Source organism: Medicago truncatula, chromosome 2 (genome assembly GCF_003473485.1).
Source record: "Medicago truncatula cultivar Jemalong A17 chromosome 2, MtrunA17r5.0-ANR, whole genome shotgun sequence".
Classification (NCBI taxonomy): Eukaryota; Viridiplantae; Streptophyta; class Magnoliopsida; order Fabales; family Fabaceae; genus Medicago; species Medicago truncatula.
In genome coordinates, this window is record NC_053043.1 from 1,809,833 (window position 1) to 1,880,763 (window position 70,931).

At 32.5% G+C, this 70,931-nt stretch overlaps 8 protein-coding genes and 1 long non-coding RNA gene across 10 annotated transcripts in view; 7 read left to right on the forward strand and 2 right to left on the reverse strand.

Annotated features, from left to right (window-relative positions):
* The first annotated feature begins 691 nt into the window (after positions 1-691).
* Positions 692-5,261, forward strand: LOC11433867 (tRNA (cytosine(38)-C(5))-methyltransferase 2). 2 transcript variants are annotated; one of them, XM_003593178.4, is made up of 10 exons: positions 692-852; positions 944-1,054; positions 1,938-2,031; positions 2,107-2,225; positions 2,326-2,448; positions 2,827-3,163; positions 3,300-3,394; positions 4,375-4,437; positions 4,630-4,694; positions 4,838-5,261. In XM_003593178.4, the coding sequence occupies exons 1-10, from the start codon at positions 799-801 to the stop codon at positions 4,911-4,913; spliced, it is 1,137 nt and encodes a 378-aa protein (XP_003593226.1). In that variant the 5' UTR covers positions 692-798; the 3' UTR covers positions 4,914-5,261. The 2 variants fall into 2 exon arrangements, with proteins under 2 accessions (XP_003593226.1, XP_024631629.1); XM_024775861.2 differs by lacking the exon at positions 692-852 and having other exon boundaries at positions 2,115-2,225.
* Positions 5,262-9,598: 4,337 nt separating this feature from the next.
* Positions 9,599-20,782, forward strand: LOC11430751 (probable DNA helicase MCM9). Its single transcript, XM_003593183.4, has 20 exons — positions 9,599-9,808; positions 9,894-9,996; positions 10,231-10,336; positions 10,444-10,582; positions 11,564-11,630; positions 12,638-12,812; positions 14,678-14,777; positions 15,035-15,132; positions 15,400-15,465; positions 16,567-16,659; positions 17,157-17,273; positions 17,823-17,895; positions 18,042-18,108; positions 18,236-18,317; positions 18,524-18,645; positions 18,729-18,796; positions 19,039-19,148; positions 19,230-19,277; positions 19,362-19,514; positions 20,484-20,782. The coding sequence occupies exons 1-20, from the start codon at positions 9,678-9,680 to the stop codon at positions 20,561-20,563; spliced, it is 1,998 nt and encodes a 665-aa protein (XP_003593231.3). The 5' UTR covers positions 9,599-9,677; the 3' UTR covers positions 20,564-20,782.
* Positions 20,783-21,741: 959 nt separating this feature from the next.
* LOC11421606 (serine carboxypeptidase-like 18) lies at positions 21,742-25,156 on the forward strand. The gene is made up of 14 exons (XM_039830216.1): positions 21,742-21,875; positions 21,974-22,110; positions 22,410-22,486; positions 22,584-22,706; positions 22,828-22,930; positions 23,249-23,286; positions 23,390-23,491; positions 23,576-23,662; positions 23,758-23,916; positions 24,000-24,071; positions 24,150-24,274; positions 24,413-24,526; positions 24,768-24,822; positions 24,916-25,156. Exons 1-11 carry the CDS (start codon positions 21,742-21,744, stop codon positions 24,168-24,170), a joined length of 1,053 nt encoding a protein of 350 aa, XP_039686150.1. The 3' UTR covers positions 24,171-24,274; positions 24,413-24,526; positions 24,768-24,822; positions 24,916-25,156.
* Positions 25,157-25,252: 96 nt separating this feature from the next.
* LOC112419272 (uncharacterized) lies at positions 25,253-26,019 on the reverse strand. Its single transcript, XR_003009434.2, has 2 exons — positions 25,630-26,019; positions 25,253-25,527 (listed from the first exon to the last, which is right to left on the reverse strand). It is a non-coding gene; the product is annotated as an uncharacterized lncRNA (long non-coding RNA).
* A 1,514-nt stretch (positions 26,020-27,533) lies between these two features.
* LOC11421607 (dicarboxylate transporter 2.1, chloroplastic) lies at positions 27,534-32,158 on the reverse strand. Its single transcript, XM_003593186.4, has 4 exons — positions 31,068-32,158; positions 29,858-30,171; positions 28,339-28,787; positions 27,534-27,952 (listed from the first exon to the last, which is right to left on the reverse strand). Exons 1-4 carry the CDS (start codon positions 31,890-31,892, stop codon positions 27,837-27,839), a joined length of 1,704 nt encoding a protein of 567 aa, XP_003593234.1. The 5' UTR covers positions 31,893-32,158; the 3' UTR covers positions 27,534-27,836.
* Positions 32,159-47,404: 15,246 nt separating this feature from the next.
* LOC11418835 (bifunctional riboflavin biosynthesis protein RIBA 1, chloroplastic) lies at positions 47,405-51,973 on the forward strand. Its single transcript, XM_003593189.4, has 7 exons — positions 47,405-47,686; positions 48,085-48,430; positions 48,530-48,751; positions 49,191-49,513; positions 50,429-50,558; positions 50,654-50,950; positions 51,334-51,973. Exons 1-7 carry the CDS (start codon positions 47,628-47,630, stop codon positions 51,580-51,582), a joined length of 1,626 nt encoding a protein of 541 aa, XP_003593237.1. The 5' UTR covers positions 47,405-47,627; the 3' UTR covers positions 51,583-51,973.
* An 8,342-nt stretch (positions 51,974-60,315) lies between these two features.
* On the forward strand, positions 60,316-60,591 carry LOC11434818 (classical arabinogalactan protein 1). Its single transcript, XM_003593192.1, has one exon. The coding sequence runs from the start codon at positions 60,316-60,318 to the stop codon at positions 60,589-60,591; it is 276 nt and encodes a 91-aa protein (XP_003593240.1).
* A 5,122-nt stretch (positions 60,592-65,713) lies between these two features.
* On the forward strand, positions 65,714-67,351 carry LOC11434338 (RING-H2 finger protein ATL54). Its single transcript, XM_003593194.4, has one exon. It carries the CDS (start codon positions 65,923-65,925, stop codon positions 67,090-67,092), a length of 1,170 nt encoding a protein of 389 aa, XP_003593242.1. The 5' UTR covers positions 65,714-65,922; the 3' UTR covers positions 67,093-67,351.
* Positions 67,352-68,468: 1,117 nt separating this feature from the next.
* LOC11433868 (ubiquinol-cytochrome-c reductase complex assembly factor 1) overlaps positions 68,469-70,931 on the forward strand; it is a 5,975-nt gene continuing 3,512 nt past the window's right edge. The window contains exons 1-4 of the mRNA XM_003593195.4: positions 68,469-68,784; positions 68,927-69,140; positions 70,550-70,716; positions 70,855-70,931. The exon at positions 70,855-70,931 is cut by the window's right edge and continues 48 nt beyond it. Of these exons, the coding sequence (XP_003593243.1) occupies positions 68,650-68,784; positions 68,927-69,140; positions 70,550-70,716; positions 70,855-70,931 (593 nt within the window). The 5' untranslated portion in view covers positions 68,469-68,649. The remainder of the gene's footprint in view (positions 68,785-68,926; positions 69,141-70,549; positions 70,717-70,854) is intronic.

The following is a 70,931-nucleotide window of genomic DNA, read 5'->3' on the forward strand; positions in this document are numbered from 1 at the left end:
GTGGATAATCTCACACGTAGTGTGGGGACTGGACGTAGCCGGTTAGGCGAACCAGGATAAATTCTCTTGTGTTCTCTCTTCTCTCATCTCTTAATTTCTGGCCGTCACATATAACCTATAACTAACTTTATTAATTATCCAGAGTGCTCTGGTCCATAAACTAAAACTAAATAATTAACCTACTACTTAATAATTATCCAGAACTTTCTGGTCCTATTTATTTTATTCTTAATATCTCCAGAGTTCTCTGGTCCTTTATCGCTTTATTTATTTCAGTTATATATATCCAGAGTTTTCTGGTCCTTTACTGCTTTATTTATTTCAGTACTATATCCAGAGTTTTCTGGTCCTTTACTGCTTTATTTATTTCAGTATTTTATTCCAGAATTTTCTGGTCCTTTTATTTACTTTATTATCCAGAGTTCTCTGATCCTAATATTACAATATTTTATTATTACTCACGTAACACTAACCAAGAATTTTTTCTTGAGCTTATATACTTATTTAAGTTTCAGGAATAAATTTAAAAAAAAAAAAAGGGTCACAATTCAAACCCCCCTTTCTTACGATACTATGTAACAACTTAAGTGACGAACATCAAACCGTCCAATTTTATCAAATCAACGATAGTAGTATAAGAGTTGTAAAACGCACCAATTTTTCATATTACTTACGAATTCTTAGTAAAAAAAAAAAAAAATATTTACGAATTTTAAAATTGGTTCTTTTGTGAACAACTAAAACTAAAATTGCTGCTACTGCTACTAGGAACACAACCCTAGTGGGTTCTGTCTGAAAATGGTGAAAGAGATGCAGAGAGTTCTCGAGTTCTACAGTGGAATCGGCGGCATGGTATTATTAATTATTCATCTTATCATTTCAATTTCTAAATTCAATAATTGATAATATTTGTGTTTTTATTTTTATTTTTATGATGATTCAGAGATACTCTTTGATGAAAGCACAAGTAAACGCGGAAGTAATTGAAGCATTTGAAATTAATAACATTGCTAATGATGTTTATCAACACAACTTTTCTCATCGTCCTTACCAGGTTTTTGCATGCTTATAACCACTTATCAATAATCTATAAGCTATCCTGCAGAACATATGAAAATAAGCTTATGAACATGTCATAAGCTGTTTTCATAAGTTCTCCCAAACAATATCACAAGTGCTTATGCCACTGCTTTCTGCTCAATTAAATGCACAATTTGTAGTTCCTTTTTTATTTTGTATGCGTTGATTGATTCATTCATTCTATGGAACTTTGAATCCCCTTTAACTTTTAAGCTATTTTGGATGTTTATTTCTAGCTTTCTACATGTTCCAAAAATATGGATTTTATCATGTTTTACTCTTAGGCTTTGTTTGGGAGTTTTAGAGAATATGATAGATAAATTAACGCTTAGGATTAATATATATTTAATTTCACCAATACTATAACAACATAGATTGAATTTAAGGAATTCATATAAACCCTCTTTTAAACTACATTAATTTTGAACAACTTTGAGCATGTTTGTTGTAAATTCTGTGGTTTCAAATGGGGTTTCATTTTAAAAGTAACATTTTTATCACTATTTTGTCATAATATTTATCTTGGTGTACAGAATTGGCATCATTAATCCTGAAAGGTTACAGTAATGTAAACCTTAATTGGCCGAGTCTAAGCAAATGTTTATTTTCTTTTATATTACGTTATATTTCCCATTGCATTAGTTAGTAGTGAATTAAAGAGGAATTTTATTTTCAGCCAGGAAGCATCACATCCTGCCCATTTTTCCTTTAACAATATTTAGCCACAATTATCAACCCTACATATATTGTCAGCCAGGAATTTTATGTCAGATTACATGTCATAAACTACGTCAATTCTATTTCTTGGAAATGTTTGATCTACCTGATTTGGATATTTTTTTTTTTGGCTGACTTAGGGAAATATTCAATGTTTAACTGCTACTGATCTAGACAAATATGGTGCCGATGCATGGCTCCTTTCCCCTCCCTGCCAACCTTACACGCGACAAGGTGAATTTTCTTCTTCTATTATAACTGATTTATTTCATTCTGTAAGAAAAATGTTGCTCAATAATTTTGTGTTAGGTCTTCAGAAGGACACTGGTGATGCACGGGCATTTTCTTTTCTTCAGATTCTTGAGCTCATCCCATTCTTATTGCAGCCTCCAAGTATGTTATTTGTGGAAAATGTTGTCGGATTTGAGGTTTGTCTTCTTCAATTCAACATGTTAACTAAGACTCTAAATAAGTTTCATTAATGGTTTCTTCCATTCATTAATTCTTTTTTGTCCGTTCTGGCTACAGACATCTGATACACATGCAAAACTGATTGAAATCCTGGAAAAAACAAATTTTATCACACAGGAGTTCATTCTGAGCCCTTTACAGTTTGGAATCCCATATTCTAGGCCTCGTTATTTTTGTCTGGTGAGTATTCTTTAGCCTTAGAATGTTATTTTACTCGGAAGTGTAAACTAGTTCTTCAAAAGACTTGGGATATAGTTTATAACATGAAAGAATCAGTTGGTGTCAGGCAATATGCTTTGGGACATGTTCATATAGTTGTAATCCTGTTTTTTTTTTTTGCTGCTGGGTCTTTAATTGCTCTTTAGTCTCGTGAGAAAAGTTATTGTTAGTAACTTGATTTGCAAGTTGTGTTAATAAAGGCTTATTTTACATTTTACTGATAGTGAGGGCAAAATCAGATTTAGTTATTCTAATATCTTTACCTAGGATTCTTTCTAGTTGAATCTGTAAACCTTTTGGCTTAGTTTGTGATATTGACCTGAACATGTTTGTTTTCAGGCTAAGAGGAAACCGTCATCTTTTCTAAATGGTTGTTTGAACCGTCAGCTAATTCAATCTCCAAGACCATTATTTGAGCATTTTAATACAGCTCCAAAGGAAGATGATTTATCACTAGAGGACAGTCAAAATTTGTTGCAGTCATGTCAACCTATTGAGAAATTTCTCGTATTGAAGAATCCTAACAGCGATACAAATGTTGAATCTGCGGCTTCAACGACCAGTCTGTCTAATGACACTTCTAGAACTTCAGGGACAGATAATGATCATGAATATGACACTTTAGACAAGTATTATGTTCACCCAAGCCTGTTAGAAAGGTGGGGGAGTGCTATGGGTATCCTTTCCCCATTAATTGGTTTTGAGCATATTTAAATCATTATGCTATAACTTACAATCCTATTTTTTCCCAAGAACAAAATAATGCTTCAATAATATTCTCTCTTGAATCCTGTTTCCTTAAACGAGCTTAGATGTTGTCTATCCTGATTCAAAGCGCTGCTGCTGTTTCACGAAAAGTTATTACAGATATGTGAAGGGAACTGGCTCCCTTTTGGCTACTGTTCAGGTTAGGAATTCTTAATAGAAGCCTTTCTTGACCATATGGTTTGATGTATTCACATATGACATATTACTCGCATGCTATTCTGTACATAATAATCCTTGACATCTTATGCTTGGTAGCTTTTCACAGTTGTGACTTTGAAAGGATAAATGACTACCTGTTTGAGTGTTAAAAGTTTCTTTATATTTAAAATATGCAGTTTTCAATATCAATTCAGATATAATGCTATTATTTAAAGGGTTAAATATGTTTTTGGTCCCTACATTTTACGCGATTTTGAGAATAGTCCCTACATTTCAATAAATGTTTTTAAAATCCCTACATTTTTCTTTCGTTGGTGCAATTGGTCCCTGCCTTCAGTGTCATATTGATGAAACACAAGCCATCATAACAAGTTCAAACCCACCCCACCAAATCTCCACCACAACACCTTCCACACCCGCAACAGCAAACACTTTCAACGATAACATCATCGCTTTCGGCCTCCAAATCTTTCCATCTAAACCAACATATTTCACTGGAAATGTCACGAACACCGGCGATCCGCATCTACGACGTTGCGGAGAAAGACCGTGGTGAAGTTCCCCGCCGTTTTCCGGCGAGATTGAACCACCAACATTGACATCACGTTAGAAATTTGACAACAGGGACTATTTACGCTAACGGAGGAAAAATGTAGGGATTTTAAAAACATTTATTGAAATGTAGGGACTATTCTCAAAATCGCGTAAAATGTAGGGACCAAAAACATATTTAACCCTTATTTAAACCACCATGTAGCTTCATTTTTTTTTTTTGGGGGGTGGGGGAGTGGGTGGGTTCTGTTTGGAAAGAAAGTTCCAATTCCAATAAAAGCTTAACAACTATTCATAGCTTTTTAAAATAAATTTTAAATAAATTGTTTCGTAGCGATTCTTATAATTTTGGAAGTATGGAACTTGTTCATTCTTTGCTATCCTCAATGACTCAATCTGAATCTGCAGCCAGTGAAGAGGGACAAAACATCACTCAAGGAGCAGTGTCTTAGATACTTTACACCGAGAGAGGTGAGTGGATTTTCTTCATTCTCAGGGATATCATGCATTCTTGCATGTCTGTGTCTAATATTGTGTTTAAATCCTTTCACATGAATGCATGTGTCAATATAATATTTTTTTTGAACAAGTGTGTCAATATAATATTGTTTTGATTTCAAGCTCTATTACTAATTTAAAAGGTATTTGTCATCCTGTAACTAGGTTGCAAACCTACATTCTTTTCCTGAAGATTTCGAGTTTCCAGAACACATTAGTCTCAAACAACGGTATGGCATTTTACTGGCTTAAACAATACTTATGCATTCTCTGCTTTTCATGATTAGTTAGTCAGTCTGCTGACTGCTGAGTTATGTTGGCATTTGTACATTTATTTTGCTTATTGTTATTAAGAGTCTTCGTTCTTATACAGGTATGCATTGCTAGGAAACAGTTTAAGCATAGCTGTTGTTGCTTCCTTACTTCAGTATCTTTTCACCGAAGCTTAGTGATTTTTCAATCGCAATATTTACTCAACAGAAGCAGAAAGTTTCTACCCGTGCGTATCATGCAACGATAGTGAGATCATGTAACACTGTGCCCGTAAGTTGTTATTTCAAACATGGCAGTCAAACCCTTGCACGAGTTTGAATGTTTTCACTGCAAAATTTTGTAACCATTCTTTTTCAAATTGATTAATAGGCGAGTGCATGAAAAATGTAATTTAAAGTTTGTAACAGGTGAGTGTGAGAAAAATGTAATTTGAAGTTTGATGTATTGATGAGTACACTAGCATTCTGATAATTTATAATGCACAATTGAAGGTAAAAGAAAAGTGATTTACTTTTTAGAACTAAGATGCCCCTCTTTATATGTTGAGTAAAATTAAGTTGGACACCAACCAGAAATAGAGAAAGATATTGGCTTAACGTTGAAACAGCGATTCTGAGTAATTCATGTAGCAGTTGGCCTCATTCCCACTACCTTTCATTATGGGTGAATAATGCTGCGCACTTCTTCATACAAGGGTAAATTTATTCACAAGTGATTCGTGAAAATGTGTTTGCTATAAATAACAACGCTGAAATGTATTTTGTATCTTTTTTGTTTTTTGTTTTTGTGGTGGCCGGAGTTTGAACCCCATACCTTATGCTTTGTCCATACCAACTGAGCTATGTTCACGAGGACAATGTATTTTGTATCTATGGTATTGGATAGTTTTCATTAGTATATATTTTTGGTTTTTTTCAAAAACTATGTATGTCGTCATGATGGTTTTACTACTATCAGTTTAAAATGTTCTCAAGTCTAACTTTGTTAAATTGTGAATTAAGTTTCTATATTTTAACAATTTACTGTCAGTTTAGTTCTTATAACTAATTACTACTATCAATTTAGTCTGCAATCCCTGAAAAAAAAAATCAATTTAGTATGCAATATTACTATCGGATTTGGACAGGAAACTGTTCGAGAACAAGTGTAAGATCAACAGCATAATCTCTTATTAATCAATAATTAAACCTCATTATTGCTGAATTTATTGTAATTATAATGCCATTACCAATCACTATTATTGTAAATATTACTAGTTCGTATTAAATATTAATGATGTTACAATTCTGATATGATTTGCAAACGGGATCAGCACTATTGTAGCCGTGATACCCACATCTGCACACTTATATATCGACTATAAAAGAATGACTCCACACGGTCAAAGACTATACCCATCCAAAAATGTATTATATGTAAAATGTAAAATTGATCATTCTAAGCTAATTTATTTATAAAAAAAAAATAAAAAATAAAGTATATTATCTAAATTACTCTATAATTCTATTCATCATTCCAAATAATGAGTTACTTTTGTTCATAGTTCATTACCTTACGGCGCAATAACTAATAGTAATAGATTTGTTCAAGTTGTAAAAGACTTGAACCCCTTAAGCAAATGGTCAAAGATTTGATCCTCCAACTCTTATATATGAGAAAATTTGGTTGAGAGAAAATAACTCACCTTATGTGTCTCACATGTTCCCGACAAAGACCAGATGTGGATTCGAGTCTAGTTCTTTAAATCTATTAGGAATTAGTCTATGGAGTTGCAGAGATACCGATTCAAAATATATATATATATATATATATATATATATATATATATATATATATATATATATATATATATATATAAATCTAAAAAACCTTATTAATATAAGATATATAACACCATATCAATGAAAAACAATGAACGGTCACGACAGAGTAGTGAAAATAAAATTGTAGTGCATAAGTTTAACTAAATAAAAAAGAAAATGCAATCAACTCCATCGAAAAATTTCATCTCTACATAATCAAAGGCAGCGGCTTCGAATATATTTTACAAATAGAAACAAGAGAAAGACCATTACCACAATTATCAACAAACATAAAATACTTAAATAGATTGCCAAGAAAATCTGAATGCCATGTATAAATGGTAACACACTTTGTTGGTCATCAGCTGGTTGTTGTGGATGATCAGATGGTGAAGGAGAAGCTGCTGATGGTTCAAGAGGAGAACTTCCGGTGGACGGTGAATCCGCCGTTGATCGATAGACGACTGATAATGTCTTCCTTGGCAATGAAGGTGGAGATTGAGTCATTGTAGTAGTGCACAATAACAATGCAGACACAATCATTAAATCAAGGTTTAAGTTGAAGAGAGCCATTAGTGTATTATAATTTCTTGAGATCTCTTCAAAATACAAATAGAGAAAAATAGTGATACAATGTTTGTTTGTAAAATGTGTGAGAAGAATCAAGCATTATACCTCTAAAAAAAAAAGAAGCAACCATTATAGGCGTGAATTGTGAAGTGATATATTTAATTTCCTAATATAAGTTCAGGGTGACAGGATGCATCATACTCACAATGAAATTTTTCTTTAATATTTAAAAATTTAAAAGAGAAATGTATTTGCTTAACAAGTCTCGATGAGCATGATGCATCAAAAAAGTCTCGATGAGTACACAAAAAAAGTCTCATGAATAGGATTTTGTGGTAATGGTCACATAATTGCTTTTCTCCATATTCTCTCCAATTGAATTTTGAATCAAATGAAATTTTTATTTAAATAGGGATGCATCTAATACGACCTCTAAAAAATGATCTTAAGGTGCATACTTATCTTTTTTCGTGAAAAATAAATTTTATAATAACAAAAGTAAGATTTTAATAAAATTTACTAAAAAAATAGTACGGTCCATCTTTGAACTGGGTCAATATTAAAGAACCCTTAAAAAAAGTAAATTAAAATATTAATATTAATATTTAGAGTAAAATTGATTTGATTTTTAGATTCTTTTGATTCCATAGGTTTTAAGGTATGAGGGAGTAGAATAGATGAGTTGGCCAATGAATTAAAAGAGGATTGGGCTAATTGGGAGGGAAATATGTGTAATAAAGATGATAGATGAAAAAAGATTGTGATGGTAGAAAAATAAAAAGGAAAGTCTATCTATTATGAGGTGTTTTACGAAGGAAGGTTTTGATGTGGGTGTTAATTCTCATTTAGAGAAAGCTTTAATTGTGGAACTAATTTTGGAACGTGTTGATGTTGTGGAACCAACCACTTCTTTTAAAATTACCTGGGATTCTTACTATTATATTTTCTGGAAAACTTGTTCCTTTGAATAGTGTTTTAGTCCGAGAAACAAACACCCTCAAATATTTTAAAAAATAAAAAATAAAATAAGTGTCAATTATTACGGTAGATGAATTTATAGTGTGTCTGATTTGTGTTCAATGTGTGTCAATGAATTTATCGCAACACTTTATCTAAATTGTAAGGCATGTATGAGTAATCTCAAGGTTGTATGGGAAGGAAAGTACATGATTCATAAGTGGATACAATTGAGTTGAATAAAATCAATTATAGACGAGATTATAAAATGATTATATATATAAGCTAAATTCATTAAAAGAAAAAACATTTTGTAAAAAATAAATAAATAAAAGAAAAAACATTTGGACTATTTTATCATGTTAATAAACTAATTAATTTTTGGTTTCTATAATTTTAACCACCCTATAATATGACAAACGTTTAACACTATCCATAACCTCTAAAATATTTTTTAGACGTGTCGTCTAACTGTTAATTTTTAGAATCACGGGAGATTGACGATCTTTTTATAAAGTTCTCAGCGACCAAAAAATATATAGTGCAACCATTGATATATTTACTTATAAAGTTATCTATGATATTACTTGTGTAAAATGCAATAATTAAGAGACCTTTCTTTGCTAGAATATTATAAAAATGGAATGTGAGATTGCATGAGATGAATCGCGAAATTATGGATGCATTCTAACAAATCTCACACGTGTGTGTGTATATAGCCTACACTGTCCAAAACTCATGGATTTGTCTCTATCTATCGTTGGTGTGTCACGACCTAGTTATTTTAAGCATAGAGGTCGTTATGTACATGTACCTGGTGTTGAGAAGTTTGGTTAGCATGTAGTCTCTAGTAGAGAGTTGGTCTTGAGGATGGCCCCGAGTTGTTGTGGTTGGTATCTCCCTCTCAATGGGTGTTGTGTCCATTAAGGAGAGGACACCCATCTTGGTGGATTATGTGGAAAAGACAATAGAATCTCTTAACTTATTTGCTCTGAGGTGGATGCATCAGTGTGGATCCCACCTTCTATGGTAGACTCAGTGTCTGCTAGCTCTAGTTCGAGTGGACTTAAAGTGAGCAATTGTGATAGAAATAGACAAAATGTGAGTCATGTATTGTAAAAACAAAAGGAGAGTTAGGTATTTTGCATTTCTAAAATTAATGAAAATAGATTTTTGACAATTTCATTTTTTTTAACTTTAAAATGAAAAGTTGATATTAGTAGTTTTTCAAAATCAATTTTTTTTATCTCTAAAAACACGAAAATTAAGTGCAGTAACAATGATTTTTATGATAATAAATAAATGAAAACTAACTTTAAATTGTTTGATAAATTTTTATTTAAAAAAACAAAATCATATTTTTTAAACCCAAAACAAAGTCATCCTAAATTGAATTTACTATTGAATGAAGACCTAATTTGGTTACTTACGATTTTCTCCCAACTCTATTGAATAGAAAACTAATTTATTTGGGTATAAATTTTTAAAAAATTAATTTAAATATATATTTTTTGTCAAAAACTGAACTGGACCACGAGATTATTATGAGTTGAGTAGAGAGAAACCGCGCCATAGATAGAAAGTGATTAATTTCTCTTCCCGCCCAAACCAATGACCCCCACCGGCGATGATGAAGGATACTGGAAGAATCTGATGGCTACTTTCCTCCTTTGCTACGACGATCAACTTCGATCCATCGCTTCTTCTCCCGATTCCAGTCTTCATTTTCCTCTCCACATCGAGTCTGTATTATTCCTCTTCATCTTCTTTATTATCAATCCTCACCCTAATTCTAACTCTTTTCTATCTATCTATCTATTGTTTCAGCTTCGCGGAGTTGATGGATTATGATCCTCGCATTGCTCGCCTCATCTTTTCTCAATCCAATACATATCTCCAATATTTTGATGATGCTGCTCTTTGGGCTCATGTATGTATAAGCGCTTCTGTATAATCTATTTTTATTAAATTTAAATTGTTTTTGTATAAGTTATAGTTGTTTTTATAAGCTATCTTGAAGAGTTTATGAAAATAAGCTGAAAAAAGTTTATTGACCTGTCATAAGCTCCATACAGATCCTAATTTTTAACATAAACAAATAAGTAGTTGAACTAGAAAAAGAGAGTGTAAGCTTGACTTGTATTTTTGTTTTGGCTGTTGGTAGAGAGTTGTGTTAAGAGATATGGCTGCTGATGATAAGAATAATATGGTTGAGAAAAAGCACATTCACGTTCGGATTAATGTCAGCGGTTCTCCTCTTGAATGCCCTGGTATGTTTTTGCTCGCCACCTGTTTGTCACAATTCCCCATTGAGGACCCTCATGTCAAGTTCTTACTGATAAAGCGTGTGTTTTTTTGCTTGATGTGATTCAATTAGAAACTTTTCCGAGCATAGGACGTGTAAGGGTGCAGCACCGAGGGATTCTTCTCACTGTCAAAGGGATAGTAATCAGGTCAGGAGCAATTAAGATGCACGAAGGAGAGAGGAAGTACATGTGCCAGAAATGCAATGGCAGGTACATGCGTTCTCCTCTTCCCCTTTTTCTCCCACTTTATAATTTGCAAGGAAAGGATCATCTATTAGTCACTCTTGGTCATTTTATCTTTTGCAAATATTAGCTGTACTATTAAATGCTTAATAATTTTGTTATTGTACTACAGTCATCAGTAACTATTATATTTAACTCTATATATCTAATGTGACAGCCGACAGGCATGCATACATATACAATCCTAATTCATTTTTGTACACTTACTAATTTTCACAATAACTTTGTTCTCCGTCTTTTTCATTAAATGTTATCACAAGCAAGATTTTAAATTGCAGTCGTGACTACGATTTAGTTGCAACCCTTCATGTTGTGGACATATGTGGTTGATACGATTGCAATTGCAGTCATACAATTTTCAAAAACACTGACATTGCGGCCTCAATTGCAGCCGCATGTCTTTATTTAAAACCATGATCATAAGGGTTGGGGTGGAAGTTCTAGCTTCTTGCCCTTTTGGTTGGTCATCACTCCAGTCCTTTCTATTTGTGACTGTGCAATTTTTATTTTACCTTGCTTGACATCCTAATGCATCAAATTCTAAAGTGGACAGTGGAAACCTTTATTTTACCTTGGCAGTAAGTTACAAATTAATGTAGTCATTTGGGAGGTTAAGCTATCTCTTGAAGACCGTAGTCAGTTATGTAAATGACAAGGTTGGGCACATTACATGCATGTGCAAGCATGAGGGAAGTGCTTGAATATTGTGAAAATTAGCTGTGATATTAATTTCAATAGTTGTAGACTTATAAACCTTTAGTCCTGTACTATTTGGCACTATAGTACAGGATGTAATTAAGTGCTTACACTCGTATTTCTATGTGTGTGTGCACATAAATTCGGTTCACTTATGTACAATCACAACTTGGTAAAGTTATCTTCTTTCTTTGGCCATGTACGCCATGATACATTTGTTGATTACCAATTAACGAAGCATAATTTGTGCAGCTTCACAGTTCATCCTGAGGTGGAAGCTCGAAACTCCATATCATTACCTTCATTTTGTCCAATTCAGGTATCTTTTGCATCTTGAGTTTGAATTCCTATATTTTTTCAATTCAGATATCCTTGAGCATTTGTTCACGGGACATTACCCCAAAAAAACATGATTGCAATTTGAAATCATCATATATTAAAATGCAATATTAGCTTGGTGCCACATAAGAATTTGATTGCATACTATTGTGAAATTTCTTGCTATAAGTTGGTAAGTTTGTAGTTCAATCTATTTAATCCACAAATTGGCTTGGGAAGCTTATAATTTGATTTTTGGACCTTAATCTTTTGTTATTTATCTTCTTGTTTTTTTGTAATCTGATTCATGGTAGTCAAATCGGGAAACGTATCGTGTATTGTTTGACCACTTTTATGAATCGTGTATCGTAAGATACATGAACAAAAAAATATGATTTAAAATTTCATGTATAAACTTCAAAATACTTCAGATATCATATGTAAACTTCAAGATACTTCAAAACTCAAGTCATAAACAAAAGTAAGTAACATAAAGCATCCTTAATTCAATCAAAATCAAACATATCGACTGTAGAGTGTAGAGAAACAGATTGTGTATGTGTTGGCCGTAAAGGAAGAGAAGGTGAGTGGTTTTTGGGAATATCTCCAAATTAATTGGTAAGTTACAAAACAAAACTCTTGAATACAAAATGGTTCACATGCAATATCTGATGGTTCCAGGACTGATCCATAAAAAATCGATTTTTTTAATAACTTTTGCCGGGTCGCGCAACCCGACCTAGTTTCTGCAACTGAAACACAAATGTCACAGTATCGTAGGATACTAGATTGAATCAGGATACATGGGATACACCTGGGATGCAATGTCATTTGGGATACAGACCCTGATACGTATCGCCCATGGCTGTCTTCGTATCGTATCGGGATACGTATCGTGGGATACATGAGATACTAACTACACTGAGCTGATTTACTATATTTGTTTACTTAAATTGGCAGAGAATCCCCTTTCATTTGGTTATGTTTGTTTGTTGTTCTTAATGGCAGAGGCCGAAGCCCTGTGGAGGTACAAAATTCGAGTATGTAAAAGATACTACAGTGTGCCATGATTATCAGGAGATAAAAGTCCAAGAGAGTACACAGGTGCTAGGTGTTGGTGCGATCCCTCGTTCAATTCTTGTCATCTTGAAGGATGACCTTGTTGATGTTGTTAAAGCTGGAGGTATTTTCCCCTCAAACTCAGTGTTGCCAAATACTAGCTAGCAGTGTTATTGCTCAGTGGAGTTTGAACAAACCGCTATTGTTCCATGATACACTACTTAGTACAGAACATTGTGAAGTAGCGGTTATAGCACTGTTGTGTAGCGGAATTTGAACAAACCATTATTTTCCGTGATCTGCAATCGACAAAGCTGATCAAATTTTCATATTACTCTTCAATTCTATCTAACTAGTTGTCAACGTCCGGGCTGAAATCTTAGTTCATTCACAGGTGTCTTTGTTTCATGTTTGAATGGATGTGTCTAATTGATAGCAAATGGAAATAGTTTTAAGGTAAACTTCAAGACAAACCTTGTTTGTAAGTCATCTAAGTTTCTTAGGCATATAGCAATAGAAGTTCTTTGGGTCGCAAAAGAGAAAAGGAAGGCCTGCTAGAATCCCTCTGAAAACTAGCACTTAGATGTCAAGCAAATTTAGACAGCTTCTCATATAAAATCTCAGAACAGCCAGCATAAAGATGTTGATAAGCATGTTGCCAACACACGGTTGAGCCAACCATTTTAGACTTTAGTCTTAGCATTCTCTACTAGCTTGAGTCCTTTTGATCGTTGAAGGCCTCAGTGGACAATTCAGCACTAGAGCCTTTCAAACTTTCTTCATTTGTGTAAGACCTCTTTGCTAGAGTGAGTCTCCTTAAATGATGTAAACAGACCCCATGACTCGCATGTTAATGAGAAAGTGAACAATACATAAACAAGATGCCTTCCATGATCCATTTGAGAATTTCAGTACATTTTTCGTCTGAAGGTCCACAAGTTAAGATTAAACTATATAAACTTGTATATTGAAATGAATTTGTGTAATGAAACTAAAGTCACTAGACTTGAAGATCCACATAATATTCTAATGATTCCATTGATATTAGTGTTGATCTCCGGTCTTAATCCAGTACCAATCTACATATAGTCAGATCACGTGTTAATAGTTAGGGTGCATTATAAATAGGGATTGAAAGTTAAGTGGCCACTCATAGTCTTCATTGATGGATACAACGTTGGCGAAACGATGTTCATTTCCATGTCTACAATCTGTTCTCCCTGTGCCATGTTTGCTTCCCTGGTTACAAATTCAAATAGCTTTCAAAATAAACAAGAAGGCTTGGCATTTATTTATTTATTGAGAAATGCTAGCAATATGTTCTCTTATACATCCTTTCCAACACACACTCTTCTATTGGTTGCATTTAATACGGGTCAAATCAAATTTATGTAGGGTCTTTTTGTTTGGAAATATACTGTTCAGTTTCCGAGATGATGTAATTTTTTTTTAGAGGAGATAACATAATTTTTCTATTAGTAGTTTACTGGAAGTTTGGTGTCTATCACAAGCTGAATTCCGAGTGCTGCAAACAGTGTTGACTAATGATTTTGGGCAGTTACCGAAAAAAATATAAGAATAAGTATTGAGAAAGTTTTTATACTTCATTCTGAAACAAGATTATAAGTAGTATTGGCATATCCATTTGTTAATAATGGAGTTCTAAGGAAACACTTATTAGTCCTATTATAGAGGATAGGTTATTTTTGTTAATTCTATAATTAAATTAAGAAATGCATGTTGATGAAATTATTGAAAGTACGCATATTGAGCAAAATATATCTAGTAAAAGATTGTTAGGTGAGTGACGGAGTACAGCCTGAATATAGAACATATTTTTGAAGTTAGCTCAATCTTGTAGGATTGAAATCTTTTGTCTCACTGTAGCATATGTGTTTCCCAGGTTGTACAGGGCATGATGAATTCATAAATGCAATATTTGTTGTTGGATTTTGGTTATCAAAGACTTTAACTCTTTTTTACATGCAGATGATGTGATTGTCACTGGTCTCTTAACTGCAAGATGGTCTCCAGAGTTGAAGGATGTGCGCTGTGACCTTGATCCAGTATTAATAGCCAACAATGTAAGGTGAAAAAAAGTGTCCCAAAATGACTGTAATTTTTTCTGTTGACTTTACTGTTATGATAGTTGTAAATACACCCATACTTGATAAGCTTAATTTGCTAAAAAATTTATTTTCTTTTTTCATTTATAGCTTCTCCTTAATTTGTGTAAAATAACCAAATGTATCACTCATAATGGGACGGAGGGAATGGTACTTTAGTATGATTGAATGGAAGGAAAGCAAAAGTAACTGATACAGTTTATTATTTTCCTTATTTCAGGAGAATCAATGAATTGAAGTCAGAAATTGATATTTCTGATGCGCTTGTTATGAAATTCAAGCAGTTTTGGGATCACTTCAAAGATGCACCTTTAAAAGGTGATATTCCCATAACACATCCTTGGCTCATTCAAATTCATATTTTTGAACCTTTTGTGACTGCCTCTCTCGATATTTATTATTTTATATTGTCCTTGAGAAGCTGGACTGTACAACACATTTTAATCCATCTAAAATGTTTGTTCCTTCTCTGCTCACACCCGTCGCTGGTCAAATTTGGTTAACAACTGTCCAAGTTTTCTGATTGGTTTTACTTATGAATTATGTTTGTGTGTGATAAGAACTTCAAAGCTTCTTTTTACACAGGAAGGAATGCTATTCTACGAGGAATCTGCCCACAAATATTTGGTCTTTTCACGGTCAAGCTGGCAGGTAAACACATTCACCTTGAAGTTTATTGCACTTTGATGTTTGATACTCTCAATTTGGATGCTTTGGTCACATTCTTACCGTTTCTCTCAAGGATTTCCTTTGACATATGTGTTTATGGACATATGGAATCTTTGTATGATGGGGATTTGAAAAAGATGAAAGAATAATAATCTGAATAACAGTCACTGGGTTTTTCTGTTCATAGGTGATATACAATCCATAGACTTATCCCAATAATGGAAAATAAATTGTCAATTTGTCCACATAAAGGAAAAAATTATACTGCAGGAATATACAACTATTTTATCATAAAATAGTGCTTTTTACATTGTTTTACATCATGGGATCACTTGATGTATAACTTTTTTGAAATATAAAGCACAAATATGAAAATACAATCGTGCATGCTAAAAAAGTTATATGATTAAGTTTAGAGTTTAATTTCTATACACTGTCAGTATGTGTAAAATTATTTTACACATGCATTGAATGATGTGGCAAGACATCATTGGATGGATGTGTAAAATATCTTTACACTGACATTCTATACAAATTAAATCTTTAAGTTTATGTAAATTTACAAAAACAAAAAAATTTATTGAACCGTAAAATGAGTTGTTCAAATAGAATCAAACTTTTACTTTAATCCAAATGTACTTGAAACGTTTAACATCACTGTTTTCTATACAAAACGCTCAACATAAAAACATCACTGTTTTCTATACAAAACGTTTAACATAAAAAACAAAAATTGAAAACGTTTCCTAAAGCCAAACAAAATAATATTTTTGGAGTACAGATGTGGTGGGGCTAGTTCACATTGAGTGTCATATTTTCTGTTTCGGCTTGTGCCTTGGGCTAGGAAATTCTTCTCTCTGTAATCACTCTTCAGTTTATAAAAGAAATCAATCTTCAACTACGGGATATGAATGGCTCCCATAAAATATGGGAGGATTTATTTTTTCACAGACTGAAAATTATTCATTTCCTTTGATAAATTAGTACAGCATTCTTTTTGTTCTTAAACTGAAATTTCCCTTTTCCATAAATAATTATCATGTATCTATGTAAACATTTCACATCTTTTGTTTTTCTGATCAGTTGCACTAACACTAATTGGAGGTGTGCAACATGTTGATGCTTCTGGAACAAGGGTAAGGGGGGAGTCCCACATGCTCTTGGTCGGTGATCCTGGTATGCAATCAATTGTTCTTACCATTTATATTTCCACTGCCATTAATACTACTATTATTACTTAAAAGTTCAAAACCTGGATTACCATTTAATGCTTGATGAATACCACACTTCCTGTGCACACCTGAAAGTGACATAAAATAAACAAAAAAAGAAGTGACTTCTACCATTCTGGTGCTGTCATGTTGCGAAAATGTTAAGGGCATGTCTGCCACCCAATTGCTTAATTTCTTGGTCATATTTCAGTTATGCTGCCACTTGTTTAGTGTTTTTAAGTTAACAAAAAAACAAATCTGCTGCTCTACATGCTCCTTAATGGGCTGATGTTTCACCTTATGACTTGAGTTTGTGTCTGCTGTATCTATCAAATGAAGTTTTTATAAGGTGCATTTGAATTGTATGTTGACTTTTCTTTCAGTTCTTAACATCAAATTAAGGGGGAAAAAGTTAAACATGTGCTGTTTTTCACTCTCTTATTGTCTGTCAATTTGTTACAGGCACCGGAAAATCTCAGTTTCTGAAATTTTCTGCAAAATTGAGCAACCGATCTGTTATTACAACTGGGTTGGGAAGCACAAGTGCAGGATTGACTGTTACTGCCGTGAAGGACGGGGGTAATATGCACACAGCTTTATTTACAGCATAACAGTTTCTTTTTCCATCATTCATAACTTTGTAGAATTATATTTTGTATTTGTAACAAAGATTCACATGTGAAAATGCTCTTTAGTTAACTGTTGGGATCCCCTCCTGTTTTTAAATCTATAAAACGAAGTCCTTCAAAAAAAAATCTATAAAACCAAGTCCTTTTTGCATTCAGTTTTCATGAACTTTCCTTTCATCATTTTCTGATTGATATCAAGAAGGTTGTTAATATCATAATCTAGCATTTCAAGTGGACTTATATTTAACCACATAAAAGGGACAACCTAGTAACATAACGCTCCTGCAATGGCGGGATCAAGGGAATAGTTGGACTCGTATTGGATCTCTTATAGGTAGTCTTACCTTTGAATGAGGTTTTGAACTTGTGAGCAATTCAAACTATTGCACAAAAGCTCCCCTCTTGCCACACATATTATTGATTACGAATTTAAACATGCATGGATCTGCATCTCGTAGTTGGTTATACTGAGTGCTACACCAATTTATGGAATCTTTAGGTGAGTGGATGTTGGAAGCTGGGGCCCTTGTCTTGGCAGATGGAGGATTGTGTTGCATAGATGAATTTGATAGGTAAGCTCGGGTATAATTGCTTTGGTTTTGATTTTTCTTTTTCTGGTGGCTTTTTTCCTTGGATACTTGTGGAAGTACGAAACTGTTTATGATTCTTTAACATGCTGGCATTGGGTATGAAACTAAGTTCATTTGGAATTTGGCAGTATGAGGGAACATGACAGAGCAACAATACACGAAGCCATGGAGCAGCAGACAATAAGTGTTGCCAAGGTATATTTTTAATAAATTATACAAAGTACGATTGAACTTCATCTTTGTTCAAAATAGAAGTCAACTTGTGTTGGCAGGTTTGTGGTAAAAAAGTTTAGTTGCTGATTAAATCTCTTGTTTTAACCAGGCTGGTCTTGTAACAACCCTCAGCACTAAAACAACAGTATTTGGCGCCACAAATCCTAAGGGAAATTATGATCCAGATCAACGTATCACTTTAATCGATATATTTTAGCTTAATATTACTTAAAATGGTGTTGAATTACAGTCCCTAATCTCTATTATTCTTGATGTACACTTTTGAGGTGCATCTAATTCTTTCCCCTGGTCTTTTGGTTGGGAATTTTCATCCTGTCCGAAATAGTTTATTGTTGCTTGCTTCAATTCATTACCTGTCTGACTTAACACAAGGTAGCTCTGTCTGTCAATACAACCCTCTCCGGTCCTTTGTTAAGTAGGTTTGATATAGTTCTGGTGCTCTTGGATACAAAGAATCCTGACTGGGATGCAGTAGTTTCATCTCATATTCTTTCTGAGGTAATCCGGATCTGTGTACAATGCATAACTTCCTATGGTTAAGAACTTAGGATTATAATACTTGTATGAAAACTAATATCCAGGCAGAACCAGATAGAACCTCCAATGATGAAGATCTGGCAAATAACTGGCCTCTTTCTACGCTCAAGAGGTAAAGTATGAGGCCAATGCTCATGGCTATTGACTAACACCGTTTGCAAATAAATCTTTTTAGTTGTTTTTTTTCTTTTCGAAAAGATATTTGAACCTTTCTTTCATTGGTATTACACTGCATGATATATTATATGCCTTTCAATTATTTTTTTATCATGGTTAAGCTATGTCAGCAAATTAGGGATCTAAAATTTAGATATTTGTGATTACTAATAGTAGTAATGAAAAACAACACTGCAGGTATATACACTACGTGAAAGAAAATTTCAGACCAGTCCTCACGAGAGAGGCCGAAACAGTTATATCCAGCTATTATCAACTTCAAAGAAAATCTGCGACTCATAATGCAGGTTTGATCTAAAAATGGTCCTTTCTTAACTGAGTCTAATACTTATTCATGTCATTTATTTAGTTGCAAATTTGCAATGTAGCTAGGACAACTGTCCGCATGCTTGAAAGTTTGATTCGACTAGCTCAAGGTATGTGACTGCCACGGAAACTTTGTCCAACTCCCTTGTCAACTTCCCTACGTCTTATGTGCTATTACTCCTTAAATGTCACAGCTCATGCAAGGCTGATGTTCAGAAATGAGGTGACTCGGCTAGATGCCATCACAGCTGTTTTGTGCATAGAGTCCTCCATGACCACCTCAGCTATTGTGGATTGCATTGGGAATGCTCTGCATTCCAATTTCACTGACAACCCTGACCAGGAATGTATCCTTGCTGTCTTTCTTTGCATAATGTAGTTATATATATATATATATATATATATATATATATATATATATATATATATATATATATATATATATTTTTATTTTTTTTTGCTTCAATAGCCAACTGATATCTTTTTAAAGGCGGCATAGTAGTACTTAGATCAATTGATGCCATTGGGCTCTGTTAAAAAACAGAAACTTTAATGAAGCCATATATAGTTGTAACTTCTAATATTCATGTCTTTTCTCCTCAAACATAATAAAGCAATATGGATTAATAGCGACCTTCGCCACTTTTTTCATGTCTTCAACTAATTTAGTTTACATAGAAAATTCTGATATCATCTTTTCACAACAACCAAGCTTTCTCCTCCCTCTAAGTAGGACAGGCTACACAAATCAATAGTCAAGTCTTGTCATGTATAAGTTTAAAGATAGAACATATATCACCAAATTTCTCTTAATATTTTGGCTCATGATTTTTCAAGGTCTCCTACCCCTATATATTAAACTATCTTTTACTTAGCCAATCTTCCTTAGTAGTGCTTTTATAGGTTTTTTCCACCTATGTTCATTAAGGACAACACTACAGTCTTTCTACTATTTCTACTCATCTAACTAAATTTTTTACGTGAGTTATACTAAGCTAAACTGCTTATTGATTTTTTGTTGTCCAACATTCTGGTCTATGCAACATTGTAGGTCTTACAAGTTTTCTTTTAAACTTGATTTGTACTACGAAAAATTCCTCCGTTTCATTTTACTTTTTGGATGGTACATTTGGTGTCATTTTTTCGCATAGCTATTTAATTCACCCTAATCATAGGGAATATATCTCCAGTTGAGAAGAAGGAGGAGTAGAGATGAGTCTTAGATATTATCAATGCTTGTGAACCACCATTCATTTTGCACTTACTACAACATTTTGATTTGCTTCGGTAAGTTTCTTTACTACACAGTACAACAGATGCAAAGCAAGAAAGGTTGATCCTTCAAAAGTTGGAATGCAAAGACAACTTTTCTGATGTGAATATGATGGAAGACTGAAGGCAAAGAAAATTGAAGATGGTGTGGATTAAATCATTAACCTGATTGTGTGTACAGATTGTTTTGTTCTATATTTCCGTTTCTTGTGTAATCTTGGTTGACTGAAGTTGAGTACTTCTGAAATGTATACTTGACAGAATGACTGTCTATTTAACCCAAAAATGATTCTGTTCACGAGCAACCACATTGTGATAAATTATCTATTTACTTCCTTCCCAATTTGTGTGACTGCTCATACTCTTTTTTCTTATCATATTCTTATTTGAATAATATAATCATTTATAATTTAAAGTATCACTCTCTCCAACTTAGTCCCTTAATGTATATCTATACCATTATATAAAGACAACTCCAAAGTTAACCACTAGTAAATATAATAAGTACTGTAGTCTCTAAAGTATATAAAATTTGTCAATTTAATCTATGTTATTGAGAAATTAATAATATAGAGATAAAATGGAGTAAATCAAGAAATATTGTACATTAATATAAATGAAGATATTAATACCTAAAAAAATCTGAGTATGAACTAGGAACTTGTAAAATAAAATTTGTAAATAGTTTATAAACATATCATAAACCATCTTCATAAGTCTTTTCAAACACTTAAGCAAATGCATGTCATATAATAAGAGTGAGCAAAACTCTTTCAAATGTTCCGCAACTCTTGCAACAATCTAGAAGTTACATGTTGATCACCAAGTATTTTTTTGAATAAGGATTCTAGAAAACCCAAAAATTCTAAATTGAAAATCCAGAATTTGGGAATTTCTTGTTTGGTATTTTCAAAAAATTAAATAAGATAAAGAATTTTGGAAGGGTTTTTGACAGTTTGATAATATCATCAACTTTCTTAACTCTTGTGATTTAACAAGGAGAACACATATTTTGGGATAGAGACTGTACTTATTTTTTTTTATGTCCCACATTTTAAATTGGACCACCAAATGTTAAGTTGATCTAAAGAGAGGAAGTTGTGTATAATAATTGACACTTGACAATCAAATATGCAATAATTTGTGGAGTATGTAATAGGCTGGTGTTATGACTATTTGCTGAAACAGTTGGAAGAATAACGGTTGAATCCTTACATGTGATGACTGGTAGAGTCCATGCAATTAATTAATGCATATTTATGTATATTCAACTTATCATGACCAAAAATACAAGAAATTAAAATGGCAGTGTATTTGATAAGGTCTTGTTCTTGGCTTCTGATTGTGTTAACTCTCTTTATACATGCAGATTGTGGTGACATTGTAAAAACTCTTCCTGGCTTTCCTGGTGAACTTCCATTCACACTTGAAACGGGGTAACTCATAATATGTTATTTAAAGCTGTCTACAAAATTTGTGGAGCAATAATTTCATAATAGTAACACATTGTCTTTAATCATGTTTCATGATGAAGTTACATAGGGGTGGAACATTCTGAACTATTCTATCTTTTTGTTGAGTCAACTGGGAATCCAAAAACTGATCCTCTTCTTCTATACTTAATTGGAGGTCCTGGCTGTTCTGCTTTAAATGCATTTTTCTTTCAAGTTGGTTAGTTTCCTCTCATCCTTTCTTTGAAAATTTAAATGGGGTGTTAATTATGTTTAAAGAAAGTGATTTTTTTAAAAGTAAACCGTAACAAACGAACCCTTATTTTCTGGCCATGCACTTCCATACACATGGAGTTGCATGTCATGTTAGTATCATTTCCGACCACACATGTATTCAGAAGTATACTTTTCAAATGACATAAAAATTATGTTTTAGTCCGAAGTATACTTCTGAAATGACTTTTGGGCGGGAAAAGAAGCTCGAATCACTAATGTCTCACATTTTTCTTCATGTTTTAGGTCCATTAGCTTTCAATGAGGCTGATTATACAGGGGGATTACCACAATTAATCCTAAGGTCTTACCCATGGACAAAAGTACACACAATCATTTCCTTACTTTCTCATTCTCCATGTTTACTATAATGTAACTCTTTTTGTAACATATTGTTTTCGGCTATATCACATTTCGTAGAGTGCTAGCATTATATTTCTAGATGCACCAGTTGGTACTGGATACTCATATTCTACATCCCCTGAAAGTTTGGTTCCATCCGACTCAATGTCAGCAAGACAAACGTACAAATTCTTGAGACAGGTAAGGTATCGTTGTTTTTTAAAAAGGTACTTGTTTTATTCTATAAGATCACAAACATCGAAAGTAAACAAGGAAAATAAAAAGTTTGTATATAATGTTTAATTTTTTAATTCAAATGCAGTGGTTGATGGAACACCCTCAATATCTTCTGAATCCAGTGTTAATTGTCGGTGATTCATATAGCGGTATGCTTGCACCAATAATTTCGAAGCATATATTAGATGGTAATCACCAAATCTTTTACTTTTCTTTGTAAATTCCAAGAGATTGGAACCTACGAATGAGAAAAATGAATGAATTTTAATTGTATGGCTTACAACCTCGAACTTTCTATGAGATTTTCAATACACATAAATTGTATGTATTCATAACAGAAAGCAAAAACAGATGTAGATTGATACTACTAGTTTAAACTTTGAATGCTTGGAGTTTATATAAACCAAGCCGAATAGTAAAATAAGAACAAATTTCTATCAGCATAATATCAATTTGTTGTGACCATTTTATACTTACACAAGCCTTGTACTTCAATGACACTGCAGGAAATGCAGCTGGACCAAAGCCATACATAACTTTAATAGTAAATGATGAATCTTCTTATTCTTCTTTTTTATAATAAAATCCACCATGTTTATTGTACTATAAACATATGTAACATACAATTTATTTTTAAATGCATTTAGGGAATGATAGGTGGATCTCCTGTTACAAGTATAGCACTGGAAAATAATACAAAAATAATCATGGCTCACCGATTGACACTTATATCAGACAGTCTCTATGAGGTAATTTGAAGAATATTTATCATTATATTAGACTCATATTTACTAATGCATACTCGCTTAACTTCTATATATACTTCTCTGTAGGAAGCCAAGGAGAGCTGTGAAGGATGGTATATTGATGTAAACCCTTCAAACACTAAATGTGTGAAAGCACTTCAAGAGATTGATGAGGTTCTGTGGCTTTACTTATCTGTGTTGGTTTACAAATTTGTATAGTTTTTATGGTTATATTTAAAAAATGAATATTAATGTGCTTGGCATTGCAGTTGCTGACTGATATTAATGTTGCAAATGTTCTGGATCCCAATTGTGAAAGACTATCACCAAAACCAAATGATACACGATCTAGAAGAGTTCTCAAAGGAAAGGAAACAAATTTCCAATGGCAGTTCCAAAAGCAACACCATCAGAAATGGTGGTGCAAGGTCTCCATAACCATCAACTCATTTATTAATTAATTAATATTTTCACCAGGTTAATATTATTATATAATAAATTCATTCGGCAGAGTTATGTTTATCTGCTTTCTTATATATGGGCGAACGATGAGAAAGTTCAAGAAGCACTTCATGTTAGAGAGGTATTAAAATCCAAACGTGTTATAATACAGTTCTTACCTTGTTAATTTTGATTAATAAAACATCGAAATTGTGTATAGGGAAGAGTAAAAGAATGGTAAAGGTGCAACACAGTCTTGCAGGACATCTACAACAAAGATATTTCTGATGCCATTGACTACCAGAAGAATCTTACTCAAACAAACTTAAAAGTCTTGCTATATAAGTAATCATGTTGTTTTATTATATTTATTATGTCTAATCAATGTTTTGTTTTTTGACAAGTCTGTCTTATCAATGTTATTGAGTTTCTTTCACTCATTTTAGTCAAAAGACCTCACTTTACTTTTGATCTATACTGTAGTGGTGATCATGATCTCGTGGTCTCGCACATATCTACAGAAACATGGATAGGTACTCTTCATCTGACTGTCGAAGATCCATGGCGTCCTTGGTTTGTTGATGGTCAAGTTGCAGGGTGAGTTGACATGTTAGAGAGACATTGTAGTTTACCTTCGGTCACAAATTCAGTTACTTAGTCAAATAATCGATAATGTTCGATGAAATTCGAACGACTTACATTTCAACAGCATAAATTTAATTCAAACAAGAGATCGAAATATAAGTTGTCCCTTTTCATCCAAAATTCCAAATTCAGTGACTGAATTTGTGATCACTAGCATTCTTAATTCGTATTGACACACCTAGCACGCTGGCAGGTATCAAGTCCAATACTCCAACATAGGATACCGTTTGACTTATGCAACGGTGAAGGTAATAAACTAAAACCGTGTAATAACACCGACGAAATCAAAAGGAAAACATGAAACTAAATGCTGGCCAAATTTATGTCTGTTGGTTAAACAGGGAGCAGGGCATTCTCCAACAGAGTACAACAACAGGGAATGCTTTGAAATGTTTGAAAGATGGATCCATTTTTATCCTCTTTAATCTGCTTGCTTACTGTTTTTTTCCCAAATTTCCTAGCTGTTGTCATTTTAATATCATTGGCCTAATTTATTTATATATTTATCAGTTCATTGCAAGCACTCTTTGTAATCACGTGTTAAAATTTACTTAACTCAATTGACTAGAGATTTTGAGTAAACCATTGTAAGATATTATTTGCAATTAATCAAGAAAAGCAAAGTCCTGTCTCTACATTGAGGAGAATATCACTCATCAAAAAAAGAACTACACTAGCTGCCTCAAAAGTAACATGCAAATTGATATATAGTTATTTATCAGCATAGTTAATTTTTCCAAAAAAAAAAAAACATCATACTAAACCAATCATCTTTCACACAAGAGTGTTATTATAGATAAGCATAATACAATCTCGTATAGACTATAGACATAAAAAAACAACAATGATAATACACAGTCTATACGAAGTGTGGATTGGCTTTGAGTTTGACATGAGCTCCATCTCGAAAAGTCTTGAAAGAGTTTCTGGTTAGTTTATTCCACCACCAAAACCTGCAGCCGATAAAATAGACAAATTGAATATCATATACTTAGGAAACAATTTAAACATATGATTTAACATGAATACGAGCAAATAATGGAAGAGAAACTTACTTTCAACAAGTCAAAACAAAGGTTTAGGTATACATCCATTGCGCCTGCATCGGGGTTTTGATGAAGTGCCACATGCATTGCCAACTGTTTTGTGTTGATGGACTGTCTTTGTTTTTCTCATGATTTCAAATAACCCATTTTGTTATATGGCAGATGACAAAATTTGAAGTCAAAGAGTCTTTCACTTATTTCCTTAAAGTAAGTTAAAAGTAGTGACGGTTGAACTATTATTTTCAAGTGAATATGTATTTGAAGATTTCGGATAACTAATTCTAAGGAACTCTATAACAAAATGTGTTACTTCAAATTATGAGAAAAACAAAGTCAGTCCATCAACACAAAAACTGGAAATACATGTGCCACTTTATCAAAACCCCGACGCAAGTGCAACCGTCTCTCTCTCTCAAATAACAGAAAAACAGAATCATAATATCTTTTTAGAGATTATTTTTTAAAAATTTTATGAAAAATCAGAATTTATTTTGTGTTTGTTTAAGGTAATAAAAATCACTTTTTTTAAAAGATAATTTAATTTGTTTGGATCCAGCTATATAAAAGCGATTTTTTATTACAAAATTAGTTCAATCTTTAAATTCATATTTTCTCTCTCCTCTAAAAAAAATAATTATTTTTTGAGAAGCTGTTGAGAGCAGCTTCTCATTTGAAACTGTTTCTAGAATTTTTTTTAATTTTGATTTTTCTAAAAATTTGTAACAAACGGATGCAATATTTTTAAAAGTGATTATTTTCTTAAAAAAAAAAAGATTTTTTTTCTTTAAAAAAAAGCTATAACAAACAGGCTCAGGCTCTTAGTTGAAGGGCTTTTTTTCGAACAAAAAAAATTGTAGGGATGTTCAAAAGTTGGTCTTGATTGATTTTGGATTTAAAAACTGTTTATATACGCTTTCATTCTATATATACTCTTTCATAGGAGGCCAAAGAGAGTTGTGAAGGATGGTATATCGATGTATACCTCTTCTCCTCTTCTCGTGACTGTCGAAACTCAAAGATCCATGACATCCTTTGGTTTGTTGATAGTCGAGTTGCAGGTTAGAGAGAGACTGCAGTTTACAATCGATCGCAAATTCACACAATCACTCTAGTCAAAGAATCAAGCATATCAGATGAACTTCCAGAAAGAAAGAAAAAAAAACTCATTTCAAATGTATAAATTGGATTCAAACAAGAGATCAAAATATAAGTTGTCCTTTTCATCCAACATTTCTGATTCATTGACTGAATTCGCGACCATTGCATGAAATGAATTTCTTTAGAAGGCGTTTTGTTTTGTTTTGTTTTGTTTCCATTGCTATTTTATATACTACTAGGAAACTTACTATCAAATGTGTGATGCAGGTATCAGATCATATATTCCAACGGTCCAACTTAGGCTATCGTTAAACTTACGTAACGGTGAAGGTAATAAACTAAAATCTCATGTTATTACCATCAATGAGATCAAAGTGGGGACATGAAACTGAAATACTGGCCACATTTATGTTCATTGTTTAAACAGGGAGCAAGGCATTCTTCCATAGTACAGTAACAGGGAATGCTTCAAAATGTTTGAAAGTTGGATCCATTTTTATCCGCTTTAATCTGCTTAATGTGCTTCTACTTTATTCATAGGCATTGCTATCACAAGTTAACACTACTTAGCTCAAGTGACTTGAGATTTTGACAAAACCATTGAAAGATATTATTTACAATTAATCAAGTGAAGCAAATTCATGTCTCTGCAACGAGAGGAAACTTTAGAATAGAAAACAAAACAAAAAAAGAAGTGTAAATGTCAAGGGAAATGTCACGTGTCAGAGACAAATGCGCTAACAGAGACAAATGATGTATGTGAAATATCTCAATTCAAAATGAGCTATCAGAGACAAATGCGCTAACACAAGAACTACACATGAATTCTGCACGAGGGAAAGAAACTCCCAGCACATGGTGAAACTAGGTATAAATTATTCTGGAACTTGCCCTCATGTTCCCGCATTCAAATCATTGCAAGTATATCAGTGAATGTTTATTAAGTAAGGCACGGGTAACTAACATTATTTAAACTAACAAATAAGTTAGCCAAAAGCAGAAAAAGCTTCATGTTAAAATGATGAACTCAACTGTCCTCAAATGAAGGACCTTATCTTTTGGCCGGGATTAAAGAAGCATAGAGAACTGCTATTTACTTACAAGGAAATGCAAAGTAATTAATACAAGCCCAAAAATTTCCACCAGATAGAGCCAACTCCTCCCCAGATGATAGCATTAATAAATGCCATAATGAAACCCGTTTTGAATATATCGGGAAGGTCTACATAGCCAGCTGTTCAAAAACAAGAATTGAAATCACATCAGCTATCATACTTCAACATATCTTTAAGTCAAATTCACAAAGTATAAAGGGTGACAGATAAAGATTAGTTTTGCCTTAACAAATATAGCCTTTTGGTCACTAATTGCAGCTAGAAATCACCTTTATAAGAATAAAAACATTTATTTTGGAAGGTTTTTGAAATCACAAATAATTTTCTTTCCGCCACTTATACCATTAAACTAACAGAAATGAAGCGTAGGGAAGGATAAATAATACATGTAACGTAAATGTAGGGAATTGAAACAAAGTTACTGAAAAACTGTGAGCTAAATAGTTAATTCGCAGGAAAGAAAAACAGAAATCATGTGGCTGGCGTGTTATAGATAGGGACAAACCTCCATAGTATACAGCAGCTTGACCACTGCTATAGTGTGTAATTGCACCGAAAAGATTGGTATTATAACCTAAAGCAAGCGCTGCGAGAGTACCAGGAACACCAGCTGCCCTATGCATGGCCAGAAACGCAGAGTATAAAGCCCCTACATGCCCAGTCTGGCTTGCAAAAAGGTAGTGGATGAAAAAATAAGCGGCCTGAAGAACAGCCAATGAAGCCGGCCAGCTCAAGGAGAATGATCGAAGGCTGTTGGCCACACAATCAGACATCCAGCTCACAATCCCGAGGTTTGTCAACTGACTTGCCATACCCACTAGAATGGCAAACCAAGCCAAGGTATCCCACGCCGATTTTTCATTCAAGCAGTCATCCCAGTCAAGGACTCCTAAGACGAGGAGTATTGATAAACCAAGCATTGCAGCTACAGCACTTGCTATGCCAAGAGTCTCTCTGCAAGACCAAAGAAATACTGATAATAGTATTGAATTCAACTAGTTGAAATTGCATTGTGAGAGAAACAACAATCTATAGATGTAGCAAGTGAACTCTTACACATAAAAGGAGGTATAATGACTTGCACAGGTATAGTTTGGGAAGACATCAAATAAAATGAACTATAACTATTTGCAAATGATATGACGATATCGCATCATAATCATAACTTATTATACACAACAACAGTCGATGCATTTTCACTCTTGGATAAACAGCTTAATTAAGCACTGATAATATAAGTGCTTATCATATACTCCCTCCATCTCTTTTTATAAGCACCTCTTACTTTTTTTCACATATATTAAGAAAAGTGGTTAGTGAATTTAATGTGTTCTTTTTGTATGTAGATCTTCTTATAATATCCTTAGTATATTAATATGTCTAACTTCTGTATTCCAAGATATATGAGTAGTATTAATAAGGGGCATGTATGAAGAAAGAAATGCACCTAATAAATTGCATAGGGGGCTAAATTTAGAGACAAAATTCTTCAAAGGGAGCTTATAGTAAGAGACCGGGGGAATAGGTGTTAATATATAAGCTGTTTCTATAACAAAAATTTAAAATAAAGTCAGATTATTTTCATACAAGTAATAGCCAATAAGTTGTTTTCATAAGCTATCCCAGTGAGTCAGCTTATGGAAATAAGCTGAAAACTCCCTATGGACATGTCATAAGATGTTTCCATAAGCTCTCCCAAACACAAGTGCTTATGTCAGTAAATAAACTCAAATAAGTCAATCCAAACAGGCCCTAAGTGGGGTTGGCTACATGGATTAAATTACACCATAATATTTTATTAGAATTCATGTTCAACAAAAGAGCAATTATTTCCTATATCCAAAATTAATATGCATATGAGAAAAGGAGCTTAAACCTGGAGGCTAAAACAATGATAAAAACTAGTAAGTATTACTTGAACAAACACTCTTCCTTCAAAGTTCAATATTTTCAGCATCACCATAAGACCATTTACTCAATCAAAAATAACAATAGACTAATAGAGTAGAAGGCATATGACATACCCAAAGATCCACAGAGAGACTGCAAGAAGCATTGTAGCAACCATAACCCATTCATTTTGAGTGACAGGGCCCATTGTTTCCAGTTTCTTTGCAGCCAGGGCAGGTGCCTCTGGCGTGTCTTTAATTTCAGGAGGATAGATCGTGTATAAAATCAACGGTGTAGCAAGAAGACAAACAAATGCAGGTACACTAGCTGCCTTAAACCACGTAACCCAAGGGTTTGAAATTACCACCCCAAGCTCCTGTGCTAATTTAACACAGAGCAGATTTTGAGCAGCAGCGGTTAGGAAAAGAGCGCTGGAGTTACCGGCAGACTGTTACATGTCACAGAGGCAACACAGAAGTTATATCATTGACATATGATAGCAATTTGCAAACAAGAAACACAGCAAAAGAAGTTTAGTGAAATTAGAGTATAGGATGATCGTTGCTGATAAGTGAAAACACATTATTATAATAAGCAATACAGAAAGCCATCATGCCTCATAAAATCAAAACACAACCAATGATGAAATACAATTTTACAAGGCAAAAGCATACACCAAACTGGAAATATCATCTGAGTTGTTTCACAAAAAGTGAAATTTGAAAAAACAGATGTCATGAAATCTATCCCAAGTGATTATTATGTTAAATATGAAACAGTAAAATGATTTTTCTCACTTTAATGTAAACACTTAATCAAACGTTTTTATATTACCTTTTAAGTTACCTCTATCTATACGTCATTTCCTTCCAAATTTTATAATTAGGGAAAATCACACTTTCCGAGTTGTACTCAAATGACACACTTTCCCTCATTTTGATTGTGAGGCTGGTGTGCATCCCTTTTCAAAATAAAGTGTATGTGTAATCTAACATAAACGTTAGCAAGGTGAACACAATTTCACCTGGTAATTATCTATATTAATCTACTAATTAAATTCACATACATCATCAGATCATTAAAAACATTTGATTTCAATCCCAACTAGTTCTAAAGTCAATCATATAACCGATTGTAATTTCTTGACGGTGTAGAACATTATAAACTCACATTATATTCACAGTCGCTAGATCATTAAAAACATCTGATTTCAATCATAACTACTTCTAAAGTCAATCGTGTAACCGATTGTAATTTGATGATCGTATAGAACATTGTAAACTAACATTATATCAAAACCAAGCTCTTAACCTAATGTAAAGTAAAAAGAGAGTAAAACCAAACCTGAAATTGGTTCTGAATAAGAAAAGCTCCCAACCTCTTAGAGGAAGGACTATTAGGCTCACTCCCAGCAGAGAGTGAAAGTGACTTAATAATAGGCAAGAAAACACCACCAGCTCTAGCAGTAGTACTAGGCATAGCAGGTGCAATAAGAACTTCACTAAATGTCAAACCATAAGAAAGTCCTAAAGTACTTTTCCCCATCCATTTCACAAAATAAGTAGCAATTCTATCCCCTAAACCCGTCTTCACAAACCCGCGAGCGAAGAAAAACGATATCACAATCAACCAAATAACTTCATTAGTAAAAGCACTAAATGCAGCTGTAAAGGTTAGAGTTTTTGTGACCACAGATGCTGTCAGGCCTAGAAAAGCCCAAGCTCCAACCGGCAACGGGCTTAGAACAAGCCCGGCTATCGTTGAAAGGAAAATTGAGAGTAATTGCCATGCTTGAGGGGTAACTTCAACTGGTTTTGGAACAAAGAACCTTACAATGAGACCTATCAAGATTGAAATGGCAAAAGGAATTGGCTTTGCACCTTGAAGAATATTGGGTTTTGGTGGGGATGATGGTGAAGGTGGTGGAGTTGAATTAGCATGAATTGGGAAATGGGGTTTTGAGAAAAGGTTAAAGGTTGAAACTTTAGAGGGAAAAGAGAAGGATTGTGATGATTTGAGTGATGGGATTGAACGTGAAGATGGGTTTTGTGGAAGAGGAGAGAATTGAGATCTGAAGATGGGTCGTGAAGAACGATGATGATGAAGATGATGGAGGAAGAAGGTAGGTGAAGAAGTTGTGGAGAGTGAGTGAAGTGCAAAACTCTCCATTGGAACAACAGAACAACAACAATTGAAGTGTGATGATGAATTAATGATGTTTGTTTGTGAGGCTTTGGTTTGTTTGAGATTTTGAGGTTGTAATGTAACTTGTGTTCGGAGTGACCAATGTGTGTGAAATGAAAAACAAGGTAAATTTGAGGGATTTATTTAATTTGTATTATTCATAACCAATCATAGTTTGTGATTTTATTTCTGGGTAGAGAGTTGTGGTTCGGTTTTCATTTCTTCATATTCTCTTGTGTGACTCGCATGTGGCCTTGTTATTATCGATGTCGTTTTCACCTATTTTGGAGAATCCTTTCAAACTACTTTCTTTCTTGCCCTTTACTATTATCTTACTACTTTTCATATAAACATAGTATCTCTGGATCAAACTATTAATGGACTCAACCAAGAGACCCATTTTTATTTTAAGAATTTGAGTTTCATTTTAATGAGTTTCTTCGAAAATTATGAGTCGTCCGTTTTAATCGGTTTTTAGCATGTCTTATCGGTTTGTATCAATTTATTTACACGACCGATTTAATATATGGCTCGAACCGGCATAGCCATCGGTTCTCGATCGGACCGGTTTGACTTGCTGGTCTGAGTCAATTTTTAAAACTATGGGTAAATGTCTAACATTTTTAAAGATCTAACGATTGTGATTTTTTACTCTATCAATGTACATGAATTAAATTTTATTATTATTGTTGTTGTTATTTTATTGATTTTTTTACCGTAAAAATTGATATTGTATTGATTAACATAGCTATTTTTAACATTTGATAGAATAAAATAAATAAAAATTGAATGAGCATGATATTTTTGTTGTATTAAAAAGTTGAAAGTATATTTGTAACACAAAAAAAAAAAATTGAAAGTATACTTGTGGTTCACCAATCCATCTCATTGGGGCTGAAGAGAGGCCAACCTCTTGTTCATGTGAACTTGTGTGCCACAGATCACTAAGGAGCAGGTTGAACTCACCATCATAATCAAATGGCTCGCTTTGGTTCTTTGGTAAATCTATTATCAAAGAACCATACAACCCAGGTGCTCTCTGCATACCTAGTGTCCATGATAGAAGTATGTATCATGCTGCTCTCTAGCGATAAAGGTTTTACAATTCGAGAGTTTATCTTACCTTAATTAGATTAACATTCCGATTTTACTCGAGTTTACCCGATTTTACCTGAGTTTATCGAGTTTGACTGAATTAACTCGAGTCAAACTCGATAAACATTCTTATTTTACCAGAAATCGAATTTACCTCCAAATTGACACGATTTTGTTACCTAAAAACGTAAACTCGACGAGTTAACACTCGGTTTGTGGAACATTGCTGCATACCCAGTGTCCATGATATAGCACACCGAGATATTGCAGCAGTTCCATCAGCCCAAGTAGGGTTGGGAATAGGCCAGGCCGACCTACAGGGGCCTACAGCCTGGCCTGGCCTGTTTAGTTGATAGCCCAAGGCTTAGGCTTTTTAGAAAGCTTGTTTGATTAAATAGGCCAGTCTTAGGCTTTCAGAAAAGCTTGTTAAGCCTAATAGGCCGACCTATTAATACTTATTTATTAAAAAATATTTTTTTTTTATATTAAAATAATTGCATACATTAAAAATATAAACATTTCTTTCTCTATCTATTAGTCCCTTAATAGACTTTGTTGCTATAGGCTTTTAATTAGGCTTTAATCTAGTTAAAATTTACTTATAGTCAAATAGGCTTTTAGGTAGACTTTAAGGCCTGTTTAGCCTATTCAGTAGGCCAAATGAACTATTTGATGGCCTTATTGTTAAGTAGGCCTGTAATTAGGCTTTCAGGCCAGTCCAGGCTTTTAAATAGGTCAGGTCAGGCTCAGCCCTGTAAATTTTTTCGTAGGCCAGGCCAGCTCAAGCCTATCGAAGCCGGACCTGGCCTGACCTATTCCCACCCCTAAGCCCAAGGAGTTTCAAACTGCAAACATTTTTACAGTAATTAACAACAACAGTTGTTTGAGGTTGTTACTTGTCCCTCACTTATGGTTGGAGTCACCAATGTTTATTTAGTTTTTCCTCAAAATAATTGATATGGAATGATATCTCTCAACATATATTTTTATATAGACACATCAGTTAGACATTGAAATTATGGTACCGTTTGACCCGATTTTTTTTTTCAGTTTTTCTACGTTTTTAAGAAGAAGTTAGGCCAAACACAATATCAATAAAGTACCTTCGAAAAAAAATACTTTTTTTAGAATGCATAAAATTGAATGAAATGAGCTTTAACCAAAAATTGTTGAATGCTACTTCAAAAAACTATTTCTCCCCAATTTATTTCACAAGCACCTCTCTTCAACTCCCGCCGGCAACCTTTTGTTTTATTTTTTTAATATGCTTTTTTCTTTCATTTTATTTTATTTTATTTTTTTAACCGGTCCATTTAATTTTTTAATGAGGTTCCATTTAAGTTTATTATCTATTTTTTTAAGGAATTTTATTATCTTTTTATCACTTATATATTAATTTCAATATCTTTTGATCATCACAACCTCGCAAATATTTGTATTCACGCTGTCAATGAATGACACCGAATATTTTTATTCCCTTTCTTCAACCACGGAAATATACACACACGTTAGCGTTTAGAGTAATATTTTATGTTCCTCTTTCTGTTTTTTTTTTTTTGTTATGCTAATGCGTATAATTATTTTTATAAAATTATGATTTTAATTAAAAGTACAAGTGTAGTTGCCTAAAAAAATTATACTTATATATAATTTACACATTTGTATTGTAACAAACTATGCATATCTTTTTCTTATTAAAAAAACTAAACATATCTTTTTCAATGACACCAGCAATGTAACAAATATAATATTATATAATATAAATTCTTATCTTTTTGACCAACACTAAAAATATGGTATTCTTATAACAAATTTGTTATAACAAAATTTATTATAGAGTATAATTGGAAAAGATATTGTACAAATTTGTATTCATGTTACACAAAATAAACGTCATTGAGTAAATATAGTATTGGTAAAAATATATCTTTTATATTTTAAACATTTTTTCCCTTTAAAAAATATTTTAGACATTTTTTATTTATTATGTTAATTCATAATGAATTCAATTTTTTTTTATTTATAGACAATGCATAAATATATGCAAGGTCCCGGGTTCGAACCCCAGACACCACCAAAAAATAATAAATTCAAAGTTTTGTACAATATTTTGCCAAACAGCTTTTAACTCAAAAATAACTTTAGAACTAAAAAAAAAAAAAAAACCAAACAACTTTAGCCTTTTTCTTAAAGAGCTTTATTTTAACTTTGTTTTAAAGTAGCTTTTAGACCGAAAAAAGCCTGGCCAAACGGTACCTATGATATGGCTAATTAAGTGACTCAACTACCGATCACTTGTGTCATTTTATGTTAATTTTTGTTTTTTATTTGTGTTTTGTTGTTCTATAAATGAAATGGTCAACCTTAAAAGTTGAATTAAGATTTACTGATTTTTTTCTTTTAGAAATGATATTTGAACATTCATTTTGTGACAACTTTCGTGATAATTTTATCTCTGATACTCACGTTATTTTTTACATTATATCCCCATTGCTTTGATTTTCGTGTAAATATCTAATTTTTCTTTGTAAATTATGGTTGTCTCATAATTTATCAACTAAATAGTTGTTTAAATGACATTCCTCTATTGTAATGACTGCATCTATTCGAACATTGAACACCTCGGATTTGCAATTTATCTATGTTCGGTAGACAACTTCTGTCTTCCATAGGAAAATTGGATACTCTTTAAAAGTTCTTGATAGATTGTTTTTCAAAAAAATAGCTCTTAATAATCATTTACAAAAATAAACCCATCTGAGCTTACTGTTTTAATAAAAATATTTGGCTTGATTATCAAATAAATTAATAAAAATCCAATTGAATTACTAAAAAAAAAAATCCAATTGAATTATTTACTATCCCTTTTGTATTCTGCAGCCGAAGAGTCAAGTTTATATAAAAATTAAAAAAATAATACTAGAAACGTCAAGTTTATACTTACAAATACAAATATAATGGGGAGTAATTCGTCCCGTGAGCCTAGCTCAGTTGGTAGGACAATGCATTATTATATGAAGGAATCGGGGTTCGAACCCCGGACACCCTACTTATTCACCATATAAGGTGAATTCTAGCCACTAGGCTATCTGACCAAAGAAAAAAATAATAGATAGTAAATCTAAATCCTTGTGAATAAATTCTATAAATAATTTTCTAACAAAAAAAACTATAAAAAAAACTTTTTTTACTAATATAAATAATAGTTTAATTAAGAGTAATAAATGTTGGGTGCTTTGCATATTTATAAAATAGCACATGCATTTGTCCTCATGAGCTTAGCTCACTTAGCAGGGACAATCGTAATATATGCAAGATCTTCAAACTCCGGTCACCACACATACATTTAGGGTTCATTTGGATTTGACTTATTTTAAGCTTATGAAAAATAGCTTAAGCAAATAAATAAGTATTTACATATTATTCATAAATTTGTAAATGTAGCTTATGCAAAAATAATTCATGAAGATATTATTTTCGTTACTAATGATAGGAGTGGATTCAGGATTGAATTATTGGCGGGGCTACATTTTTTTTAAGGAAGTAAAGACTACAAATTTTATCATTTTTTGAAAGAATTCAAAATTCGTCTTAACTAAATGTTGTCTAAATTCCTTAAAAGAAATTGTTGTCTGGTATCATTATTTGTGTAAAACATCTTAATTAACCCATTCTTTTCATCTTTTTGTGCTATTTGCTTAGTGCAAGGATTGTAGTCTTCCACGATGGTGACATTGTCAATATCTAAGAGCAAGACGTGACCAACGGGAAACGGGTTATTATGCTTTTTCATTTGTCCTTTTATATTTGTGATATAGTAAACACTTTCTATATTCTCACCAATTATAGTTGCATGAGATTGCTGGAAAAAAAAATTGTGTGAAGGAATCAAGGAAACACAGTTGCGCTATGTGTCTTTTGGATTGTTCAATCCCTAAAATAAATTGTTTGATAGATAGTTTCCGATAAAAGAAAGTCGATTGAATCGTATCTTCTAATGGATTCACTAGGACCGAAAGTTGTATTCTGATAAATCAATGAGCTTTTGAGCAAAGTTGGGGGGGGTCTATAGAGCAATTTGTATCAAGGAAAGATAAGCCCGTTAATATACTTCACTCTTGTTTTTTTTTACCAAAAAATAGCTCTCATGATTTGCAATAAAAGGTTGGAAACTATTATCCAAACCTCACAGTTATTCTAATACACGGCTATAAGTTTATTTTTATTATTTTTTCAAGTGAAAATTTTATCTTGGGAATTTTGTTTGCATCCAACACATTAAAACATTGAAAATTAATTTTTTTCTAATAAAATTTATAAATTATTTTTATTTTTGAATATTTAAGAGGTGTGCTCTTAAGACATTTGTTATCATATACTCATATATGCAAGTTACTTCTTGGACGAAGTAGATTATTCTTTAAATCATTTTACCTTCATGAAGCTAATTTTGAACTATTCTTCCATTCCTCTAAAAATTAACTTTAAAAACATGTTTCTTTTTTCACCAAGAGATGTTAATTTGGGGGCCATGATATGATAGCTTTAAAGTTATTGTTTTCCAGAGTCAATGACATCGGATTAAACTGTCTTTATGAAACAATTTAGGCCTATAAGCCTATGTGATGTTTCCTACAAAACTACCAAACTTTTATCTAAGGTTAGTCATGGAAGATCTTGCAAGTCCCTGTCAATGTAGCTTTATACCCAACCAACAAAGTAGGCAGTAATACCATTGTGATTGCTCAAGAAGTTGTTCAGTACTCCATTAAAGTTGGGATATGGAAAGGTCGGTTGAATGTTTCAGATTTATATGAAAAACCCTAGTCGTCTCTTTTTCTTCAACGAGTATGTGAAGAAAACGCCACCATTTTTACTTGTGTTCAGTATATCTATCTATTAGTTGGTGTCAAATTGTTGGTATATATAGATTTTTATCTTTCATATTTTTGACGTTTTTGTTGTTCATGTGTCATATGTTTGGATAGACATCAAGAATTGAGGGGCATGTAACAACAATGAGTGAGACATCTATCTATAATAATAAAGCGAATAGAATTATATATAGCTCTAGAATATGCTATATTTGAAATGCAAAGTTCTGAATCCAAAGCATTTTTGAAGAAATTTTGGGCTGAAAATCATCACAAAAATGGAGCTATAAAATTACAGACACCCCTCTTGGATCGATTGCCAAATTCGAAAAATGTTTCAAGACAATTTTCTAGATTCTTATTAATCTGTTTTATTTTGGTTCTCATTATAGGAGTATATATATGTAACAACTCTTTTTGGTAATGGGTACCACATAGAAATAAGCTAATGAGAAAATTAATTAAGAAGATACACAAGAGCAATAATATATTTATTTATCTGTGAAAAATAATTATGTATGTATTTTTTTTTTAGAGAATAATTATGTATGTATTTAAAAGGTTTAAAGCTGGTTGTTTCTAAAATTCATTCATTTTAACTTTTCATAGAATTCGTCATCGAAAAATAATCATATTTAAGAAGTGTAAGATATCAAATATGAATATCCCTATGTAGAATGTACGATTTAAAATTTAAATTGAAACACCGATTCGTATTACATGAATCTTACTTCTTTGACGAAGCTCAATATTAGTTGGTTCAACATCATTCTATATTACACCAACATAAGCATCACCAACAATATTATTAACCCAAAAGGCATAACCAAAAACTGAGTCAAAAAGCTTGTTAAAAAATATTTTGGGTCAAAAAACTTTAGGCCGGGAAGAGTAGAGTCTAGTCATAGTCAAATTGGAATGCCAGACTACATAACCGCCATCCTCATTCATTGGATAAAGACTAAATTAATCATCAACATTTTTATTAATATAATTCTTTCACGTTGGGACTTTTGTTTTGGTTGACAAATTCACGTTGGGGTCTTATTTGCCCATAATTTTTTCCATTGCGATTTGCGACCTATGCACACATCACAGAAATTAGTACTATATTTTTGTATACACGCACGCATACGCCATTGCTTACACCACGTTCCCTACTCATCAATAATTTGGTACCCCGCAATATAAATTGTTTTAAAAAAAATATATATGTGTACTTGAATTTAATGGAAGGTTATTTATATTTTGATTATTTACGTAAATGTTTGTTAAACAAAATATTAGAGCATTAAAATCATGGTTGAGGTAGAAAAAAAAATGCAGCCTTTTATGTTAAGAGCTCTATATTTTGTTTTTGTTTTTGAGGAAAGAGAGCTCTATATTTGATGAGATGAGATAAAATCCAAATATAAGTTTATAAGTGAGAACAATCATTTCTTTATAAGTTGATTTTGGAAGGTTAAATTAAACCTAACTCAAATATTAAGATAATATTACAAATCAAACACATATTTATCCTTGGCACAAAAAGAAATATCAATCAAATATATAAGTTTAGAACATCAATCAAATGAAATAAATGAACATTGACTCTACCTTAAAAAAAGAAGTTTGTAAAACCTAGTTCATCGGTCTATGCTGAATCGGATATCTTCATCCAAATTTAAAGGCTTAAATATGTAAATCGTCCCTGTAATTTGGCGTGTTTTTGGTTTTTGTTCTTGTATCTTTTTTTGTTCTAAAACAACCCCTATAAGTTAATAACTTTTTGATTTTCGTCCCTCCCGTCAACTTCCGTTACAAAAACACACATGTGGCAAACAGAGGATGACGTGGTAGTGCCTGACGTGGCAGATGATGCTAACGTGGCAAACTTATTGATGAGTCACACAGTGAGAGGGACCAAAATAAAAAAACGAAATTTGTAGAAGTACCAAAGCCAAAAAAACAAAATTCGTAAAGGGACCAGAACCAAAACCAAAATCAAAACCAAAAAACGAAATTTGTATATGGACTTGACTATTTCCAGGACCAAAACCAAAAATAAAATTTGTAGAGGGACCAAAACAAAAAAACGAGAAGACGAAAAATTCAAATTTAATTACATTTCTTCATCTTCTTCCCACATCTTCTTCTTCATTACTATCATTGTCTTCATAAACTTCATCATCATCAAACAAACACATAAATTCATCACTTCAAAATCCAAAAATCCATCAACTCAAAACAACAACAAACTCAATCCAACACCTTCAATTATACCTTCATGTGATAACTTCTCTTTTATTTCTTCTCACAAACAACAAAATCAAATTAAACCAATATATCCACTGTTCAACGTGCAATCCAATTTCACACACTTTAAAATCGTTTAAAATAAAACTTATCTCAATTCAACATTCCAACATATTTTTCAATTCTATTTATTATCCCTCTAGATCTTCAAATGAAAAGAATATTCATATCAAACTTGAACCTTTCTCTTATAATCCAATTTCACACAACAATCTTCCAAATCAACCGGAAAAAAAGAAAACGACCCAAATGTTCGAAACAAAAATGATGAGATTAGAGTTCAAAGAATTGACGAAGAAAGCATTTAGAGTGACCAAGAAACAGCAGAGATGCGAGATCAATGATGAGACGAGAGTTGGTAATGAAAAAAAATCATTCTTTAGGTTTTTCAATTTGAGAATTTTGTGAATTGTTTCAATATTGGGAATTCGAGCATTCACAATGAGGATTTTGTTGTTATAATTTTATTTTGATATTATCAATAAAAGTTTAGTTGGGACTATGAACATTGTGGATTTTAGTGTTGAGATGTTAATCTGACCATTGTCAATGGGGATTTTGTTTAGGTTTGTGAGAAGTTGTCTATTGAGAGTGAGATGATGATTTTGAATTTTTTTTTATTATCTCTTTTCTGAGTATTTGTTTCCTGAGTTTTTTTGATGAATTTATGAAGACAATGATGAAGATGTAAAAGAGGTGGAAGGAAGAAGATGAAGAAAACTATTTTTTTCTCGCTTCTTGGTTTTGGTCCCTTTACAAATTTTGTTTTTTTGGCTTTGGTCCCTCTACAAATTTCATTTTTTTGGTTTTGGTCCCTCTCACTGTGTGACTCATCAATAAGTTTGCCACGTCAGCATCGTTTGCCACGTCATCCTTCGTTTGCCACATGTGCGTTTTTGTAACGGAAGTTGACGGGAGGGACGAAAATAAAAAAGTTATTAACTTACAGGGGTTGTTTTAGAACAAAAAAAGATACAGGGACAAAAACCAAAAACACGCCAAATTTCAGGGACGATTTACATATTTAAGCCAAATTTAAACTTACAACATCGCAATTATGTATAAGTTTATAAAAGAATATATAAATTTACAGAAACGCTGCGGAAATTGTTGATCATATTGTCTCACGCCTGTCGTTTTGGAACCATAAGTTTCTATCTTTCGGTGGTGGTCTGGTTCTTCTGAAATTTGTCATGTCCTCTCTTCCGGTTTACTTTCTTTCCTTTTCCAAAGCCCCTGCAAGTATAATTTATTCTATTGAATATATTTTAATTTTTTTTTTTTTGGTGGTGAGGATAATGGGAAAATTGCTTGGATAAATTGAGAGTCGATTTGTTCTCAAAAGGAGGAAGGAGGGTTGGGGTTAGGAGAGTGGGAGCTTTTAATTTATCTTTGTTGGGAAAGTGGTGTTGGAGGATGTTGGTGGATAAGGAGAGGTTGTAGTACCGAGTCTTGAATGTAACACCCCGTTTTCCCAATATACAAATTTCTTAAACATTTATCAGAGTAAAAACCATAAACGGGATATCACATAAAAACGTAATCCAAAAAACAGTTAAATAATAATTTAACTTCCACATAATATCTTAACATAGCAGCGGAATATTAGTTCATAAACCATAAATCAGTTTGGCACGCAGGCCCCAATAAAGTATCTCAAAAGAGTTAATCAAAACAGAAATTATCATAGCAGTTCACGTAAAAGAATGAAGCATGTTATAGCATATAACCCCATCCCGTTACGTATCAGAGCGACCTAGACGACACAGTGAAGGCAAGGCCAACTCACGAAAGCAAACTGCACACTAAGCACGATCACCTGCAAGTTACCCATACGAAGGGCAACATTTTCAAGCAGAAGGGGTGAGATTTCATAATCAAATAACATTAATCAATGTAATTGCGAATCATAAATTAACATCATAATCATTCCTTAAATAACATTGCATAATTGCTAAACAGTTATAACATAATCATATATCCAATTATTCATGAACAACATAACATACTCGATAACCACTTATCACATAATCACGTAATCAATCATTATCAACACGGCATCTTAATCATGACAATGTGACAATGCTCTTAGACTCCTTATATGCATGTGGTACCAATCGTCATCATAAGTATTAATATACTTTAATCGTGCGGAGGACAAAGCTCCTATAAAATGTGCGGAGGACAAAGCTCCTAATATTCGTGGCGAGGACTAAGCTCAATGAGATGCTATGCATGGACACTTATGAACAAAACATCGTAATCAACATATCAACATGCATCCAATAATTTGGAGCTAACTTCATCATATATTTATGCACTTAGTTAAATAACGGAAGCAGCATAAACAGGTCACATAAACGAGATGATATCATTATATCAATAGCACATAAATTGCATCATTATCAAGTTTTCATATCTTGCATGAATATACAATACATTAGTTCATGTCCAATTAATATCAACATAACTTAAACAACTCTACAGACTGCATTAAACGTTATCATTAGGTCTTATTACTAGTTAGGGGTTCACTCTAGATCAACACGTGCGACACAGATCGCACCAACACACAAGCAACTGCATCCTGGTTGTGCTCGCGAAGCGAGAGTTCTCACTCGCCATGGCGAGTACCACTCAACTCCCAAAATAAACTTGTTCTAGGTTCCCTCTGATCTTACATTCATTCCTAATCAATACTAGGTATGTTCAGGCACTCAAAGGCACTCAAGGTCCAACTAAAAAGGTCGAATCACGAAATATGACATGCTCTCTGCCTAAGCTCACGAGGCGAGGAAGGGTTGCTCGCCATGGCGAGTTGCACCAAACAACTCGCGAGGCGAAGGGAAAGGGCTCGCGTGGCGAGCGATGAAGGTCATCACTCGCGAGGCGAGGATCATCCCTCGCCGTGGCGAGCAATGAACAGAAGCACGGGCAGACTACGGGTTTTCTCGCAAATCCATCAAAAAACATGGTTCAAAGCCTAATTTTGATCCCATAATCCATCCTAAACATGTTCTAAGGTTAAAGGACGGTTTCTACATCAATCTAAACAAGTTTTACCGTTTGATCATCAATTTTTTAGGGTTTTGACCTAATTCCAAAACTTTTCTAAATCAATCCTAACTTTGTCAATTAATCATCAGAATTACAGCAATCAACGTTATTGAATTATTAGTCTCACCCTTACCTTATATGAAGAAAATCGAAGCACTCTTCCTTGGTTTCTCTAAACTTGGCTTTTTCTCCTTTTTCTCCAAAACAGTCGTACGTACAATGTTTTTCTAAAACTAGGTCTAACCTTTATATATCTCTTCTTAATTACTTATCTTATCTCACTTTCTCCCCCAAAACTATCTAAAATATCAAAACAGCCCTCAACTAAATATTTTATATTATTTTCAAATCTTTATTTTATTTAACAATAAAATAATTCTCATATCCTTATCAAATCTTCCAAAACTCATAACTTATCACGTCATCGATCAAATCATCATAAATCATCAAAACATACCAAAATCATGCATATATTATATAATTATAATATAATCACCTAAACTCGATTAAATAAACGATTAAACGAAAGTGGGCGTTACAAAAGCTTGATACGGTGAGGAGGGAGCGGTTGAAAGAGGGTGGCAGCCATTGTTCGGCTTGGTGGTGGTCCTTGAGTAAGATTAGAGAAGGGATTGGTGAGGGTGAAAGCTTGATCCTTGAGGACCTATCCGAAACAAACTTCAAACTTAAAGGACCGATCTGAAACCTTAGAAACTTAAAGGATCTATCTGAAATAAACATGAAACTTAAAGGACCCGTGAAGATATTTGGCCTATTATATATCATTTTAGTTTGTTAAAAAAAAAGTCATCACTACTTACTAGTTACTACTAAATAAAAAAGAAAGTCCTTACAACTACTATTTATATAAAAAGTATTGTTGACTGCTGCTACTAATAATTTTTGTTTGTTTCCTTAAAAAAAAATGTTTGTTAAAGAAATGAAATTTTAGTACCATAGTAAATTCTTGCTAATCCCCGTAAGCTTAGCTCAGTTGGTAGGGATATTGCATATTATATGCAGGGGCCGGGGTTCGAACCTCGGACACCCCACTTCTCCACAATTAAATTGTGTGAGCTCTAGCCACTAGGCTACTTGACAAAAAAAAAATCTTGCTATATTTATTTAAATTAGGTAAAATGATTTTTTAGTGTATTGTGAAAGCATCATAATACAATATTTTAAGTAGAGATCAATTTTATTTTTTGAAAACTCGGTATCCGAGCCAAGAATCGACTAATTTGAGGGGACCAATTCCACCGCTAAGGATGGGAATAGGCTAGGCCGAGTTAGGCTTTGCAAGGCCTAAGCCTGACCTACCATATTTTTTTAAAGTCTAAGCCTGGCCTTCTGATAGCCTGATACAGTCTGCTACCCTGTTTAAAAGTCTATATCTTATGAACATCTTTAAATAAGCATTATGATCTAATTTTAAATGGACTAGCGAACTAATAGTTTAATTAGATTAAACTCTCTTTTGATAATCAACACGAGGTTTTGGGAAATTCGACTATATATTGTATCATATTTCTATTCTAGTTTATAATAATACATTTATATATACAACAAAATAATGTATACTAATAAAGCTTAAATTATGAAAAACTTTACATATTTATATTTTAATTCAAAGTACAAAATATAATATAATAATAAATAATATTATTCATATTACTTAAACAGGTCGGCCTAATAGGCTTAAGAGACTTTTTGAGAGGTTTGTGGTATGACCTTTTAAGTTAAATAGGCTTAAAAAAAACCTAGGCCTTCTCTATTTAAGAAAAAAGTCTGGCATGACCTGACATGTCGTAGGCTAGGCCGTAGGCCCCTGTAGGTCGGCCTGATCTATTCCCATCCCTACCCACCGCCCACTTGCAGGGGCTTCGTTTAAAGCCAAAGCAAGTTTTGTATGGACTTATTAGCCTATCGAAATTGACATCAGAATGAATCGAATCTGAAATTTTTAGAGGAGCAAACTCCAAGATCCCAAGCCAACCAATGTACCAACCCCAAGTGGGTTAGTATATATCACTTATTTTAACGATTTATTGAGATATATTAAAAAAATGACTTATTGAAATATGATAAACCGAGAGTTATTTTTTTTGACAAAATATGATAAACCGAGAGTTGATCTTATGATTCAATCGAAAAGATCATATTGTAATTTGTAAGTATTATATTATAAATCAGACCTCTTTTCTCTGGACTCATGAATCAGACATTTTCTTTTTTGGACTCATGAATCAGACCTTGTAAGAAAATGAATATATAAATATGTAAATAAAGTTAAGGCAGTTGTTGAGAATTGAGATTTTAATTTAAGGTATTATCAATATCAATACCAGTCAACAAAATAAAAAATAAATCAACATCAGCTTGATATTTGAAATTACTAAAATTTAAAAATAATCATTCATAATCAATCACGTTAATTTTTTCTAGACAAATTTTTTTTTAAGGAAGGAAACAAGTTAAACACTCGAAATATAAACAATATCATAAACTAAAATAACATCATTGTATAATTTTAAGGATAAAGGTGTTAATTTATTTAAAAGATAATTATACTATTTATTTATCATATTTTTTTTTATCATATTTTTGGTCTTAAAAAAAGTCATACCAACGAATTCAATCTAACATAAATCACTAGATTTATATAATGTGATGAATCAAAATTCAAATATCGATTGAAAGACACATCACAATTTATTGTTTGATGGTGTATAGAATATAATTATTTCAATAGAAAAAGTTACTGGAAAAAATACTATTTTTATTTAGGAAAATGATTGGTATACATCTTTTTTCCCATACCACTCTTGTACCATCTCCTATGTAGCTTTTTTTTTTTTTGGTACAATCCTATGTGGCTTTTTTATTTTTTTATTTTTTCTCATTTATCTCACATTCCCACCAACCATCCTCTCTCTCTTCTCTATTTGCATCTCCCTTTCTCTCGCAGCTCTGTCCAACTCTGAGTTTCTCTTACATAACCTTCTTCCTTTCTTCACCGACCATCTCGCCGCCGCCCTCCGCCTCAGCACCGTCGGACTTGCAATCTTCATCTAACAGTGTCTCCTCTCTCTACTCCGACAACCTCTCGCACAGTAAATCTTAAAACACATATCTGTAAAAAAATCGATCCAAAACATAAGGTGGTTGTGTTTCTTGCGCGGTCACCGATTTTTGGTGATGGTGGTGACATAAGGTGGAACTGTTGATGTAGATCTGGGTTTTTTTATTCCGGCGCGTCACCGTCGTCGTCGTCCGTTTGTGAGTCCGGTGGAGAGGGGGATATGGTGGTCGGTGGATAAACCGGCAGCTATGAGACTGAAAATGACACTGGTCTGTGGAAACGAACAAAAGGCGGTGGTGGCCAGCAAGCCATTGGATATAGTGGAAGAGAGAATACTGTTGTCGTTTTTTTTAGGGAAGAGAACATTGTTGTGTTGTTTTTATTTGATTAATAAAATAAATAAAAAATAAAATAAATACCACATAGGGATAAGCAGAATTTTCATTATAAATTGTGCCAACTAATAGTGGTAGAGGAATGGTACAGCCACGTTAGGTGGTGCATGTATCATTGCTCTTTTATTTATTATAGGGTTCAGTGTAAGTGATTGTTGCACACTATGAGTTTCTTTGGACGTGGTGTTGAAAATGATTGATGAGTTGCAACTTGCAACCCAAGCACAATACTTCTAAAAGTTCATCTATAGTAACCTTACTCTTAAAAATAATAACATTTGTATAATTATTTGGTGACAATTTTTTTTATTAATAAAAAATCATAAAGAGAGAGAAAGGAAGAGAGAATATGAACATAATGTAAGTATAAAAGATGAAATTGTCCAAAAATTATCATAAAATTATTGTATACATCTAAACACACAATTTGCAAGTAATGTAAACTTTGAGATATCATTTTCTACCTCCATTAAAAAAAAAAATATTATACTAATTATTTAAATAAGAAATTATAAGGATGATATCACGAAAATATTTATTTTTTGACGATATAAAATTATTGTTATTTTTTTTTATTGTAAACTCATACAATGGAAATTTGTTGGAAATATTCAATCTAACAATATCGAGAGTGTGACGGTTGAGTAGAGTACTATATTATAAAAAAAATATTGTTATTAATATTATTATTAAATGATGCACACGGCAAGAGGAACGCCTGGGTGGTAGGAGGAGGCACCGAGCACACCACGTTTCGGCGTTGCTTCCTGCATCTCACCACTTTCACAAAAGAGTTAGTTACGACTCGTCGCATTTCATTTCATTGAGTCTATATATATGTACCAAAATTTACAAATGTAAGGAACCAAATTTGACCAAATTCATATACTTCAAATTCAAACCAAACATAACAATTCAAATGGCTTCTACTTTGAATCTCTCTTCGTGTTCTTCCTCACCTCTCCTCTCTTGTCCAAGGTAACTTCTCTCTCTCTATCATTCATACCATCCTTCCATGATCCACTATTAATCTCATCAAACCATTTTCCTCATATATTTTTCATGACTTTTAATGTATACCTTCTCACTTTACGAATCTATTCCTATGTGATCTGACACTTCTGATCCAAGAAGTGTGTTTGTTTGGTGTGTCTGACACGACACCTACATATGATTACTTCAATCAATTAAATACTAGTGTCAACATGTCACTGTAATATATATACGTTGTTAGTGTCTGTAAATCTTTTGTGTTTTCAGGCGCTGGATTTCTTAGCTGAGAAGCTTCTCATTGAAGTCTTAATTTTCTTTGTTAGTTTCTCTTTGGTTTTATGTTTAGATGCTATTAATTCAAGTTAATCTTTTCTTCAATGTAGGCCATCCAATCACTTCAAATTGTTCAATGATTTCCCTCTTGTCAAACTGAATTATAAATCTTCCTCAACTCACAGTGCTGCGTTTAGAGTTAAATCTGCATTGGCATCTGGAGGGGGTGACCTACTTTCGTATCCCAAAAACACCAATGATATTATCATTGGCAAAGATCTCGTTGTTGGTACTCAATCTATTCTAGTCCAGGAACAATCTAATGGAACCCCGACATCAGACTCAGGGATACCAAGCACTTTTTTCTCTGCTGACTACAATGACTATGATTTGGACATCCCAGCTGAAGGTTTTTCTTCAATCCCTGAGGCCATCGAAGATATTCGCCAAGGAAAGGTTGTGAAATAGTAGTTTCTTTCTTTTTCTTCTGTTTTATCATAGTGTTATATTTTTTTTTGCCAAGATCATGATAGATTTTGTTTATTAATCATGCAGATGGTAGTGGTTGTAGACGATGAAGATAGAGAAAACGAAGGAGACTTGATAATGGCAGCAGAATTGGCAACACCCGAAGCTATGGCTTTTATAGTAAAGCATGGAACTGGCATAGTTTGTGTAAGTATGAATGAAGAGGATCTTGATAGATTGGAGCTTCCTTTGATGGTGGACAGTAAGGCTAATGCTGATAAACTTCGTACCGCATTCACTGTGACCGTGGTATGTATTACTATCCGTAATTGCATCTATACACATCTGGAGTTATTACCATATCTCTTTGACTAAAGAAATGTTGTTAAATAGCGCCTATAGCGAAATTTGAATAAGCCGCTATTGTATGCAATACGCTATTAAGTAGAAAATGTTGTCAATAAGAGGTGCTATAGTGAAGCTATAGCACTGTTGTGTAAAAAAAGATCGAATAAAATGCTATTGTCCGCGATCGCGCAATCGACAACATTGGACTAAGGTCTTTCACTGTTATATATCATGCTGCACTTGTATGATGTATTTAATTTGTTGAAATTAAATGGTTTTCAAATCAAGGATACTATTGAAATTTAATCTGTTATGCTATTGAAGGAATTCTGTTTTGATGTGGGTTAGGCATTTATTGATGGAATTTGATACATTTCAACTATTTAAAATGTATTTGTAGGATGCTAAACATGGTACCACCACAGGGGTGTCAGCTCAAGATAGGGCAACTACAGTATTGGCCCTTGCATCTAGAGATTCAACTCCGGCTGATTTCAACCGACCAGGCCATATTTTCCCACTAAAATACAGGGATGGTGGTGTCTTGAAGAGAGCTGGACATACAGAAGCTTCAGCTGATCTTACCATACTTGCTGGTTTGGAACCAGTGGCAGTTCTGTGTGAGATTGTAGATGATGACGGTTCCATGGCTAGATTACCTAAGCTCCGCGAATTTGCCAAGCGTGAGAATTTGAAAATTGTATCTATCGCTGACTTGATAAGGTATGGTGGTTACTTTTCATGTAAGATGTAATAAAATTCTTATTGTTTGCATATTTATGGTGTCTTTTATGTTTATATTTTGCTTTCAAACACAGATAGCATGATTTATATCCAACGTATGCAACATACTAAATGAGTTGATATCTCACAATATATATGGCCTTGAATCGTGACTAAATGATTGAACTAACTTGGACTTTATGGTACTTAATTTTGTCTGTTGAGGATATTGCTAGTCAAATATAATAATTTCAATTGATGTTTCTTTGATTTAAATTCGTTTATTTTTGTTAAAATCTCACAGAATGGAATTTTTATATTTTTTGGAGAATGATTTTTTTTTTTTTGAAAAACTCCTATTCAATGGTTCTCATAGAAAATGGGGAGATAGAGAGAAAGTTGTTAACTTTAGGATCCAAATAGGGTGGATAAAATGAAGGAACACTTTTGGTGTGCTTTATTATAATAATGCATCACTCAGGCTTAGAAGGAAAACTTAATCACACAACTGAAAGACCTACAGTGTTGTATGAGACTGTATGTTGGATAGCAGAGAACCAACAAAATAGTAAGTTCAGTATTCCAGAGATGAGGTGAGAATGTTACAGTGAGTGAGTTGTCACACAAGACAATACATAATCAGGAATCAAGTCATTAGAGCGAAAATTGGGGTAGCTCCCACCGTAGGAAAATGGTAGAGTCCTGGCTTGTGTGGTTTAAGTAAAAGTGAAGAACATTCATAGAAGCACTGACTAGGAAGGTAGACCAGATACAGGGTAGCCAAATTCATTGCTGTGTTCTTTATGTGATTTTGTGCTCTTTATAAGTCTCGTTTTTCAAGGTTTTTGCTGTCTGGGATACTTCTTGTTGCTTATTTGCTCATGACAAGGACATTAAAACTTATTGTTATTGCAGATATAGAAGAAAGAGAGATCAATTAGTGGAACGTTCTTCTGCTGCAAGAATACCTACAATGTGGGGGCCATTCACATCATACTGTTATAAGTCTCTGTTAGACGGGATTGAGCATATTGCAATGGTTAAGGTGAGCATTTCTTGTGTATATAATATAGTTTCCGTGGAACTACCTATATTTTGCAACACTTAGTGATGGGTTTTTGACAATTTGTCATTTGACAGGGTGACATCGGAGATGGAGAAGATGTTCTTGTGAGGGTACACTCAGAGTGTCTAACTGGAGACATATTTGGATCTGCCAGATGTGACTGTGGAAATCAACTTGCACTTGCAATGGAACAGATTGAGGCTGCCGGTAGGGGAGTACTTGTATATCTACGTGGACATGAAGGAAGGGGTATTGGATTGGGCCACAAGCTCCGTGCTTATAACTTACAGGATGATGGACGCGATACCGTAGAAGCCAATGAGGAGTTGGGATTGCCTGTTGACTCTAGAGAATATGGCATAGGCGCACAGGTAATATATTAGAATTGCTCAATGGTTCCACGAAGGATTTTTTACAATAACATTTTGAGTGGTTCTATGTTTGTTTTGACGCAGCAAGATACTATTGATGTCAATATGTAGATCTTTCATTGCTTTTGATGCATGATTATTAAAGAGATATTTTGGTCGAATGACTAAATTGACATTCTTCAATTAAATGGACTAAATTGTTATTTTACAAATTTTAGAGCCTGAGACCGACCCTTACAGTTTCAATGACTGAAATGCTCATTTACTCGTAATATTTATGCTCAAGCTAAAATTTTAACTGTTTAAATACATGGTGCTCACTGTTGTTATGGAAAGTTATCACAGGCATGGCTTACAATTTGAAATGCTACTTACTTTTGCAGATACTGAGGGATCTAGGTGTTCAATCTATGAAGTTGATGACAAACAATCCAACAAAATATGTTGGCCTCAAAGGCTATGGTTTGACTGTTTCTGGTAGGATCCCGTTGTTAACTCTTATCACCTCCGAGAACAAGAGATATTTGGAGACCAAACGTACGAAAATGGGCCATGTCTATGGTATGGAACTTAACAACGGCAATGGTAAAACCAATACTGTTGAAGAATCAAATGTTGTTGCTGGCTTTTGACCAAGCCTTCTTTTTACCTATTACCTACATATATCATACACAGGAAAGAGGAAGTAGAAATCAACACTACAGATGAATCCAAAAAGTGACAATAAATTAATTTTATTTATGAACTGATTTGTGTAATTCATTTGCCTGATTTTCTTCAAGCAGGCACCACTAAATTACACTTCATTCTGAAGCTTATAGTGCTACTCACTATAGATAAAGGCCATTACCAATACAAATGTCTAGTTTTCTTGTCTTTCTTTGGTGTCTGTTACAGAGGTTCATTGTATTACCTTGCTTATTGGAATATAATCTACAAAGTTTCTTCATTATTTTTGCTACAATAACTCATGTCACTGGTCTGTATAATACATATGATAGACAGTCAGATTATTCATGTTTCCAAAAAAAAAAAAGTTACATTATTCTATAGCTCTACTGTGTATCTGTATGATAGGTCAATAAATAAATTCCTTTTGCACCTTTCCTAATTTATTTTTTTGTTGAAAGAGCTTGCAAATCATGAAATAGCTCTTCCATTATGTTTAGCATTATTTGTAAAAAATAAAAGTTTTGATTAAAGGTCACATTTAATCTAAGATATAATTTTTTTAGGGAATGCTAACAAGTGCCTTTAGAGCGGCACTTGTTAAGAAGTTCAAAATAGAAACTTTATCTTGGAAATTATGTAATCAATATATTGAAATATTGAAAAGCAATTTTTTTTATATAAAATTTATCAATTGTTTTCTTTTTTGAATCCTTAACAAATACGCTAAGGACACTTGTTAGCCTGACCCAATTTTTTTATTAGGAGAGATGTTGGATCTGGTGGAACATGCTAAACTCCTGCGAAATAACAAATTAAGATTCAAAGTTGATAGAGAAAGATATCCATATTTCTTAGAGAAACTTCATACAACAAAGAGTTTTTCGTATAGCTTGCTCCTACTCTTGTACAAACCCTTATTTATAAGCCAAAAGACCCTACTACTATTCACCATAGTACTATTCACCCTAACACTAATCTTTTCTTACATAATCAACGACATTATGTAAGAAACGAATAGTATTATGATATCCCTATTAAAAGAAATTATTGATATCCCTCTCATTCATTCCTTGGAGACAATTTATTCAAAAAAAAACAACAATCAGAGTTAGACAAGCTAAACGTGGTGAAATTATAGGATTAATTTGTAGAAAAATGCACCATTTATTAATTAATTTAGAACTAGGAAGAAAAATATCCGCATATTGAGAATTTTTATTTTAATATATACTATTCAGATTTTGTTTCTTCTGAAGATGATTCATCTTCCATTTCCTCGGAAGATAAGTTATATTCTAAGCTAACATGTAACCAAAGTATTTTTCAATGCGACCAAAATAATGATTATGTTAGATAAAAATATGTTAGATAAGCTAACTTATAGTTGATAGTAGATTAGCGTTTGATTAAGTATATGATAAATATATTCAAGGTAGAGTGAACATGAGTTTGATTACCTAGTAATGTGAGCTGAGTTTCAAATTACTAGATCTCATTTCTCTCTTATATAATTCTGAAAATATACACTACCATATTTACCACTTTTTGCCAATGATACTTTCACCTGGTCCTGTTTCCGACCGTTGGCTCTTTTCCAATATCCAACGGAAACCTTTGATTTTTTCTTTTCATGACCACTTGACTTGGAACACGTATATGCCATTTCAACACGTGATTATAATTAATTCTTAATCTTTCATAAAATAAGTGGACCCTTTCATTCAGCATCCAACGGCTTAAAACTGCGTCTTATAAATAATACCCTTCTACCCTATTCTTCTTCTCACACACTTTACTCTTTCCACAAAACAAACACTATTGAGTCTCCTCTAGTTGTCTTCATCTATTCTATTCTTTTGTATTTATTTTAGAATGGGTAGCTTCAATATGAACATTGCTCTTATGATCGTGACTGCATTGTTGTTGAGCACTACAACAATTGCTCAATCTCCGGCTTCATCGCCAACCAAATCACAGCCACCAAGGAAAGCAATCTCACCATCACCGGCGGCGTCTTCTCCACCTGAACCATCGGCTACTTCACCAGCAGTTTCTCCTTCTTCCATCTCTGGTCCACCATCTGAAGCACCAGGACCTGCTTCCAGTGCCGTTTTGAACAGAGTCTCTGTTGCTGCTATTCTCATTTTCGTAGCGGCTTTCATCATGTAGTTGTCTTTGTCTTTCATTTTTATTTTATTTAATTCATTCATTTGATTTATTTTGTATTACGATTCTTCTCAATGATATAAACATATATGTTTTGTATTTTCATTTCTAATAATTATTGATTTAACTATCCTTCTTTGCAATTATTATCATCATTATAGTATGCTTCCCTCAATGTAAAGCTTCCTTGTATAAGTTGAGTAAACAAAAATGTGGACCAAATAAATCAACTTTTGAAATTGAGTTTTGCTAGGGACTGAATCCACAAACAGTTGCGTGTTATAACTAAATAAACTCTGCAATTTTGATTTCTAATGTATTATGAGGGACTGATACACCTAATACCAAATTCTAAAATCAAAATTCATCATTAACCTTGTCTTACATAAGAAAATCACATGTCTCACCTTATTTTTTTAGGCTTCTAGTGACATTTTTAAAACCAATTTAACAAGGTTGTGAAAATACGTCATGAGTCATTTAGAGACAATATTGTTTGTATTTTTGAAGACAACTAAACCAAATTAATGAAGTAAAATGGCTTAAGGTCAGGTTGTCTTGATATTTGAAGTGTCTCTATATCTGCATCTGTGTTTTATATGTCTCTTACAAGAGCTTTCAGACGTGCTAGTGAAAGTTCTATGCCCATCTCAAACAACTGAAAGGAAATAAGTATAACTTATACTTAACAAAAAAAAGTAGTTATGAAATAGAGCAAATGTTAAATTTGAGGGTGACAAAGTAATGCTAAAAAAGTATATGAAGAACAACAAGAGTATCAGAGTGGCATCCTGGCATCTTAGCCTTATTTTGCGAGTTTTGAAGGGAAGGAAATGAAAGGCTAAGGAGGAGAAGGGAAGGGAGAAAGGATGGAAAACCTTCTCCTTGTTTGTTTGGGAGTTAAAACACCAACAAGGAAAGGAGATGAATGACTTATGTTATAATTTTCCTATTTTATCTTTTTTTTTCTCTTAAAATTAATACATTGTGTTATACTTTGTAATTTATCTTTTAATTTATTCAAAAGAGCTTATTTCATAAAAAACAAATTATTTATAGAATAAAAAAAAACTTATTACAATCACTTTATAAAAAACAACTTATTTATACAAAACAACTTATTATGGTCTCTTTTTAAAAAACAGCTTATCTCATGAAAAACAAATTATTACGATATTTTTTTTAAAAAACAACTTATTCAAAATAGCTTATTTATGCAAAACAACTTATTACGATCTCTTTTTTCAAAAACAGCTTATTTATGCAAAACAGCTTATTACGACATCCTTTTCAAAAACTGCTTATTAAAAACAACTTATTTATACAAAACAGCTTAATACGACATCATTTTCAAAAACAACTTATTCAAAATAGCTTATTTCTGCAAAATAGCTTATTACAACCTCATTTTTAAAAACAGCTTATTCAAACACAGCTTATTTATGCAAAACAGCTTATTACAACCTCTTTTAAAAAAAAACAACTTATTCAAAAGAGCTTATTTATGCAAAACAACTTATTACGACATCATTTTCAAAAACAGCCTTTTCAAAACAGCTTATTTATGCAAAACAGCTTATTACGACATCTTTTTCAAAAACAACTTATTCAAAACAGCTTATTTATACAAAACAACTAATTACGACCTCTTTTCAAAAAAACAGCTTATTCAAAACAGTTTATTTATGCAAAACAGTTTATTACGACATCTTTTTCAAAAACAGTTTATTCAAAACAGCTTATTACGACCTCTTTTCCAAAAACAGCTTATTCAAAATAGGTTATTTATGCAAAACAGCTTATTACGACTTCTTTTCAAAAAACAGCTTATTTATGCAAAACAACTTATTACGATCTCTTTTTCGAAAACAACTTATTCAAAACAGCTTATTTATGCAAAACAGCTTAATACGATTTCTTTTTCAAAAACAACTTATTCAAAACAACTTATTTCTGCAAAATAGCTTATTACGACATCATTTTCAAAAACACCTTAATCATTTTCAAAAACACCTTATTCAAAACAGCTTATTTATGCAAAATAGCTTATTACGACCTCATTTTCAAAAACAGTTGTTTTGCATAAATAGGTCGTAATAAGCTGTTTTGCAGAAATAAGCTGTTTTGAATAAGTTGTTTTTCAAAATGAGGTCGTAATAAGCTGTTTTGCATAAATAAGTCGTTTTGAATAAGTTGTTTTTGAAAATGAGGTCGTAATAAGCTGTTTTTGAAAATGATGCCGTAAAAAGTTGTTTTTTTTTTTTTTTTTTATAAATAAGTTGTTTTTAAAAATGAGGTTGTAATAAGTTGTTTTGTATAAATAAGGTGTTTTGAATAAGCTGTTTTTTTTTTTTAAAAAAAAAAAAAAAAGAGGTCGTAAAAACCAGTTTTGCATAAATAAGTTGTTTTAAAAAAAGAGGTCGTAATAAGATGTTTTGCATAAATAAACAGTTTTGAATAAGTTGTTTATGAAAAAGAGATCTTAATGAGCTATTTTGCATAAATAAGCTGTTTTTTGAAAAAGAGGTCGTAATAAGCTGTTTGACATCAATAAGCTGTATTAAAAAGTTGTTTTTTGAAAAGAGGTTGTAATAAGCTGTTTTGCATAAATAAGCTGTTTTTGAAAATGAGGTCGTAATAAGCTGTTTTGCATCAATAAGCTGTTTTGAATAAGTTGGTTTTTGAAAAGAGGTTGTAATAAGTTGTTTTGCATCAATAAGTTGTTTTAAATAAGTTCTTTTTTGAAAAGAGGTCATAAGAAGCTGTTTTGCATAAATAAGCTGTTTTGAATAAGCTGTTTTTGAAAATGAGATCGTAATAAGCTGTTTTGCATCAATAAGTTGTTTTGAATTAGTTCTTTTTTTGAAAAGAGGTTGTAATAAGCTGTTTTGCATCAATAAGTTGTTTTGAATAAGTTGTTTTTTGAAAAGAGGTTGTAATAAGTTGTTTTGCATCAATAAGTTGTTTTGAATAAGTTGTTTTTTGAAAAGAGGTCGTAATAAGCTGTTTTGCATAAATAAGCTCTTTTGAATAAGTTGTTTTTAAAAAAGAAATCGTAATAAGCTGTTTTGTATAAATAAGTTGTTTTGAATAAGCGGTTTTTGAAAATGAGGTCGTAAGAAGCAGTTTTGGATAAATAAGTTGTTTTGAATAAGTTGTTTATGAAAAAGAGGTCGTAATAAGCTGTTTTGTATAAATAAGTTGTTTTGAATAAGCGGTTTTGAAAATGAGGTCGTAATAAGCTGTTTTGTATAAATAAGTTGTTTTGAATAAGTTGTTTTTGAAAAAGATTATAATAATTCAGTAATGTCTAAAATTGGAATTTTGAATTATTATGAGGGCAAAATTGTCAATTTGTATGTTTAACCCCCCAAAACCCCGAATTTGGGGGAACTTTAAAATTGGACAAATGAAGCTCTTCAAAACCCCCCAAAAACTTTCCTTTATTTTTTTAAAACTCGCAAATAAGAGTTTACCACTTCATAAGCCTTTCCTTCCCCTCTTTTTCCCTCCAAAACCCAAGTTGCAAACAAAGCCTCGGTGGGATTTATCTTACCAAGTAAAGGACACCCTCCCTTTAAGACCAAACTGATTGAGGACCAATCCAGCGCAGAAGAAATCAATTATCTAAAAAACAAAAACCATCATTTTTTTTTTCTTCAGTAATACATATTGTGATTTTGTCATGCATTATCTGATTTGATGCCTATGTTTGTCGTATCATTTACGTAAAAAAACGCCTTAATCCAGCACAAGCTGAATCAACGCCAAACTCACGTGGTTGGGCTTCTAAACATTTTGACGCATCTCTAAGTTTTAAACCCCGACGTAAATTATACAATGTTTCTAATAATTGAGCTAAGCTCAAACTAATATTACGTTCTTATACAATTAATAAATGATAATTTTGTAAAATAATTTATAATTTTTCTTTCACGTACATAACTAGTTATATTTTTTAGGTTGTTTTAAATGACTCATGGTTTTTACACCTTGTCCACTAAGCATTAGCTTGCTTCACACTCTCCTTTTTACAAAAAGTTTGTTTTAACTTTTAGGTTTAAATGCAATTTTTATTGAATTTGAATTTTTTCCTCCCTATTTTAAAACTCGGAATTTTACCCCCTCTATTTTGATTGAATTTGGATTTTGCCCCTATATTTTAAAACTCGGAATTTTACCTCTTTTGTTTTACGTTTTTCAGGATTTTTCCCCCTATTTTAAAATAAAGAACAAAAAATACTAGAAAAATAAAGAAACGATTAGAAAATATTAATTCGGTAAAAAAAAACGCAAAAAAAATAGAAAAACAATGAAAAAACTAGTTTGCACCTCTAAATATTTGCTATTTTCATAATAGTTTTTTATTTTATTTTTAGAGATCATACTAGTTTTATGCATTTTTTCTAGTATTTTTTATTCATTTTTTTTAGTATTTTTTTAGTTTTATTTTGATTTTTTCAATAAAAAAATAAAAAAAAACATTTAATATAAATAATTAATTATGTGGATAAAATAGGGGGAGGGGCAAAATCTTGACAAACATAAAATAGAGGGGGTAAAATTCAAAGTTTTAAAATAGGGGGGTAAAATCCAGAATCAATCAAAATAGAAGAGGTAAAATTCCGAGTTTTAAAATAGGGGACAAAATCTAAATTCAATCAAAATAGTGGGGGTAAAACTGCACTTAAGCCTAACTTTTAATACTAGTAGTATTTTTGGAATAATAAGTATCCCAATATGGCTTTGATTCGAATCCTTTTAGGGAAATGCTAACTGGTGCCCCCGGGGTAATGGTTAAGGATATAAAAAAAGAAATTGTATAGTAGTTAATGCATTGAAATTATGTAATTAATTTATAATAAAGTCAAAAACAGTTTTCTTTTATGGTAATAATTCTCTTTTATGGTATGCTTAACCAGTGCCCTAGGAACACCGGTTAGCATGACATTTTTTTTATTATTTCCCTTTAATTACTTTCCTTTTCTTTAATAATTTTCCTTTAATGCCTCACGAACGTTCATTTCCTCCTTATCACAGTCTGTTTACAAAAACTTCCCAATCAACATTTAATTCCCGAATAAATTCGTGCACTTTGCTAGGGACTCTTTAAAACAAAATAATTGTTTTGCAATAAGACTAAAAAAAATACTACATCCGTCCTTAATTATAAGACCCTTTTGAGAATTTTTTTTTGTCCCTTTTTATAAGACTCATTTGCTATTTCCAACTACATTAATTATTTCTTTACCTACATGCCTTATTTATTATTCATTTTTTTCTTCAATCAACAATAAATAAGATGTTGAAAATATAAACCAATTCTCTCTCTTGAAGGATAAATTTGTAAAAACAATAGTAATTACAAACATATTTAATACAAATATCCACTATCTTAATTCCCGTTATTTTTTCAAAAGGGCCCTATTATTTTAGAAAACCAAAAAAAACTTATTAAAAACGTAAAATATAAATTAAAAAAAAATTGAAAACAAAATTTTATTTTAAAATAAATTAGATTTTAGGCAAGGCAAATTCTATGGTACACCCAATGAATTTGGGTGTATCGGTACACCAAGTCGTAAAATTAATAATAAATCAGTTGTTTTTTTGAAGAAAAATAATTATTTTCTATCATTGACAACTAAGATAATTAAATTTTATTTACCAAAAGCTTCGACGAAATAAAATTTAATTTTTAAGAATTTTTATTACTCATAACAATGAATATTAATTATTTTTTATGACAAAATGTAATTTTTTTAATATAATCCTTATAAACAATGAAACGATGGTTTTTCTTATGAAATGATGTTTTCTAAAATATAAATATTGATAAATACCTTTTTATTTCATTAAAGTGATTGTTAATTTATAAATTTTGTGCAATAAGAGTACCGGTACACTCAAAATTGTGGGTGTATCATAGAAGTTCCCGGCAAGGCAAACGCTCCGATGATTTTGTTGGATACCTTCCTCAAATCATTTATTTCCATGGCATTTTTTGTATTTAATAATTTTAAAATTAATTTATGTTTTGAATTAACTTTTTTACAGATACGAGTCACCAATAAAACTCTAAATTTCAAATGATTTTTCTATTTTTATTTTATTTTTACCTTATAAAATTTAGAGAATTTTATTAATTATATGAAAAACAATTTGATTACCATTCAACAATACCGCTTTGCTCTTTCAAAAAAATAAAATATCGCTTTGCTCAAACTCTAATTTCACGTGTATGGTCTCGATTTAATACGCGCTTTCTCCTTCTATTTTTCTAATTTTTTATTTTAATCTTATTAAATTTAGCGATTTTTATTAATTTGGAAAACTATTTGATCAACGGTCAACAATATCTCTTTGCTCAAACCCTAATTCCACTTGTATGGTTTCGATTTAATACGCGCTTTCTCCTTCTATAAATTCTCTATCAATGACCCTTATTCTTTCACTCATACATTTCTCTTCACCTCTCTCACTCTCTCTCATTGGAACTCACTCTGTTTCTCTCTCTAGTTTTGAGAATGTCTCGCACTTGCATGATGATGCTCTTGGTAGCAATGTTCATTTTCACCGCCGTCGCAGAATCTCCAACGACATCTCCCAAAGTTTCTTCTTTGACTACCCCAGCTGCTGCTCCATCTCCATCATCGGTGTCTCCTCTCTCTCCATCGTCGGTATCTTCTCCTCCTGCTCATGCTCCTGCTCCTGCACCTCGCAAAAGTGGTGCTGTTTCCCATGGATTCTCATTTGTTGGGATCTTTGTTGTCGCCCTTGGGGCGACCGCTTTGATTCTTTGAAACTTAGGAGTTAGGATATGAATTGTAGAGTTCTCTATCTACATTATGTTATCGATCTCTTAGGTTTTGAATTTCATATATGCTGTTCTTTCTTCCGCTTGAAGAAATCATCGTGTATGGACCGAATTATTATTAAATAATAAACTCCAATATATTATGTTATATATGCATTGATTAATTTTCCTACTGGTAATGTCATCTAGCCAATTGTTTGATTTGGAATTTGATCTGGTAATCATTTGTTTGCTGAATGCTAATAGTTTTGTTTTTTCACAAGTATTGTTACGCACTTTAGGAGTGATTTATTTGTTTTTTTTTTTATTGGTTGTGTCCAGGTGCGCATACATCAATATATTTTTGATTTTGAATCCAAATATTTCACTTTTTTTTTTTTTAAGAAGATAAATTAATTCATCTAAATTGGCTTCAAATTCTTCACTTAATGGATGGATTTCTAACGACTACGTAAAAAAAAATACTTGGTCAAAAGAAAAATGTTGTTTTATGTAAGTCAAAAGATGTATTAGTACGATAAAGAATGTTTTTTTTTTTTTTTTTTTTTCTTGTTAAAAAAAAAAACGATAAATAATGTTTTTTTTTGTTGGCCGATGTTTGAACCATGGACCTTGCATATATTATGCATTGTCCATATCAGCTGAGCTAAGCTCACGAGGACGATAAATAATGTTTTTCTTAATGATATCTCCCTTGTTAAGAAATCAAAAAATAGAATTAAGAAATTTGCCAATAATTATTTGATTTGCTTATGTTTGCTAATAGCTCTTATTAGTACGATAAAGATTTTTTTTTTTTTTTAATGTTATTGCCCCTGTTAAAAAATCTAAAAATAGAATTAAAAAAATTGCCAATTAATTATTTGATATGCTTTTGTTTACTTTTTTTTTTTTTGACAAGATGCTTTTGTTTAATAATATCTCTTATTTTTGGCATGTAATGCTAAATGCATTTTTATGAGAGACTTACGATAAATGAAAGAATGAACCTTTTTTGGAATGGGTCTTGCTAAACGTGTCAAAAAAAGTGATATGACAAAATTGTTTGATATGAAATTTGGTTTTATAATATTTTGTTTGCTAATAGCTCTGTTATTTTTTTATAACTATTTTTGAAGGATAACTATTTTTGATAACACTATTGTTAATGCACTTTATGATAAAGAAAAAAACTGAATTTATTTGTACGCGGTTTTGCCAACAAACATCACATGTTAAAAATTGTTTGATTTGGTAATATTTTAACTTGTTTGCTAATTTGGTAAGTATCTTAAATTCTGATTTGGTAATGTTTTGATTGCTAGCCTTGTTTTTTGGTTAATGTTTAAATGCATTTTATTAGAGATCTATGGTAATGAAAGAATACATTTTTTATTCTTTTTTATAAGAAGGTTGATTTAGATTGAACCGCATGATTAGTGTAAAAAAATATTACTCCCTATGTCCCAAAATATGCAAAAATGAGTCAACATAAGTTGATGTATTTGACACAAATTTTGAATCAAATACACATATAATTTTAATCGAAATGTAAATTTCATACAAAAATATTGTTTATAGTTTGCACACGTTATACAATAATAAGAACGGATAGATGTGTTGAATGAACGAACGCAAGTTTTCATAATTTTAAGGGATAATCTATTTAATAAATATGTACCAGGAAATATTCTACGCTTCCCCCCACCCTCTATAGACTGACCTAGTTGGCCGAGGCTGGGCATAACCTCAGTAAACTCTGGTAATAATGTTAAAACTGAATGATTCATTGATCCGTCATGGTTATCTGGTCACTGGTTTGTTGGTTGAACCACTAAGTTACACATTGAACTGCATGTCTGAACTGAATTAAATCTTATGTCTCGGATCTCGTCTTTATAATTTTTTTATATATGTATCAAATTAGATTGAACTGGATGACTCCATCTATAAAAAAACAAAAAATAAAATAAAATTATGGCATCGATAAAATATCGAAAATCATTAAAGCTGACATAATTTCACAAGATAATTCTTCAAATTTAAACTTGTTGATCATAACATGTATGTTTTATACACAAATATATTCATACGTTATTTTAATTAATTATTAAAAATGCCTTAAAACTTTTAACTCTTTTTGGACAGGAACAAAAAATGCCTTAAAATATTTAAATTACAAATTTTTAAATACGTTAGAAAATAATTTGACACTTATAAGATGAATTATATATACTTCCTTTAAAAAAGATTAATTATATACTTTTATCTAAAGATATGACTATGATTATATATGTTTAAATTGAGAGCTCTTGTTTTCTCTAAACATTAAGTTAAGAAGTGATGGTAGGCGACATTTTAATTCCAAAATTTAATTACTGATAAAATTTTAGAAGCAAACAAACACTGAAAACAACAAAAACAAAGCATGAAGCAATGGTGTGGGTTGTGTGATATGCAATTGACATGTCTCGATTTCAATCCTCACAAATGTCGGTTCTTAATAAAATCTTTTTAATAAAAGGGATCTTTTACTCTCTCCATATATATATTATTTTGGTTTTCATGTAAAACTTACCATTCTTTGTAAATTTATGGTTGTCTCAAAAGTTGCCACAAATGGTTGTTCAAGCAACACACCTCTTTATAAAAACTGCTTAGGTTAACAGTTTTCACATGTTCGATTAGAGGTCTGATTCATGGTTCAATCGGATTGATCGGTCCAGTCTATTTTGTAAAACAATGACTGATACAAGAAGGCAACTTGATTCTCCCTGAGGATATGCTAAATAGAATCCCAAATTCAGATCCCTTTTAGTACCTTCCCATTGGATAGTATCCCAACTCTCAAGGATATGATACATGCGCATCTTTGGATCAAGTTTGCAGTGGGATTTCAATCCTATTTTGCCACAATCTCTAGATGTTCCTCTTATTCGATTGGCCTCGATGACTCTCCTTCAAGTGTGGGCAACAAGTAGGAATGTTAAATCCTTAAATATAGCCTTGCATATCCCAATGTAGTATCCTAATCATGCATGACATGGTTGCCTCGATCCTTTACTGTCAACATATGATCCACATGCTCAGTATAGGTCCACGTGATTATGAGTCGTCAAAACTTGAGTAGATGGTTGGATTTTTAGGAATAATAGGAACAAATGATAGTTGATGTTATTTTATGGATGTCTAGATCAGTGACGGGGCGTTTGTCATTATGAAGGGTGTAGGCATAGAAGAAAACATCTTGAGGCAATACCTGATCAAGTTGCTTTCGATACACATTTGCTATTAGCGATCCCTGGTTAGACAAAACACATTTGCATGTTGATCCTGATTCTCCATGTATGTAGGATCATAATCGAGGTTGCCAATACTCTGAAAGTGTTGGAGGATCCATACGTGCATCAATATAAACTAATAAGTAAACAACATTCAATATGATATTTTGAACAATTAACTAAATAATGATATGAGTATGTTACCTAAAACATTGTCGTATAACCTGCGATATACTTTTTCTTATAATGGCAAATAACATTAAGCTCCATGTATAAGTAATCTAGGGCAGTAGTCCCTCATGAGAAGTCGTAAACCATATCAAATTCCTTAAAAACTCTAAGTTTGTCCCATCAACATATGTAGCTCTCTTGTCTGAAAAGATGGTAGAGTCAACCATTATAAGCAAATACACTATGTTGGCGTAATATCTGTTTGGATGTCTCATAATGCCACCTCTCACAAAATGCAAGCACCATGTTATGATCAATTAGGGTGTAGCCCATGGTTGCGAGGTCTTCCAATCCACTGCCTCTTATAACAACTATGAACTACCTTTTCCTTTTGATTATTCATACAAATGGTCTTTTTCCCGTTTCTTACACATTTAAGCGTGTCACCAAACTAATAATAATTAGAGGTAACTCCCCCATATGCGCCTGGTCAAGTGGTTCACGTATTATGACAAGACAAATATGTCGTACGAGCCTCCATGATATGAATCTAGAGAGTGATGTGGTTGTGCCTCCTCTTGCTCTACCCCCGCCTCATGCACCCTAGTCTCATCTAGCTCCAACTTTGCAGATTCGCCTCTTTCGATGTTCCGTCTCATTTCATGCTCTTGCCTAGCAGAGGCAGTGGCCGAGACCTGCTGCTAGTGATCAACATGTCTGTCTATTTTTGAAACATTGACAACATCATGAAGAAATCAACAATTTTTCAATTTTGAACATCTTACGAAATTTAGAATATGAAACCATAAAGAACATATTCTAGATTGTAAAATCTGAACTTAACCCGTTCGCTAGAAAGAAAAAAATGCAAGATCTGAACCTCAATAGTATAAATCTTAAAAAATGTTAGGATTTGAAGTATTTTTTTTTTAAAACTAAAACTAATTCGTAAAAGTGAGGGAAAGAAGATGGGTTTGAATTGTATATTGAAATGTTTCAGTTTTAAAATCCAAAGATTGAAAAACGCTCTAGATTCTAGAATTCAAGTATGGACATTTCAAAAATAAAAGGGATATGCACTAATTTATGGACTACGTTTGTGTTCAGTCGAGATAACATGACTACACTGCAGTCAATCAATTTTAGACCATCTGAATAAGATCAAACGATGCATACTTTAAATTTGAACTTTTTATTTAAAAACAATTAAAGTCGTAACTTATTTTTTTTTTTTTTTTGAATGGCGATATATATATAAGGAAGAAACTATACAAATACACCAAAAGGTTATCCTAAGATGCTCAAAAAAAAAAAAAACAGAAAAGCACCACCGGAAAACATCGAAGCCCACAAGACGGGCTAAGAGAAAACCGGAGAAGCAACACCACCAAAAATAACTTAAAATCTAAACTGTCTGATCTTGATCGACGGTTCAGATTTGTTGATTGCAATGCAGTCAACTGCACTCAATCCAAATCCCTTATTTATGTGGTTCAGATATATAAATAGGGCAGAGATGAAAATAAAGCAGGCCTAATCCAACCGACAGAGTATATGAACCGAAAGTGAAGTCCAACCAACAAATTGCCCATAGAAAAATCAATCAATTCCAAATGTCTTAAAAGTCAATGACAGAATAACTTAGCAAACCTGCTGGAATTAATTTTCCCTTGTCATTTTGTTTTGTTGAGAGGATAATTTTCCCTATCATTATTATTTAATTATTTTTAGAGTATTATATACACTCAATTCATATAAGATTTAATTTAATTACAAAATATAAGTTGGAAACTTTGCAAAGTCAAAATTGTAGACCTCACTTCATCATCATCTTCAATTCAACTTTGATCAAAATCTGAATTGAATTGAATTGTAATGATAATAATATGGGGTTGCAATTGCATCATAGGAAATTGATGGCAAAATTATGTGAAACAATATGTCACACAAATTGTTCATCAGGCAAAAATTGCACTGCTTGCTTCAATTTCTGTATAACCAGTCCAAAAATCCCTTATTACTATCCTCCATCACCACCACCACCACAACAAGATCACCACAAAATCAACAATTACTTCATCCTCACGCTTTCTCTTCTTGCTTTTGCTTTTTTTCTTGTTTGTATTCGTGCAATTTACGTCAGTTTCAGGTCAAGAAGAAGAAGAAGCAGCTTACGGGCACAACCATCATCAACAACTCAACAAAATGATAGGAATTTTGATGATGAAGAACAACAGCATCAACATGGATCTGTGGTGGATCATCCTATTTGGTATATTCGAACCTTAGGTCTTCATCAATCTGTTATCAATGCAATTAGTGTTTGTAAGTATAAGAGAGGTGAAGGTTTGATTGAAGGAACTGAATGTTCTGTATGTTTGAGTGAGTTTGAAGAAGATGAGAATCTTAGACTTTTACCTAAGTGTCATCATGCTTTTCATTTACTTTGTATTGATACTTGGCTTAGGTCGCATACCAATTGTCCTATGTGTAGGGCTCCAATTGTTAATAACCCTACAGTTGCTAGGGTTGAGTCTTTGGAGTCTGTTATTGTTGTTGATGATTCCAGTTCAAGTTCATTGGAACATACACAAATTGATGTTTTTGATGAAAATAGTGGTGAAAGTGAAACCAATTTAGGGTTTGAAAATAGTGCTTTTGACTCTGAATCGAGGAATTGGGAAGAAAATGATGGAGGGCAGTCCGAGGTATGTGAAAATGAAAGGCAAGTTGTCGATGTGGTTAGCATCGTTCGGCCTAGGAGATCAGTTTCTATGGACAATTTTGCTTTTGCAACTGTTCTATCAATTGAGTCTAATGGTAATGGTGATTCAAGTAAAATGAGTTTCAATGATGATGCTATTTCAAAGGTTAATGGAAACGAGAATTTGGCAACTACTTCCAAAGGCAGCAGTAGCTTTTCTTTTAGGCCAACAAGATATTTGCAGGGTGTTCCTAGTCCAATGAAGAGGTCAAGTTCGTACAATGGGAAATTTCTTCTGTCTTGGTTTAGCAGCAATCAGAAGAAGCCAAATGATATTTTCAGAAACTTATGAATTAATTGTGTTGTTTCTGCTTTTTATGCTTACTTCCAAACGGAAATATACTTCATGTAACTCAGTAACTCTCAACAAGCTGAGAGGCCGAGACTTTCAAATGAAATATACATACATGTAACTCAGTAACTCTCAACAAACTAAGAGACTGAGACTTTTAAAGTTTTCTGTATGCATCAAAGAAATTATGTGATGCCTCAAGTGTATAATAGTAAAACAATAAAGTTACAAATAAATTTTGCTAAGTTTTTTGTTCATATTCATCAAATGATATTCTGGTATTCTAGAGTCTATATTGTGTGTATGTGATCAACTAATCATCTAGTCAGTATTTAACTAGTTCCTCAATCTAAGTCCATTTTTTCACTGTATTGAAAAAGAGATTATACCAATAGATAAGCAGATAAAGCTACTGCTATCTCTAGTCATTCGTACCTTCTAACGGATTTTATATGCCTTTATATTTTGATGAACTTATATGGCAATCAGAAGAGCTTCACAACCAGTTAAACTTGAAGAGGAGATTTTGATTAGATGTAAGCTAGATTTCATGTTGAATTTAGAGGCACTTTTGTTCAACCACTTAAGATTTATCAGCTGTATTTAGGGAAGGATTCAATATGCCTTTTAATTTGATGAACTTATATGAAAATTTAGCAACTGGTTTACTTTTTATTTTTAATTTTCTGAACATGACAGCCACTTTGCATGATGACAAAAAGTAACTAGTTAACAAAAAGCTGTGACAAAGAAAATATGCTGCTTAATTGGAAGGATGTGCAAATAATGTTAAAAAACAGATTTGATCCAGTTCCGGTTCAAACATAGATTTTACCAGATTTAAGAATGAGTTGTAAAAATGACAGTTCACAAACAGATTCATAGTTTTCCAGAGTAAAAAATGGAAACAAGTTAACATTTATCTATATTTAATATAAAATGCACAAATTTTAAAACAAACTTACCAATAATTTAAACTTTTTAACATGTGTAATGACTAATGTACACGTAATATACAAATCCATAAAAAAATATTGGTCTTACATAGACTAATACTAAGGCTGGAAACCAATACTAAAGCTTGATATATCTAGTATCATAGTTGCAACCCTAAATATTTTTTTTTTGAGAGAAAATAAATAAATTTTATTTGGGTAATTATATTAAGTGATGTGGTTATTTTTTTATTTTATTTTTATCAAATAGCCTAACGTTCACATTTAAATGTTAATAAATGAAGTGTATGGTTCGAAACCTAACCCAAGTACTAATTTTGATCAAGAGAGCTACAATATTTTAAAATTTTGATACTATTGTGACTACTACTAATTAATAAAATGAATTTGGGATTGTATATAAAGAAAGAGTTATTTTATCTCCCGTGTTGAGGGAGTGAGTTAAAAACAGGACCGTGTCCAGCAGACAGCCACCCATCTAAGAGTCAGTCGCAGCAGACAGATCACGTCTCCAGTCTCCTCTCCTCGCTGCCGCCTCATTTCTCATCTCATATCATATCCCATTCTCTCCATTAACGACTGTGATTGATTCATAATCAGAATGTTTCGAACATGGAGCAAAGCTATTATTCCACTCTCCAAATTTCGTACTCCAATGCACCAAACCTACGCTAGGGTTGCAGCTGCACCACCACCACCACCACCACCAATCATAGATCAAAAATTCGAACCTACGGTATGCAATTAAATGTAATCACATGTGTCAGTGTTGTGTTGGACACATGACACACCTTCAATACTTGAATTTAGCTTAGCTACACACAAAATAACAGTAAAGATGAAGTTTTTTTTTTTTTTTTTTTTTTTGTGCTTTGCAGGTTAACCTAGACAAAATGTTTTGGTCTAAACCCTGTTCTTTGGCACTTCCCCTCGATTCTCCTCTTCGAGTAAATGAGCCTGATTATCAGGGGTTTAAGCGTTTCATATTTAAACTCATGCTCTTTTATAGTAAGCAGAGTAAATCAATTCGAGGGGCTAATGTTGTTTACCGAAGAATTGTTTCACAAGTTGATAAACCCCTTATTTATGAAGGTTAGTTCTCTTCATGCCATTAGAAAACACATGTGCGTAGGCTTTGTTTGGATACACAGTTTAATTAAGTTCTTATGCTAGTATAAGATATTTCTATAACAAAAGATAATTAAAATCAAACTGTTTTCATCTAGTTATAAGCTGTTTTCACAAGCTATCCCAGAGAGTTTACAGGAATAAGCTGAAAATAATCTTAAGACCTGTAATAAGTTGTTTCAATAAGCTCTTACAAACAGTTTCAGTAGTGTTTATACCAATGGATAAGCTCAACTAAACCAATCAAAGTTTGCCCCATAATATATGTCATTATGCACGCACAAAGGCTTGCATATGGAAATGCTTGTGCACCTACAGTCCATCAATTCACTCATCTAGGTTGGTTTGGAGTTTTGTAATACAAACATCCTGGTAGTACAAACATCAGACATATGTGTGCCTGTGCATCCCGGTAGTTTAGTTCAAGAGTCGTGGCTATTTTCTTTGATATTTGTGCATAGATGTTCCCCTCACATCCCTCTATTCTTTGGCTCATATTTATTTTGTATCGTTTCTCTAGTGAATATTTGGAGATTTAAAAGTTAGCTGTCCAAGTGTTCATGTGTGTATTACTTTGTTCATCTTTCTTTCTCTGTTTTTGTTGGGGGGCTTTTGGAGAACATATTTTCTGATTAAATAAATTTTAAATAAAAACAACTAAAGCCTTTTCCTGTTGGGTCTTGCTAACCAGTGCCCTCAGGGCAATGGTTAAGGAAACTATAAATAGAAAATTTGTCTTGAAAATATAAGCTTTGACTTTTGATTAAGTAATAATTACACATTTTTTTATAAAAAGTTACTTGTTTTTGTTGCTTAACCAATGCCCCGAGGGCACTGTTTAGCATTCTCCTTTCCTATTAGGTAGGATCGACTTTGTGAATTGAATGAAAACGTACTATCATGAATCATGTTCAATGATAGGCCATTCAAATTCAAATCTATATGGTTTGACAAATAGTTTTCCTTGGTCTCTCTCATCAACAGTTGGCCTTTTCCTATAAGCTAACAATGTAGTATCTTTTCTACAACATGAAATACCTTGACTTTTTCTCTAATGATTTCATTCCTAAAGATAAATGAAATCTTCACGAAACTTTATTTTATGGTCTTTTTCTTATTGAATTATCAAGATCATATTTCCTCTTTTTGATATATTTTTCTCACTTTTAAAGTTCCGACCACTTAAGTAAAGACAACTTTTAAACTCCAGCATGTTCTGGTGGCTAGATATACCATTTTCTAAAATTATATGTTTGCAAATCAGTCAGAGTCAAGCACATTCGGTGTAGAAGGAGTTTGATGTGTGGATTAGTGCTTGTTATACTAGTGTTATTGTTTGCAACATCCTATAAACTTCTTTCTTCTGTCTGCAGTGTTTAACTTGGAGAAAACATTCAAAACAACATTTTCTTTGCTTGTACTTCACATGTGGTTTTACTTGCGCCGCGTTAAGCAAGAGGGAAATGATGGCGTTGAATTTGGGCAGTACCTTTATGAGATTTACAATCATGATGTGGAGCTTAGAGTCTCCAAAGCTGGGGTGAGTTCTATTCTACAAATACATATAAGATTTTTACCATAAATTAATTTTCTTACACTTTTTCCCAAAATAGTTTGAGAGTACATGTAGGAATTGGCCTCTCTTGATGAATTGTGGTCATTTAATTTGAAATGACAGGTTAACCTACTATTGATTAAGTGGATGAAGGAGCTGGAGAAGATCTTTTATGGGAATATCGTTGCTTATGATGCTGC

Excerpts from the sequence above, each read along its gene's own strand:
- LOC11433867 (XM_003593178.4), top strand. The coding sequence starts at position 799 with ATGGTGAAAGAGATGCAGAGAGTTCTCGAGTTCTACAGTGGAATCGGC. Across the intron at positions 853-943 it reads ACAGTGGAATCGGCGGCATG|AGATACTCTTTGATGAAAGC; the intron begins GTATTATTAATT and ends ATGATGATTCAG. Across the intron at positions 1,055-1,937 it reads TTTCTCATCGTCCTTACCAG|GGAAATATTCAATGTTTAAC; the intron begins GTTTTTGCATGC and ends TGGCTGACTTAG.
- LOC11430751 (XM_003593183.4), top strand. The coding sequence starts at position 9,678 with ATGACCCCCACCGGCGATGATGAAGGATACTGGAAGAATCTGATGGCT. Across the intron at positions 17,274-17,822 it reads TACTGCCGTGAAGGACGGGG|GTGAGTGGATGTTGGAAGCT; the intron begins GTAATATGCACA and ends TGGAATCTTTAG. Across the intron at positions 19,515-20,483 it reads TGACAACCCTGACCAGGAAT|ATGCAAAGCAAGAAAGGTTG; the intron begins GTATCCTTGCTG and ends ACAGTACAACAG.
- LOC11421606 (XM_039830216.1), top strand. The coding sequence starts at position 21,742 with ATGGCAGTGTATTTGATAAGGTCTTGTTCTTGGCTTCTGATTGTGTTA. Across the intron at positions 22,707-22,827 it reads CGTACAAATTCTTGAGACAG|TGGTTGATGGAACACCCTCA; the intron begins GTAAGGTATCGT and ends ATTCAAATGCAG. Across the intron at positions 23,663-23,757 it reads CACTTCAAGAGATTGATGAG|TTGCTGACTGATATTAATGT; the intron begins GTTCTGTGGCTT and ends TTGGCATTGCAG.
- LOC11421607 (XM_003593186.4), bottom strand. The coding sequence starts at position 31,892 with ATGGAGAGTTTTGCACTTCACTCACTCTCCACAACTTCTTCACCTACC. Across the intron at positions 30,172-31,067 it reads TTATTCAGAACCAATTTCAG|TCTGCCGGTAACTCCAGCGC; the intron begins GTTTGGTTTTAC and ends GACATGTAACAG. Across the intron at positions 27,953-28,338 it reads AGCTGCTGTATACTATGGAG|CTGGCTATGTAGACCTTCCC; the intron begins GTTTGTCCCTAT and ends GTTTTTGAACAG.
- LOC11418835 (XM_003593189.4), top strand. The coding sequence starts at position 47,628 with ATGGCTTCTACTTTGAATCTCTCTTCGTGTTCTTCCTCACCTCTCCTC. Across the intron at positions 47,687-48,084 it reads CCTCTCCTCTCTTGTCCAAG|GCCATCCAATCACTTCAAAT; the intron begins GTAACTTCTCTC and ends TCTTCAATGTAG. Across the intron at positions 50,559-50,653 it reads AGCATATTGCAATGGTTAAG|GGTGACATCGGAGATGGAGA; the intron begins GTGAGCATTTCT and ends GTCATTTGACAG.
- LOC11434818 (XM_003593192.1), top strand. The coding sequence starts at position 60,316 with ATGTCTCGCACTTGCATGATGATGCTCTTGGTAGCAATGTTCATTTTC.
- LOC11434338 (XM_003593194.4), top strand. The coding sequence starts at position 65,923 with ATGGGGTTGCAATTGCATCATAGGAAATTGATGGCAAAATTATGTGAA.